A 72,089-nucleotide genomic window follows, 5' to 3' on the forward strand; every position below is an offset into this window, starting at 1 on the left:
CCTTGGAAGGCCGGGTCGTCCCTGAGGGTGGGGTGGCCGTACCTCCCATGCAGCTGGGTACACTAGCCAATCACCTGCTACTACCCTGAAGCGTGGCAAGCCCCTTGGTACAAAGGATTCACAACCCCAGAAAAGGAAAATGGCATAAACTAGTGACCTTAGTCTGAATCCGACCATTGGTTACTCATTTGTTCCAATGCATGAGGTTATTCTAGATTACGGTGATGTCTTAGATGAGACATACCGGCCTTCCGAGAATAGTGAGATTTTGGTCCATTACGCAGTATTGGATGAGGTTTGGAATTGGAATGAGATGATTGTCGATGATGCTGATGTGATATTTTTTTAACACACAAATTAAAACCCTCTTTTTGATAGTTGTAGTATGTGAAAGTTGGGATCGTTCTAGGCCGAGGATTAGGAGGGATGCTAATCTACATAAATTAAATTCTAAATCACTAAACTAGACTCAAAAACAGAAAACTAAACTGAAACTGACTCAAAAGAAACTAAATTGACTCAAATAACTCAAAACAAGCACTAAGGGATGATTTGGACGAAAATCTAACTAAATTGACTCAAAACATGAATGGGGGGTTTGTTTGGACGAAAATTAACTTAAAACTAATAAGTTGCAGAAACAACTAAAGGTTGCACGAAATTAAGGTGACTAAAGGGGTAGCTAGAGGGTCCTTCTCCACACATGACACATATGCATACAAATCAATTTCCAGTTATTATTCCAATAAAGCATGAATGACAAAACCCCAAATTAATTGTGAACATCACTAATTAACTCTCAGATTTTCCTAATTTCATTGAATTGGACTCAGCGACGCAATCAAAGTATTCTTATCAAGTTCCATATATGAACTGCATGATAGAGATACATATCAAAGATCATTAAGTTCTGTGAAAATCATAAGCATTGACAAGTCATTCGTAACTATAAACTGCATGATACTTCTGCCAGGAATTTACTTAACATAGTCATGACTAGTGACCTTTATTACTTGTAAATATAAGTTCATAACGATTAGGTGAAATTCCCTTATATTCTAGCATCAGATTCATGCATGCAAACTAAGTAGGCCTCCTTAATCAACATACAAGAATAAGTTATCAATCAAACAGATAAGTAAATCGCATTCATGTTTTACGAAACAATAACTGGATGTAATTAATTCATATAAAACATATGTCCATGGCTTCGAATTCACCTCTAGCTAAAAAGAAATTAGTTCCACATGTCCATCATAATTGAAAACCAAATTAAAACAAACATCGGACTAAAACTAAGAATATAATACACCTAGAAATGCTACAGCACCCCAATGGTCTTGGATGGCAGGCACAGCACAAGCTCTTCTTCTCCTTCCTTCCTTGCAAAGCTGCGGCACAAAGTGTGTTTTTCTGATTTTCTCTCTAAAGCTTCCCCCCAAACTTGTGGCAAGGATTGAATATATATAGGCAGGGCACGACATTGTTTGTGGAGGAAAAGGATTAGTTGTTTGCATAGTTTTAGGACTCCTTAAATCAAATAAGAGGTGATTTAATATGATAAGGAATCCCCCTTGCAGCTAGAGATAAGGTAAGGTAGGATTAGGATAGGATAAGGTAAGATAAGGTAAGGTTGAGATAAAACAGGACTGGATAAGATAAGGTAAGTTTGGATAAGGTTCATTCTTTTCATCTGATTCCTTGTCTTCCAAGCTTCCAAATTTGATTCCTCCAGATTTTAGCACATATTTAGCACATGTAAAACACCAAAAACGTCCATCCATTATGCTCCACACACATGCTAACTAATCCAAGCCCAAAACTACTCTAAAATACTCCAAATTGCCTTTTCTTGCCAACTTTTCCATTTGGACTTGCAAACACACGAAAATGGCTTAAAACACTCTAATAAATAGAAACTAACCGAGTAGATGCAAGGAAATAGGCTAACAAAGTCATAGAAATATGCTTCTATCAATGCATTTGCGCATACCGTTGATTTCGACATTCGACATCATGCTTAGCGATGACATTGAACCACGTTCCATTAATGAATGTTGACGTTGAACGGACTGGTCAAACTAGAAATAAGCAATCCAGGTCGAACTCGATTCACTTATGAAACGTAAGGTTTTTGGGCCTGTAGCGCAATGAGAAGCCTATAGGCTACAAGTGGGTTTTCATAAGGAAGCGTAATGAGAAGAATGAAATAGTATGATACAAAGCACGCCTCGTAGTGCAAGGCTTCTCTCAGTGCCCTAGGATTGATTACGAGGAGATGTATTCCCCCATAATGGACATCATAATGTTCCGTTACCTTATCAGTTTGGTAGTTTCCGAAAAACTGAATATGCAGCTTATGGACGTGGTAACCGTGTATCTCTATGGGGATCTATATATGGAAATTTACATGAAAGTTCCAGAAGGACTTCCATTGATTGGTTCAAATAGTTCTAGACCACGGAACACTCTCTCGATTAGGTTAAGGAGATCACTCTATGGATTGAAACAATCCGGGCGGATGTGGTATATCCATTTAAGTGAATATTTGACAAGTCAAGGTTATGTGAACAATGAATTATGCCCATGCGTGTTCATAAAGAAGTCACACTTCAGATTTGCAATCGTTGCAGTTTATGTCGACGACATGAACCTCATCGGAACTCCCACAAAGCTTGAGGAAATTGTCGTTCACTTAAAATCAAAATTTGAGATGAAAGATCTTGGAAAAACTCGATATTGTCTCGATCTGGAGATCGAACATTGTTCGGATGGAATCCTAGTACATCAATCGAACAACACCTAAAAGGTGCTATGATGTTTTAATGAGGATAAAGTAAAGCCTTCGAGTACTCCTATGGTCTTTCGGACTCTAGATGCTAAATAAGATCCCTTCTCGTGCATTTACGTTATGTTTCTCTCGTTATTTTAGTCCTTTATGCTTCTTTTGTGTGTTTTCAGGTTCTAAGGGCCTAGGGAGCAAGAAAGTGCATTTTGAGGCCATTTGGAGCATTTTTGGGCATGGATTGGATAGCTTATCCATGAAGCCAAGAGGATGGACGAATTTGAAGGCCTTGTATGCACTTGAAGACACAAAACAATGGCCCTAACCCAATCACATTCACCTTGCCTTGGGCTTAACACAAACACCATTCCTTGCCATGCAAGGGGGAGCAATTTGGGTCCATTTCATGTACTTAAACTCTAGCCCAATCCACATTCACTTCAAAGCCATGCAAAACCTTTCAAAACCCTTTAATCATTCCCTTTTAAATTATGATTTTATTTCCTAACCCTACATGCATTATTTATTAGCATCTTCACATGCATTCACACACCATCTTCCCTTTTACAAAACACATTGCCGTGCCTTCCCTTCACAATTTCAGCTTTCCTCCTTTTAATTCCACATGCATTCACTTCATCATTACACCACCACTCATTCTTTAAATCCACATGCACATTCAATCATTCATTCAAGCCCCCTTGTGCCATGTTTCCCCCTTTGTTCCCACCTATCACATGCATCATCATCAAACAAACTCTAATTGCCGTGGGTTCCCTTTGCTCCCCTTGTGCAATTCCAGTTTTCACATGTGTCCTAGCTGTTTTTCCATCATTCCTCCACACAAATGCTTAAACAAACAGCCATATGTTCCCTCCACTACCCCTATAAATACCCTAGCATTCATTCATTCACTCCCCATTCAATTCACATCTCATTCACAACACAACACCCCTCAAACACTTCCATTCTTCCCTTAGCCGTGAGTCCCCCTTCTCTTATAATCCAAACACCAATCCTCTTCCACTTCCATCACTCCTCACTTCATTCCACACTTCACATAATCCCCAAAGCTCACCTTAGACCTTGTGCCACAACAACGAGGAAGAGAAGAGTGCCTAAACGTTCATACAATTCAAGTGTGAGTTGTTGGAATGTTTAGGTGTTTCTTTGATTTCAATGTTTGAATTAAATTTTCTTTGTTTTGTAATGGAAGAGAAGAGTGCCTAAACGTTCATACAATTCAAGTGTGAGTTGTTGGAATGTTTAGTTGTTTCTTTGATTTCAAGGTTATGAGGAACTAAACCCCCTTTAGCTAGGGGGTGATTCGAAACTATGTTTATATTTGCAATATGAATTGATTACTTTTGGTTGGAATTTCATAAGTTGTGGATTCAATTCGTTTAACTGTTTGATTGAAAACTTATTTATGTATGTTCATTGAGATTGCAAGCTTAATTTTCATGCATGAATATGACGCTAGAATATAAGTGAGTTTCACCTAATCGTTATGAACTTATATTCACAAGTAGTGGAGGTTGCTTATAAACAATCGCGTTAAACGAATTCTTGGCATAAGTTTCATGCGTATTCCATAGTAACGAATGCCTCGTCAACACTTATAATTTTCATTGAACTTAATGATCTTTGTTGAATGTCTCTATCATGCGTATTCCATAGTTAGGGACTTTGATTAAGAATAATTTGGTTGTAATGCGTATTCCATTCAATCCAACGAATTTAGGGAAATCTGAAAGTTAATCTAAGCGGACCTAATTAACTTGGAGCATTGAGTTTCACAACTTATCGAAAGACCAACTGAGAATCAATATTGTATGCAAGTGTAACATGTGTGGAGAAGAACCCCTTAGCCATTCTATCATCCATTCATTCCATTCCATCAAATTCGTTTTACAATCTGTTTCGTTTATTAACTTGTTTTGTTATTTCAATTTTCGTATAAATCTAAATCCCCCTTTACTTTAATGTCCAATTTAGTTAGAAATCAATTTAGTTTGTGCTTTTAAGTGTTTTGATTCATTTTATTTCCCAATTTCGTCCAAATTCACCAAAGTGCTCAAAACTGCCCAGAAAGTGATTTTAAGGCAGTTTTGAGTGTTTTGGGTGATGTTTGAGTCTTTTGGTTTGTTTTAATGTTCTAAGTGTTTAGTTTTACATTCTTTGAGTTAGTTTAGTGTTTTATATTGTGTTTTTACGTTCTTGAGTCAAGTTATTACTTAATTTCGTCCAAATTTGTGTTTGTGCTCAAATCTGCCCAGAAAGTGGTTTTTAGGCAGATTTGAGTATGTTTGTGTTGTTTTGAGTCTTTTGGTTTGTCTTAGTGTTTTAAAGTTTAGTTTTGCATTCTTTGAGTCTAGTATAGTGTTTCATATTGTTATTTTACGTTTTTGAGTCAAATCCAAGTGGTTAACAATCCCTCCTAATCCCCGGTCTAGAACGATCCCTACTTATACATATACTACAATTTGACGAAAAGAGGGTTTAATTTGTGTGCGTATAAATCCCGCATCAAATTTTGGCGCCGTTGCCGGGGATTTAGCAACTTTGCTAATCCCTTGTCTTTATTTTTATAATTTTTTTGTTTTTCGTGCATTCTTATTTCAGATTCTTAGTTTGTTTGTTTCCTTGTTTTTTTTTAGGTACTGTGTATGACTCGTAGCTCTCGGCCTATTATAGAGAACATCTCCGACTTTAACGGTGATTTTGAACGCACTTTGAGGAGAACGAGGAGTCAACAAGAACCACCACAACCTGGGCTTGAAGAAGACGAAGTAGGTGTAGAAGAAAAGCCCACGGATCAGATTTTTGAAGAAGAACAAGCCATGGCAGCAGATAATAGAACCATCAAGGAGCTTTCGGCCTCGGGTTTGGATAATGCATTGCCTCTTTGTATCCAATACCCCACGGCTGCAGAGGGGAAGACTGAGGAATTTGAACTCAAATCCAGTTTGTTACACCATATTCCGAAGTTCCATGGCTTGTCTATGGAAGACCCCAACAAACACTTGAAGGAGTTCGAGGTGGTTTGTTCGAGCATGACCCCCGTCAATGTGGATGGGAGTATATTGAAGATGAAGGCCTTTCCATTTTCACTTATGGACAAGGCCAAAGATTGGCTCTACGAACTAGCCCCGGGAACTGTGACTTCGTGGGAGAGTATGAAGCGTGCTTTCTTGGAGAAATTCTTCCCTACTTCGAGAGTGATTCTCCTACGGAAGAAAATTAGTGGTATTCAACAGAATCATGGTGAGACATTCCCGGCTTATTATGAGCGCTTCAAGGGCCTTGTAGCTTCATGTCCTCAACATCAAATGAAGGAGGAACTTCTCCTTCAATATTTCTATGAGGGCCTCCTTCCTATCGAACGTCAAATGCTTGATGCATCAGCGGGAGGAGCATTGGTGGACAAAACACCAAGGGATGCCAAGATTCTCATAGCCAACCGAGCGCTCAACGCTCAACAATATGAAGGAGTGGGTCAAAGGGAAGCCCCACGACAACAAAGTGTAAATGAGGTGAGTGCTATTTCTGAAATTCAATCACAACTTGCTAATCTTACTTCTCTTGTTTCTCAGGTTGTGATTGGTCCAAAAGCACAAGAACACCAAGTTTGTGGCGTGTGCTCAATTCAAGGGCATCCATCCGACAAGTGCCCTCAACTAATCGAGAATGGTGGGTGGGAATCTGCCAATGCAATTGGTTTCCAAGGACAAAATCAAAACAACCCATACTCGAACACTTACAATGCCGGATGGAGGGACCATCCAAACTTCAAATGGAGGGAGCCACAACAAGCTGCCCAACAAGGAGGATTTAGGCCAAACCCCCCTGGTTTTTATTCCAAGCCGTATGCACCCCAACAACCCCAACAACCTTCGGCATCATCTTATTCAGGTACGTCCTTGGAAAGTGATCAAGCTATGCAATTACTAACCTCTATTTCGCAGGGTTGCAAAATCCAAACAACAGGATAGCAAATAACGAGAAGGAGATGACGGATATGAAGAAACAAATAGGGCAGATTTCTGAGTTCCTTGGACAGATTAGAGAGTAAGGAAAGCTTCCTAGCTCAACCACAGTCAATCCAAAGGGAGGATTCGAATCCGCCAAGGCCATCACCCTAAGGGGTGGAAAAGAAGTTGGGACCGAGCCAAACAATCCCAAATCTGCCCATAAAGTAGATGAAGAGACGACACAACCTGAGGCAGATCACCCTAACTCGGCCAAATCAGGTAATTTAAGTTCAAATTCATGTACTTCACGTCCTAATCTGCCCAATGTACCTTTTCCTCGCAGGTTCATGCAAGAAAAAAAGGAAGAAAGCGAGAAGGACATTCTTGAAACGTTCCGGAAGGTGCAAGTGAACATACCGCTTCTCGATGCAATCAAACAGGTTCCAAAGTATGCTAAATTCCTCAAGAACCTATGCAATACAAAGAGAAGAAGGGCAAACAAAGAGGTAGTGAAGGTAAGCGAGAATGTGTCCGCTGTTTTGCAACGTAAACTGCCTACCAAGTGCAAAGACCCCGGTAGTTTCACGATTCCTTGTGTGATTGGACATAATCGTTTTGAACATGCCATGCTTGATTTAGGTGCATCCATAAATGTCATGCCTTATTCTATTTATGCATCTATGAATTTGGGTGAATTAAAACAAGATGGTGTAATTATACAATTGGCTGATCGTTCTAACGCGTATCCAAAAGGAGTTTTGGAGGATGTGCTTGTGCAGGTGAACCATTTAATTTTTCCGGCTGATTTCTACGTCCTAGACATGGAGGATTCAGCCCATTCTACATCTTTGCCGATTCTCCTTGGTAGGCCATTCATGAAGACGGCCCGAACGAAGATTGATGTATACAAAGGCACCTTGACAATGGAATTCGATGGGGAAGTGATTGATTTTAATATTTCTGAAACTATGAGATATCCCGTTGATGACCATTCTTGTTTTTCCATTGATGTTATCGATTCTTTGGCGCAGGTATACCTTGAAGAATTGAACGAGGATGCCCTGGAAACAACCATCACTAAGGCCATAGAGCGCAAAAATGAAGGATTTGGGCCAATGCAAGGCCACGGCAAGGAGGAGGAATTCTTTGCAATGGGTTCTAGTGAAGAAATAATTGAGGTTGTGGCAGCCCTTGAGTCATTGCCACAACAATATGGTAAGGTTCCACTCTCACTTTCAAATTCAGTTTCCACTAAGATGCTACCTTCTGTTGTTCAGGCACCATCGCTTGAACTTAAGCCGTTGCCGGACCATTTGAAGTATGTGTTTTTGGAAAAGGCGAAACATTGCCCGTCATCATTTCATCAAGTCTCACGGCAATGGAGGAGGAGAAGCTTGTGAGGGTGCTGCGAGAGCACAAAACGGCCATAGGGTGGACTTTGGCCGACATTAAAGGAATAAGCCCTACCACATGCATGCACCGTATACTTCTTGAGGAGGGGGCTAAACCAACTCGAGAGGCTCAACGCCGTCTCAACCCTCCGATGATGGAAGTGGTGAAGAAGGAAATAATCAAGCTTTTGGATTGCGGAGTGATCTACCCTATCTCCGATAGCCATTGGGTCTCTCCAGTTCAAGTCGTTCCCAAGAAGTCCGGAGTAACTGTTATCAAGAATGATGAGAATGAGCTCGTGCCTACACGCATTCAGACTGGATGGCGAGTATGTATCGATTACCGGAAGCTAAATGCCATGACTAGGAAAGATCACTTTCCTTTGCCATTCATCGACCAGATGCTCGAAAGGTTAGCCGGTCATGCTTTTTACTGTTTTCTTGATGGATACTCTGGATATAACCAAATTGTGATAGCCCCGGATGATCAAGAGAAGACCACATTCACATGTCCCTTTGGAACATTTGCTTATCGTCGCATGCCATTTGGCTTATGCAACGCACCGGCCACTTTCCAAAGGTGTATGGTAAGTATATTTTCCGATTTTGTTGAAAAGATCATTGAGGTTTTCATGGATGATTTCAGTGTATTTGGGAGTTCATTTGATAATTGCTTGGATAATCTGACCTTAATTTTGAAACGATGTGTTGAAACTAACCTTGTCTTGAATTGGGAGAAATGTCACTTTATGGTGAAACAAGGTATAGTTTTAGGACATATTGTTTCAGAAAAAGGAATTGAAGTAGATAAATCGAAAATAGACCTTGTACGTCACTTACCCTCTCCTACTTCGGTTAGAGAGGTACGTTCGTTTCTTGGCCATGCAGGGTTCTATAGGCGTTTTATCAAGGACTTCTCCAAGATGTCCAACCCTCTTTGCCGATTGCTTCAAAAAGATGTGCCATTCAAGTTTGATGAAGAGTGTAATTCGGCATTTAACCAACTCAAGGAGAAGCTAGTCTCGGCCCCCATTATTGTACCTCCAGATTGGAGCCTTCCGTTCGAGCTCATGTGCGATGCATCCGACTATGCATTAGGAGCTGTTCTAGGACAAAGAAGAGACAAGCGGCCGCATGTCATATACTATGCCTCTCGGACTCTCAATGATGCCCAATTGAACTACTCCACGACGGAAAAAGAACTTCTAGCTGTGGTTTTTGCTGTAGATAAATTCCGTTCATATTTAATTGGTACTAAAGTAATCGTTTATTCTGATCATGCAGCTTTAAGGTACTTGATCACGAAAAAGGAAGCAAAGCCGAGGCTTATCCGTTGGATTCTTCTTCTTCAAGAATTTGATATTGAAATCCGGGATAAGAAAGGAAGCGAGAATGTAGTGGCTGACCATTTAAGCCGAATGATCCACGAGGAGCATGAACATGCCGTACCTATCCCTGAAACTTTTCCCGATGAGCAGCTGCTTTCCATTGAGGTAAGTGAACCATGGTATGCAGATTTAGTGAATTACTTGGTGGCTAAACAATTTCCAAATGAACTAAACAAGCACCAACGTGATAAGCTTAAAAATGATGCACGTTTCTATGTTTGGGATGACCCTTATTTGTGGAAGTATTGCTCAGATCAAATTGTACGTAGATGTGTGCATGATTCTGAATTTCACTCAATTCTAAGCTTTTGTCACACATATGCATGTGGTGGTCATTTTGGCACACAACGCACTGCCCTCAAGGTTCTAGAGTGTGGTTTTTATTGGCCGACTATATTTAGGGATGCTAGAACCTTTTGTATGTCTTGTGATCGTTGCCAACGAATGGGTAACATAGGTACCAAGGACCAAATGCCGCAAACCCCTGTCTTTAATGTTGAAATTTTTGATGTTTGGGGCATTGATTTCATGGGCCCTTTCCCTCCATCTTATGGTTTCACTTATATCTTGCTAGCCGTTGATTATGTTTCTAAATGGGTGGAAGCAAAAGCCACCCGTACTAACGATTCTAAGGTGGTTGCAAATTTCGTGAAAACTAACATTTTTGCTAGGTTTGGAATGCCGAGAGTAATCATAAGTGATGGAGGGTCTCACTTTTGCAATCGGACCATTGAGGCGTTGCTAAGAAAGTACCATGTCAACCATAAGGTCTCCACACCTTACCATCCTCAAACAAATGGCCAAGCCGAGGTGTCTAACCGAGAAATCAAACAAGTTTTGGAGAAGACCGTTGGACCAACAAGGAGGGATTGGAGCTTACGTTTAGATGATGCACTGTGGGCATATCGTACGGCATACAAAACACCCATTGGAATGTCACCTTTTCGGCTCGTCTATGGTAAGCCATGTCATTTGCCCGTAGAGTTAGAGCACAAGGCACATTGGGCCGTGAAGACTTTCAACATGGACATAGATGCAGCGGGAGTTCATAGGAAGCTCCAATTGAATGAACTTGAGGAGATTCGGAATGAAGCCTATGAGAATGCCCGGATGTACAAAGCCAAGACCAAAGCATTCCATGATAAAATGATTCGAACCAAGACCTTCACAGTTGGGCAGAAAGTGTTACTTTTCAACTCTCGCCTACGTTTGTTTCCTGGTAAGTTGCGTTCTAAATGGCTTGGCCCGTTTGTTGTTACTAATGTTTTCCCTCAAGGTGCAGTGCAAATCAAAAGTTCAAGGACGCAGCAAGAATTCAAAGTGAATGGGCATCGATTGAAGCCCTATTACGAGATGTTTGAGGAAGCATGTCGTGGAGGAGGTACCCCTCCATGCCGTGGAACCTAGTCAAGCTTAAACGGAGGTACCGTCCGGCTGCAAGACGTAAAAGCAAGCGCTACTTGGGAGGCAACCCATGCATTCAACAAAGGAAGACTTAGAAAGCACTCCAAATCCAGATTCCTAAAAAACTCTTCTCTTTGTTGCTATTTCGTTTCTGCCTTGTTAGGTTGTTTAGTTGTTATTGTTTGTTTGTTTATTAATTGTGTGAGTCTATGATTGTAACATTGAGAAAATGTTTGATTTATTGATAGGCACTGCTAAACAAAGAAAGATGGTGCTTCACAAAGGTTGTTTGCTTGAGGCCCCACTACGTGGCTTTACTCTTGAAGCGGAAGGCGTAGGAACAGAAGGCATCGGAGCGGAAGGCGTAGGAGCAGAAGGCATCGGAGCGGGAGGCATCGAAGATAGAGCATTCCAGGCCTCAATACTTGGCCAAGCGCTGGATGAGCCAGGAAAAAGGTGCCTCTGGAGGAAAGACGAAAACCTTTGACGGTCACTGTGAATCCGACCTTCAGACTCTTGCAGCTCATCAAGCTTCCTCTTCATGCCCGTCGAATAGTTGTTTGCAAGCACGTGCAAACTTCTATTCTCATACTTCAGCTGCTGGATCTCCTGCTTGAGACTTTCCACCTCTGCCATCAATGATTCCACCTGACGGGAGCGGGCAAGCAGGCGTTGGCCCATGTTGGACACAGAACTCGCACACTGAACACTAAGTGCGAGGGACTCTTGAACGGCCAGCTCATCGGACCGTCCTGACAGCAGCCTACTATCTTTCGGAGTGAGGAGGTTCCTAGCTACTATTGTAGCTGTTGTGGCGTCCTGCATCACGGAGTCTTCACATGTGAGAGGACCGTTAGAAGAAAAGAAAGAAGGGCGCCATACGTTACCTTGACGCGGCGCGCCCGTATCACTGCTAAGGCTCAATTCCAAGCTAAGGTTCGATGAGTTTGCCATTTTTCAAAAGTGTTCAAAGAGAAGGGTTGGAGTTAAATTTCAAAGGGCCGGAGTCGATTTTCAAGAATGGGAAATCTTCAGAGTGTGTTTGTTGTGGTGATCGATAGCTCAATAAAAAAGCCAAGGCGACGCGTCCACCAATTCAAAAAGCCGGAATTTCCGGCGTAATTTAGGCGACGCTTTCTCGGCTTTTCAGAAGGCGCGCTCAACTTTGTCAAAAGATTTCTTCTTTTCTGACAACACGTGGAGGCCATCATCACAACTACACATCTTTAGCCGACAAGCGCAAAGTTCGGCGACGCTTTCTCTGCTTTTCAGAAGACGCGTGCAGCTTTGTCAAAAGGAGCCGCATCTGCACTACCACGTGTCGCTCAGAAATCGAAGGGACGCCTGCTCAGAAATCGAAGAGGCGTATTCAGAAATCGAAGAGGCGCCACTATTTCAAAAAGCCAGAGTTGCGGGATCAAAACGTTTGTCGACAAAGGTAAAAAGTACCACCACTTGCTATTATCTCTATATATGTCGACCTTCGTCTTTTATGGCAGGGCAAACCTGAAGAAAATGCCCAACTCTCCCTCACCTCTGAGGGTGCACTCCCAGCAAAGCCTTTTGAAACACTAAATTCTTTCTTCTTCCCCAAAGATGATACCAGATGTCTGGAGTACAGATGACCCAGGAGGAAACAGCACAACAAATACATGTGCTGATTCATTCACCGCTTCTTCAAAAGCAAAGGTATCTCATATCATCAAGGTCAAAAGCAAAAGTATCTCATATCATGCTCTTTCCCTGTCTTTTTCTTTGTCCTTGTTCTTACTCGCATGGCAAAGTAAAACAAGCAATCAGCCGGCACTTGGAGTCAGTCTTCCGTTATGGAGCCAACTGCCTGGAATCTATTCCTGATTGCTTACCTAGCGTTGCTCTCGAGTAGTCATCTTCAACGGTTGATACACTTCCGGAGAAGGGACCACTTCTGCAAAGGGGAGCGAGTAAGGCAAGTGAAAATGATACATTGAAGCATGTGGAGACAAACATAGGCTGAGTTATCCTCCAACCCTTTTCAATACGAATTGGAAAGATTGAACAAAGAAACAGATAAAAGGGATAAGCTCAGACCTTCGGGGGAGACCAAAAGAACCATCCTGCTGCCCAGTTCAAGAAGTAGCACAAAGGAAAATCAACGATGGGCAGAAACCAGTTCAAGAGTAAGCCTGTGGAATCACAAAGATCAAAAGCCTCAATGCAATTACCAAGGAGAAGATGGAATTTACACTCTATAACCAGATTTGCGTCTCTAAACTCTTCTCTTTGTTAATTACATTCTGCCATGTTTAGTATGTTTAAGTGCTTTTTGTGTATTTACTTATGCTTTGTGTGAATCTATGCTTAAAACATTGAGGACAATGTTTGATTTAAGTGTGGGGGGGGGTAACTAAGTATGTTGATGCAAATTCGTTGAATTTTATCACCCATAACTTCAAGTGTTGTTCCTTGCTGTTTTAAATGTTTTTAAGGTGTTTTTAAACTGTTTTAGCGTGTTTTGTTTTATAACTCCGAAAATCACATAAAAATTTGAAAAACATTTTTTTGAAAAGCCTAAAAAGAGTGTTTTGAGTTGTTTTTGTGTCTTAGGGAACCTTCCAACGTTATGATGAGGATTTGGTTTGTAATTGCATGACGGTTAGAAAGAGTTATAAACATAGAGAACAGTTTGATTTACTCTTGGTATATGCTTGGTTATGGTTATAATGTATGACTTCACATGCAATCATTAAAGAAACAAAATTCGTTTTTGTAACATGCTTGAAGGAAGGAACTCAAACAAACGCTACAACCCTGAGAGACTTGAGCCTATAACGTTCTTTGGAGAGTATAATCTGTGATTTCTTGTTTTCTAAAGTCGTTGCATGATCTCATTATTCTTTGCTTGGTTACTACTTAGAAGGCGTTTCATCATATAGTTCCAAATGCTAGAACTCATGCCCATTTCATTCAAAGCATGTTATTGATTTGCATAACACATATTCAAGATGAAGTTGTGTAGTTGCCACCATAGCCAAATAGCCTCACTTCCCATATTTCGTATATGTTGTAAGTTGTACCCCGGTTGAGCCGTGTTAGCCCATGTTCTTTGTTAACCCACTTTTTCCTCACCTAGCCTAGTTTAGGACAATCCCCACCCTTGTTCTTAAAAGATAGTGAGCATGACTTAATTGAATTCCTTTTGAGTTACATTATGAAAGAAAATAAGTGTGGGGGAGAGAATGTTTAAGTGTTTATGTTTTGAGATTCAAGAAGAAAAAAAAAAAAAAAAAAAAAAGAGAAAAGAATAAGTGATTGAAGAAAGGTTCCAAAACACCAATTCTGGGCGTAAATTGTCTAAATTCTCCCTTTTTGTTCAAAAGTTGAGTTTTCATTCAAAAGTGAATTCTAAGTTGATTCAAATGCTTTGCTCACTAATTTTTTTAAGAACCTTTGTTTTCCATATCCCTTCTTTGTTATCCACATACCCCAAGCCCCGTTACAACCCTTGACTTCTATCTTGAGTGTTGTGTATTTCAATTTGTGGAGTTTGAACTTGGTATGAGCTTATGGTGTCACTGGTTCTCGCATCTAAGTAGTAGCATTCCATTCATGAGATCATATCTAAACATGCTTATTAACTCCAGAAATTGTGTTCTTTGTGATACTTATATGTGAGTGTTCGTTTTCATGTTACATCAATCTTCTCACATATGACTAGATTAGGGTGTGTAGTTAGAAATTCTGAGTGAAAATCGAGTGCATATCTTGTAAGGAATTGAGCAAATTCTCTAAGGCATGTTACTACATTCAAAACATGGTTTTAAATGCTTAATTGTGAACTAGTATATGGTGACTATGATTAAGAATGTACTTAAGTGTGAAGATGACTAAAATCTGTGAGAATGATGATTTTTAACATGTCATGTGCATTGGAAATCCCTAAGACGGTTGTTGGAAGGTTTAGGTTGTGTTTTACGTGTTTAGTGTCGTTTTGTTTATTTGTTTTTATTCTGTTTTGCTCGAGGACTAGCAAAAGCTAAGTGTGGGGGTATTTGATAGGAGCATATTCATGCGACTTAAATGGCTCGTTCTCGTGCATTTACGTTATGTTTCTCTCGTTATTTTAGTCCTTTATGCTTCTTTTGTGTGTTTTCAGGTTCTAAGGGCCTAGGGAGCAAGAAAGTGCATTTTGAGGCCATTTGGAGCATTTTTGGGCATGGATTGGATAGCTTATCCATGAAGCCAAGAGGATGGACGAATTTGAAGGCCTTGTATGCACTTGAAGACACAAAACAATGGCCCTAACCCAATCACATTCACCTTGCCTTGGGCTTAACACAAACACCATTCCTTGCCATGCAAGGGGGAGCAATTTGGGTCCATTTCATGTACTTAAACTCTAGCCCAATCCACATTCACTTCAAAGCCATGCAAAACCTTTCAAAACCCTTTAATCATTCCCTTTTAAATTATGATTTTATTTCCTAACCCTACATGCATTATTTATTAGCATCTTCACATGCATTCACACACCATCTTCCCTTTTACAAAACACATTGCCGTGCCTTCCCTTCACAATTTCAGCTTTCCTCCTTTTAATTCCACATGCATTCACTTCATCATTACACCACCACTCATTCTTTAAATCCACATGCACATTCAATCATTCATTCAAGCCCCCTTGTGCCATGTTTCCCCCTTTGTTCCCACCTATCACATGCATCATCATCAAACAAACTCTAATTGCCGTGGGTTCCCTTTGCTCCCCTTGTGCAATTCCAGTTTTCACATGTGTCCTAGCTGTTTTTCCATCATTCCTCCACATAAATGCTTAAACAAACAGCCATATGTTCCCTCCACTACCCCTATAAATACCCTAGCATTCATTCATTCACTCCCCATTCAATTCACATCTCATTCACAACACAACACCCCTCAAACACTTCCATTCTTCCCTTAGCCGTGAGTCCCCCTTCTCTTATAATCCAAACACCAATCCTCTTCCACTTCCATCACTCCTCACTTCATTCCACACTTCACATAATCCCCAAAGCTCACCTTAGACCTTGTGCCACAACAACGAGGAAGAGAAGAGTGCCTAAACGTTCATACAATTCAAGTGTGAGTTGTTGGAATGTTTAGGTGTTTCTTTGATTTCAATGTTTGAATTAAATTTTCTTTGTTTTGTAATGGAAGAGAAGAGTGCCTAAACGTTCATACAATTCAAGTGTGAGTTGTTGGAATGTTTAGTTGTTTCTTTGATTTCAAGGTTATGAGGAACTAAACCCCCTTTAGCTAGGGGGTGATTCGAAACTATGTTTATATTTGCAATATGAATTGATTACTTTTGGTTGGAATTTCATAAGTTGTGGATTCAATTCGTTTAACTGTTTGATTGAAAACTTATTTATGTATGTTCATTGAGATTGCAAGCTTAATTTTCATGCATGAATATGACGCTAGAATATAAGTGAGTTTCACCTAATCGTTATGAACTTATATTCACAAGTAGTGGAGGTTGCTTATAAACAATCGCGTTAAACGAATTCTTGGCATAAGTTTCATGCGTATTCCATAGTAACGAATGCCTCGTCAACACTTATAATTTTCATTGAACTTAATGATCTTTGTTGAATGTCTCTATCATGAGTATTCCATAGTTAGGGACTTTGATTAAGAATAATTTGGTTGTAATGCGTATTCCATTCAATCCAACGAATTTAGGGAAATCTGAAAGTTAATCTAAGCGGACCTAATTAACTTGGAGCATTGAGTTTCACAACTTATCGAAAGACCAACTGAGAATCAATATTGTATGCAAGTGTAACATGTGTGGAGAAGAACCCCTTAGCCATTCTATCATCCATTCATTCCATTCCATCAAATTCGTTTTACAATCTGTTTCGTTTATTAACTTGTTTTGTTATTTCAATTTTCGTATAAATCTAAATCCCCCTTTACTTTAATGTCCAATTTAGTTAGAAATCAATTTAGTTTGTGCTTTTAAGTGTTTTGATTCATTTTATTTCCCAATTTCGTCCAAATTCACCAAAGTGCTCAAAACTGCCCAGAAAGTGATTTTAAGGCAGTTTTGAGTGTTTTGGGTGATGTTTGAGTCTTTTGGTTTGTTTTAATGTTCTAAGTGTTTAGTTTTACATTCTTTGAGTTAGTTTAGTGTTTTATATTGTGTTTTTACGTTCTTGAGTCAAGTTATTACTTAATTTCGTCCAAATTTGTGTTTGTGCTCAAATCTGCCCAGAAAGTGGTTTTTAGGCAGATTTGAGTATGTTTGTGTTGTTTTGAGTCTTTTGGTTTGTCTTAGTGTTTTAAAGTTTAGTTTTGCATTCTTTGAGTCTAGTATAGTGTTTCATATTGTTATTTTACGTTTTTGAGTCAAATCCAAGTGGTTAACAATCCCTCCTAATCCCCGGTCTAGAACGATCCCTACTTATACATATACTACAATTTGACGAAAAGAGGGTTTAATTTGTGTGCGTATAAATCCCGCATCAGTGAATATTTGACAAGTCAAGGTTATGTGAACAATGAATTATGCCCATGCGTGTTCATAAAGAAGTCACACTTCAGATTTGCAATCGTTGCAGTTTATGTCGACGACATGAACCTCATCGGAACTCCCACAAAGCTTGAGGAAATTGTCGTTCACTTAAAATCAAAATTTGAGATGAAAGATCTTGGAAAAACTCGATATTGTCTCGATCTGGAGATCGAACATTGTTCGGATGGAATCCTAGTACATCAATCGAACAACACCTAAAAGGTGCTATGATGTTTTAATGAGGATAAAGTGAAGCCTTCGAGTACTCCTATGGTCTTTCGGACTCTAGATGCTAAATAAGATCCCTTCCGTCCAAATGAGGATGAGGAAGAGATTTTGGAGCCTGAAGTTCCGTACCTAAGTGCAATTGGTGCTTTATTGTACTTGGCTTAACGCACTAGACCCGACATCTCATTCACTGTTAATCTTTTGGCTAGATACAACAATGCACTTACATGCAGATACTAGAATGGTGTTAAAGACATTTTCCACTACCTTAAAGGCATGACATATTTGGGCTTGTTCTACACCCATGAATCATCGAGAAAAGCCGCCGCCCCCCTCGATCCTCTAGTTGATTCTCGCCTCGTTGGTTAAGCAGATGTTGGTTATCTGTCTAACCCACATAAGACAAGTTCTCAAACAGGCTATATCTTTACCGTTGAAGACACCGCTATATCTTGGAGGTCTACTAAGCAAATGCTAGTTGCAACTTCTTCAAAACATGCTGAGATTCTTGCTCTCTATGAAGCATCGCGTGAGTGCTTTTGGTTGAGAGCTGTCATGGAACATGTTCGAAGTACTAGTGGTCTTACATCCATTGTTGACCTTCCTAAAACAATCTTTGAAGACAATGCAGCATGTATCGAGCAGTTAAAGAAGGGATACATCAAGGGAGACAACACCAAGCACGTAGCGCCGAAGTTCTTTTATTCTCACCAACAACAACAACATCAAAACATTGAAGTCAAACAAATCCATTCCCAAGACAACTTGGCCGATCTCTTCACCAAGTCATTGCCCAAGTCTACTTTCCAGAAGCTCGTCGAAGGAATTGGTATTCGTAAATTGTTTGAGTTGAATTGCTTGAAGTTATCTTATTTGGAAGTTATGTCTAACTCAGGGGGAGCATCCTGAAGCATACTCACTTGATCTTAATGTACTATTTTTCCTACGATTAGGAGCATTTTTTTCACTGGGTTTTTGCTATCTAACGGGGTTTTGATGAGGCACCCATCTTGGGATGATCATACTTGATTGAGTTCACTATTTTTGTCTTGTTTGACGTTTGTTTTAGACATTATGCATACTTCTCACTTTTCTCCTTAGTCTATGGGTTTTTCCCCATGCCTTGGGTTTTACCATAGCGAGGTTTTGTGAGTTTTACTACCAATGCATACTTTCTTTAAATTTGAGACTCGCGTTCACCCGTTGTGTCGATGGTTTCATCAACTATTCTACCTTATCTGCTGAAGATCTGATGCGATGGTTTGTTGAGTATTTACACTCTCAAGGGGGAGTGTTGCAGTCATATTTAGAATAGGAATGTGATTGTGTAAATCCTAGTAGATATAGGGATATATCTTATATTCTTATTAGGAGTTGATTACCTATTAAGAGTTGTAATCCTAAATGGATAAGGTTTTTACTTATCCCACTACTGTAAATAAAGGCACAAGGGGGGTGATACAACACACACCTCACAATTAAATCTCTCTCTTCCCTCTTGCTACCGCCGGCCCTCTCTCTCTCTAATCCCTTAGATTAATTCAATTAAATAGGCCTACAACAATATATATATTTGAATGTTGATTTCTATGATGGCGGAGAAAGAGGAGCCAACTACAAAGACAATGTAATGGTTGGTATAATTCCGAGGCAATGCCGGCCAAGAAACGCTAGTGTCACTCGCTCTTGTTTCCATTTCGCATTTTCTGAAAAATTTGTACCAATTACCAACCATCTTCATTAATTGGGAATCACTGGATTTACCATGCTGTCATTGCTCACCAACACCACCATTGCTGCCACCGCCTAGGTGATATCGTCCACTCCAAAGTCGGTCAGAGACTTAATGGGTTGTGTTCAGACGAAAACTAACTCCCCAAGTCATGACCTTCAAGTCCTTGACAAGTTGAAACGCGACAATGGCTATGCCAAGGGGAGCACTGGAGGAAGACCCGTTACCCAAAAACACTCGAGGAAGGAGATTAAGCCGGTGTTCAATGGGGAGGATAAGATTGCTGATGGTGGTAGAACTGGTGGAGCAGGAGGAGGAGGAGGAGGAGAAGGTTTAGTTGTTCGAGAGAAAGAGAGAGGTAAGAACGGTGGGAATGTTTCGGGAAGGATGACGTTGGAGAAGATTGGAGGAGATGATGATGATATTGTGGATGGCTGGCCAAAGTGGCTGGTTGAGAATGTGCCTCAAGATGTCTTGGCTGGTTTCGTTCCAAAGACTGCTGACTCCTATGATAAACTTGCTAAGGTAATATCACTCCTCTAGACAGACTCCACTTACTAATTTGTTTGAATAAGGATGTTGGGATTTCTTGGTGGACAAGCAACCTGAATTTGGGTTTTGATATTTTTTTTGTTTTGTTGTAGGTAGGGCAGGGAACCTACAGCAATGTGTACAAAGCTCGTGACAGGGACACCAAAAAGATTGTTGCTTTGAAAAAAGTCCGGTTTGACACATCAGAGCCAGAGAGTGTCAAGTTTATGGCGAGGGAGATAACGATGCTACAGAAGCTAGATCATCCCAATATCATCAAGCTTGAAGGGGTAGCTACATCAAGAATGCAGTATAGTCTATATCTCGTCTTTGATTTGATGCAGTCCGACTTGACTAGAGTAATCTCACGTCCTGGAAAGAGGCTCACTGAACCCCAGGTTGGCATTTTATCTCGTCATCTATCCCTACGCCTAAAAATTTGTTTTATCTATATATGTTACGTAGCTTTTGGGCTTATACGTGCGCATAAGTACAGATGAACTAAGAGTGTAACGGAAATGGTGTGGAATTCATAGTAATAAATGATCAGACGGACAGATTTAGGTAGTTTTTTTTATTCCTTTTTCTCTTTCATACAGGTCAAGTGCTATATGCAGCAGCTTCTTGCTGGTCTCCAGCACTGCCATGAAAACGGGATTTTACACCGAGACATTAAAGCTTCCAACTTGCTAATAGACAGAAATGGGATGTTGAAAATTGCAGATTTTGGGCTTGCAAATTTTTTCCCTCCGAAGAAACGTCCTCTTACAAGCCGAGTTGTGACACTCTGGTACAGAGCGCCAGAGCTCTTGTTAGGTTCTACAGATTATGGAGTTGGTATTGATCTTTGGAGTGCAGGATGCCTGTTGGCAGAGATGTTTGTTGGGAGGCCAGTTATGCCTGGGAGGAACGAGGTAAAATGATTTTATCCTAAACTTCGTTTTCAAAACCAGAAACCTCAATTATATTCACACAAGGAATCATCGATGATCCCACCATCATTTTTGAGAACTTACATAGGCAGAGACATTAATTTGTGTATTCAGGTTGAGCAACTTCATAAGATCTTCAAGCTTTGTGGTTTACCCGGAGAGGATTACTGGAAGAAAATGAAGTTACCAACAAGCTTCCGACCACCACAACATTACAAACCTAGTTATGAAGAGTTCTTCAGGGACTTCTCAAGTTCATCATTTGATCTCTTAACAACACTTCTTGCTCTGGACCCGGCATCTCGTGGCAGTGCTGCTTCTGCTCTCCGAAGTCAAGTGAGTACAATCCGAAGCTCTTTCTTCGTGTAATCAATGTTTTCCGTTACTTCTTTTTGGTCCCTAGCTTCCCTTTCATTTGGCTCACCAACTGCAATCTGCATCTGAAATTTGGTCCCTAGCTTCCCTTTTAGTATCCGCTCAACATGTATTTACAAATTGTAAATTCTTTCTGGTTTCAGTTTTTTAGTTCGAGTCCGTTGGCATGTGACCTTTCAGCTCTACCAGTAATGTATAAAGAGAAGGACGAACGCACTCACACCAAGGATCGGAAGAAGTATGCTATTTCAAATTTCAATTATACATTGCAATTTACTTTCGTTCACTATTTTGATTAATTTAGGCATAACAATAGACTGAAAGAAGGAAAGATGACCCAAATTATAATTTATAATTTGTTTTTATGAAGTTTTTAACATTTGACCAAATCTTACTTTCCATAACGCAAATTGGGATGATGTACCCCTTCAAGCTAATGATATCGGGATGATCAAATTTTGCTTTACATAATATTAACATTTGATCAATACATCCTTCTCGTGTACAATTTTACAAATTCATTAGCGTATCAATTGCATTTTTCCATCTTTCATTACATGCTAGATTTGCTGTTTCTGTTTTTTGGGTGGTTAAGAAGGCATATTCCGATGTTCGATTGATATTAGACATGGTGCATTTTGTTCATAGCAAAATGGTTTTCTGTAATGAAGAGTTGCAGAAACGGAACCCTCACAACGACTGTCATGAATCTTGTAAAAATCTTCAAGAAATTTTGAAATCTAGCGAGGGCTTTTATTTAAATGCTACCAAAACACAATTGCTAATTAGTGTGCTTTTCCATCTTAATTATGTACAAGGAGGACTTCCAAACCAAAGCAACCGTCTCAAACGAATCGCGGACTGGTTCAGAGAAAGGTTCAAGAGGTCAGAGGAGGATTTGAATCTTCTAATGAAGTAAATTCTGCACCTTCATAAATCTCTGATCTTAAATCATGATTTTCATTTGAATTATCCATTAAATTAATCCTTTTCTTAGTTCCACTTAATTGGGTAATTCAGTTAAGCTGTTATGTGTTTCACAAGTTTCTTGGCGGTGTCTCCCTAATTTAGTAGTTTTTAGAAGGGAAATGAAATGTGTACATTACTTTGATCGATCCAAATGTTAGAATTAAACATGGTGTGCGTACGGAAAAAAAGGGTATGTGAATACCATCGCCTTACATAATAAATGAAACTACCATTATCCTTACGAAATTCTTTGCAGAAACCTGTAAAAGTAGAGAATTTTCCGATCTGTATTCTTCTCCTGACTAGCTAGTGTAAGTATTGAATTACTATCGCCTCTTATTTATAAATGGAGTTGTAATATTGTACTGCATATGCATGCGATTGATATACATATACGCATAGCTCATGACGATCGATGTACATATATGGTTTTTGTACTTGTTTAGTTTTCGCAGCTGGAAAAGAAGGCGGAACCAAACATGTACCGGCAAGTAATGGGAAGTTTGCACAGCCAGGATATGGGAAGCATCCATAGCGAAACGGGAAGCATGCATAGCCAAGACCAAGACCAAGAGACAGGCAACAGTGCAAGCAGCAGCACTTCCTCCTATACTTTCAACACAAGCAGAAGAAGAAACAGCATATATGACAACTTGCATGCATCTCTTTCTCCAATAATTCGGTCGCACCAAAAACGGTTCCCAACCACCGAGGGTCATCCTAATGCTTTGAAGAACATCAATCCCGATATTCTTAAGAACATCAACAACTTCGCGCTCTTGCAGGCCTCGATAAAAGATATCATCAACCATACTGAAGGCAGTGCGCTGTCTCAGTTCCGCAGATCTCATTCAACATTGGACTTCCGAAACATTGATCTGGACAAGATGTGATAACTAGTACAGTGTGGATCAGACTGGACTAAGATTGAATAGACAAACGGAACATATATTTATCAGGCCATTGGGCTGGTTTGATATTGCTGTGCTTTGAAAAAAAACTGCTTCTGCTGTGCTGTGAGAATAAGCGGCTGTGAAATAAAGCAGTAGAGTGTTTGGTAAACTTTTTTGTAAAAGTGCTTTTGAAAAAAAAAAACAGTATTATAGTGTTTGGTAAACTTTTATGTAAAACAGATGTGAAAAAAAGCCGATTTTTCAAAGCTGGGTTTTGCAGCTTCTTGTTTTTGGCTTTTTTTCACCCAAAATTGTGAAAAAAAGCTGAAGCTGAATGTTTACCAAACACAAAAACAGCTCCCAGCTTTTTTTGATACCAGCGTTTTTCAGAATCACTTCAGTGCCAAACCAGGTCTTAAGCTGTTATATTCTTCCATGCGCGCTATTTACAAGCTTATAATTCCTTTTCCTCCATTTTTCGGTTTCTATTCAGGGAACTGAGTTTGTGCTATAAATAAATCTTTGTATGGACCCTTTCTTTACTCGATTATTTATGCTAAATTCTCTTGGGAATAAATAATTTACAATGACAGAAAAGTAGTAATTTTTATGATTCTCTTCAATTTAATATTTACTTGTTTGACAAGTAATTGTTTTACGGAAGCTCCAACAAATAGTTTTCCAAAAGGTGGTTTTCCTATTGTTTTTCTTGAAACTTCCCTGGTTTTTATGTTTTTAACAATCTGTTACTAGGTTTGTTGCAACTAAAGCACTTGCCTTTGAATTCACTATTTTTCTTTGAATTCCCTTGGCTTTATGCTTCTTCTTTTTTTCTTGTTTCTTGACCTATGGAGTTTCCACTAGTTTTTTTTTTTCTTCAGAATCACAGTTGTCTTCCTTGATTCTTAGCCTGACAATCAAATCCTCAAGTCTCATCTCTTTGCACTTGTGCTTGAGATAAGTCTTGAAATCTTTCCAAGAATGTGGTAATTTTTCAATTGTAGGAACCACTTGGGATGATTCACTCAACTACATCTTTTTTGAATGAATTTCATGCAAAATAAGTTGGAGTTCTTGGACTTAACTGATGACCGTTTTGAAGTCCACCATAATGTAGTCAAGAAAACGACCGGTAATAAATTTCTTCATTCGAGCATCTTCAATGTGATATTTATTGTCTAATGACTCCCATAGAGCCCTAGCAGTCTTAAATGAGCTATACACATTGTATAATGCATCACTTTAGCCATTGCGAATATAATTCCTACACAAGAAATCTAATTGGTGCCAAGTCTTAACAGCAACCACAAATTTAGTTGTCCTGTCAGGGGCTAGATGTTTTGGTTTTAGAATATGGGCCAAATTGAGAGTGGTCAAATTAAATAACATATTTTGTTACCACCTCTTGAAATCAGTTATATTAAACTTTTCAGATCTTTCTCGAAGCAAGGATCACCATAGGTAGAGCATGAGCCACACATTTTCTCTTATCGTTACTAATGCCATCATGTCACATCCAGGTCCGGGCCCCCACCACATCCCGAGCTCGACTCCACCGTAACATGATATTGTCCGCTTTGGGCCCCGACCACGCTCTCACGGTTTTGTTTCTAGGAATTCACGCGAGAACTTCCCAGTGAGTCACCTATCATGGGATTGCTCTCGCGAGAACTCACTTAATTTCGGAGTTCCGATGAACTCTGAAGCCAGTGAGCTCCCAAAAAACCTCGTGCTAGGTAGAGATGGGAATATACATATAAGGCTTACAGGATCCACTCCCCTGGGTGATGTGGGATGTCACAATATACCCCCCTTAGGGGCCCGATGTCCTTGTCGGCACACTTTTGACTAGGGATAGGCTCTGATACCAAATTGTCACATCCTAACCTGGGCCCCCACCACATCCTGGGCTCAACTCCACAGTAGCACGATATTGTCCGCTTTGGGCTCCGACCACGCCCTCACGGTTTTGTTTTTGGGAACTTACGCAAGAACTTCCCAATGAGTCACCCATCATGGGATTGCTCTTGCACGAACTAGCTTAACTTCGAAGTTCCGATGAACTCCGAAGCCAGTGAGCTCCCAAAAGACCTCGTGCTAGGTAGAGATGAGAATATACATATAAGGCTTATAGGATCTACTCCCCTGGACGATGTGGGATGTCACACATCATCTTTAGTAATACCACTCATTTTCCTTCACATATATGAAAATTCCAAAATTTAATAAAAAGTAAATAACAACTTTTTAAGAAATCTAACTAATAAATACAACGATTATCACTAAGTAAAAACAATATTGATTTCGTCTTAAGATTGTTAGTAATCATGTAGTGATAATTGCTATATTTATAAAACTTTGAAAACAAAATACAATATAAATTTGAAATTGTATAAAGAAAATGACAACATAAAAGTAAGATAAACTTTACGGATGATCAAGTTTAGAACGGGGTTCTATCTCCTTAAGACAAAACAGCCTCTTCACATGTGCTCAAGGATTTGCTTGACAAACATCTCCCAGGATATAACGATCAACTTCTTGTGAAAGTAGCACTTCAATATCCGAAAAAAATGAACTCAAAATTGTGTTTGAACTCTTCCTTGAAAAATACTAAAACTATTGTATGAATGCTATATAGAACTAGAAATCTGGATGAATTGAATGAATGAATGCTATATAGAACTAGAAATCTGGATTCTTTATTTATAGGCATTAATACCTCTAATCAGAAACGGCACACCCGATATGGGAAAGGAATCCTCTCCGGATCCCTTTCTTCTAATCTATCAAGTTCGAAGATCCGGACCATTAAAATTTGATTCAACAGCTCACTTTAAAAGTTATAATTTAAAAGTTATAATAATTTTAGCAGTTTAATCAAATTTCAATAATTCGAATTCTCGAATTTGGTGGATTAGAAGAAAGGGATCCGGAGAGGATCCCTTTTCCCCCGATAAGGTTGTCTTTTCAAAACCAATCATTGCTTCTTTTCACTTTAGACAGTTTCAACCTTTCACGTTGAGCAGATACCATACTTTTTACATGTGTGTCCAATGCATCTTTTCAAATATAATATATTCAAATGATTTTTTCTGGCAGCGAAGATGCTTACCAATTTGGTTTTGGTACTGCAAACTGCAAAGGTTGCATTTTTGAAAGTATAATATTTGGGTACTTACTTATGAGTATTGATTATACTCATTGTGTATGCGGTCCAATAATGTAATAACATATCATTATATAACAATCTCATAATTAGGGATGGGCAACAGTTATGGTGGACGGGTAACCACGGTTATTTACTCATAACCGTTTAAGCTCTTACCCCATAACCGTTTAAGCTCTTACCCATAACCGTTCAAGCTCTTACCCCATAACCGTTTAGCCATTGAGTATTTGCATAAACAGGTATACTCATACTTATAACCGTTTACAAATGCTAAAACATACTTGTAACCGTATACCCATTTAATCATAACCACGTACCCGTTTATCCGTTTTTAACCCGTTTACTCTTTTTTTTACCCGTCTACCTTTTATTTTTAAAAACTTGAAAATTACAAAAGAAATTTGTCATAATTTTCTTTTTTCAACAATTAAACACCGTTATAAGGGCATTTAACATGCATTTTCATATTAATGGTAATATTATTTATGAATGAGTAATGCTATTTTTACCATGTAATTGTACAATATCATCTTAAGTGTCATCTAATGTAGACATCCAAATCATTTAAATTAATCAGTTTATTCAATTAAAATCAATTCAAAAAACTAACAATTAAATGACTAATTTAAAAAACAATCAAAGAGAAGGAGAAGGCAGTCGTGAAAGAGAAGTGGAAGGAAGGAGCAGACTCCTCGGAGCTCCAACCGATGGGCTATCTGGGTTGTGCTCCTCCTCTTTGACCCTCTCGTCCTCCCCATTTCAATTTGTGATCCGCCTGAGAACCCCTTAGAAACTCCATCAGTACCTCTCTGTCTCTCTCTCTCTCTCATATTTTTTGTTCATTTAATTGCTTAGTGTTGTTTAGCTAGAAAGAATTAAGCTATTTCGATTTAATTTCTACGTCCTCGATTGCATTGTGCGAGAATTTTGTTATTTGCACTGCATCTACTGAAATTGTTTTGTGCAAAAAAATCATAAATCTTTCACTTTAAAGACTATAACTTTACTTTAATTAGCTTCTGTAATCACTACCCAAGTTCTAAAATCTGAGTACCCATGCTTACATTCGGTCAAATTTTTCCCGAGATTCAAAGAAACAATTGGGTCTGTTGTAATATAAAATTTGAAACAAAGTGGAATTTTGTTATGTTAGAGATTGTAGTAAGTTACAACTTTTGGATCAATTCCGAAAGTTTTGCTGTTGAATTACAGAGGTGCAAGCAGCTGAAAAAATTACACATGAAATTTTCCATCATTTAAAAAACCAAGTTGATTTAGATTGTGGTGGTGAAGAATTGAAAGCAGACTCCTCGTAATACCCATAGGGATCGTGGAACTAAACTCCTCGTAAACTCAAGTCATAATTTAAGCAGTTCTTTTATTTATTTTATTTTTTTAATTATTGGTTTTTTAAACTGATTTTAATTGAATAAAAGTTCTGATTAATTGAAATGACGGGGACAGCAACATCAAATGCCACCTAAGAATAGCATTATTGTTCATTCATTCAATTCATTCAGATTTCTAGTTATATATAGCATTCATACAATAGTTTTAGGATTTTTCAAGATATAGCATTCATACAATAGTTTTAGGATTTTTCAAGAAAGAGTTCAAACATAATTTTGAGTTCGGTTTTTTTGGAGATTGAAGTGTTACTTCCACAAGAAGTCAATCGTTATATCTTGGGTGATATTTGTCAAGCAAATCCTTGAGCACCTGTGAAGAGGCAGTTTTGTCTTAATGAGATAGAACCCTGTTCTAAACTTGATCATTCGTAAAGTTTATCTTACTTTTATGTTGTCATTTTCTTTATACAATTTCGAATCTATTTTGTATTTTGTTTTCAAAGTTTTATAAATATAGCAATTATCACTACATGTTTACTAACAATCTTAAGACGAAATCAATATTGTTTTTGCTTAGTGACAATTGTTGTATTTATTAGTTGGATTTCTTAAAAAGTTGTTATTTGCTTTTTATTAAATTGTGGAATTTTCATATATGTGAAGGAAAATGAGTGGTATTACTAAAGATGATGACATTAACGATAAGGGAAAATGTGTGGCTCATGCTTTACCTATGGTGATCCCTGCTTCGAGAGAAATCCGAAAAGTTTAATAGAACTAATTTCAAAAGGTGGCAACAAAAGATGCTATTTTATTTGACTACTCTCAATTTGACCCATATTTTGAAACCAGAACATCTAGCTCCTGACAGAACAACCGAATTTGTGGCTACTGTTGAGACTTGGCACCAATTAGATTTCTTGTGTAGGAATTATATTCTCAATGGCTTAAGTGATGCATTATACAATGTGTATAGCTTATTTAAGACTGCTAGTGTGGAGACTAAAATAATCCTACAAATTCTAGAGGCGACACGTGGACTTTTATTCAAGAATGGCAAGATTCCCTTAATAAATGGGCAGACTTCTCAGATGCACCCACGCGCAGCTCACATTCCTGAAAGATTCAGCAGCTAAACAAAACTGCCCACAACTCACCTGCCATTGACGAGGAATTAAAGATAAGGATTAATTATCCAAATCCTATATTTAATACATTCCTAATTGAAGATTGACTCCAATCAAGTAAATAATCCTAATTTAATTCAATTAAGGATTATTACCCTATTATCTCAAGATATTATCTCCTATTAAATATCTTGGAATATTTAGAGAATATTTCTCCAGTAAACCTTGTATGGCCGACCCTAGCCTTATAAATACCCCATATTTTACCAAATTGAAAAGGCTTTTGCAACCCTAAAAAGCCTTAAACACTTTACTCTCTAAGAGAAACTAACTTAGGCATCGGAGATTCGTTGACCTAACCCCCCCCCCCCACCTCGTGGGCGTGTGAGGCTTAGGTCTTTGATCAAATGTGTTGATTGTTTTGTAGGTGCATTTTCTTTAAGACTGAAGATGGCGGAAATTTGCATCCACAAATTGGTGCTTTCATTGAGAGCTGATTCAAAATACTCGAAGAAGCCTTTCGCATTAGTTTCTTGAATTTTCTATTACGTTGAATTTCTCACACGTCATATCAATTAATTTTTCCTAGAAAAATTTCTTGATCAATCCCTGGAGAAATGAAACAATGGTAAGAAATTCAAAAACTACAACGAACAGAACCCTATACGTGGAAGGATTTGGACCGAAGAGTGGAGACGAGGACATAGCCCCACGACGAAGATCCTCAAGGCTCAAAACGACGGCAGGAGGAGCCTCACCACCACGGAACACCATCTTTGCCGTGACCCAATAGCCGCGGCAAGGCCACCAGGCCACGACACCACTCCCACCAAACCCAAGGCAGGAGGCCTAGGTCCACTTCCAAACCGCTGGGCAGGAGGCCCCAAACTTAGTAGCTGCCACAACAAGCCCTGGGTAGGAGGCCCAGCCCAATGCAGCAACAGGCCTTGTTGCACAGCAGGCCCGAATTCGAGCCCAGAATTCTACAGCCACTGCTAGCCAAGCAGCTCAGCGAGTCCAAGCCCAAGCCACTTAACCAACAAGCCAAGATGTGGCAGCCCAACGACCAGGAGGGCCCACGGTCATGCAGATCCAAGGCGAGCAAATGCCGGTCCAACACACCCTGCAGCCCAACCCATTCCGAGCCCACCTTCAACGGTCTAGATTCCGACCATAGGTCCTACGATTGACTCAGGGTTACTTACACCCCACTTTTCTGTAAGACTGCCCGCTCTAGGCTAAAGCTTTGTACCTGCAGTTCACTATACTTCCACCACGCATAGAGACACCCATTATCCGGACTCTTCCAACCCAAATGGCGAGCACCACCTGCCTCAGCAAGTCGCCAATTTGACGAACGCTCTCGCGCAGCAGGCCACTTTGGTGAGCCAACTCCTTGAGCGCATCGAGATGCAAGTGCCCCAAATGAGGTGCCCTGAAGCAGAACAAGGGTGGAAGAACGTGACTCATTCCAATGACGTCCCGACAAAGAGCCCATCAGCCCGCCACGAACCTAGCATTCGGGTAGTGCACACTCTAGTTTGGGCTCTCGAGGAAACGTTTTCTCCCGCCTAGACAGAGAAGCGTTCATTCCTGACTTGGCTCACGAGTCAGTGTGTATTCGAGGTTGGGTCCACACTTCGATAAGCACACAAGACCTTCCGGGAGAAGCGTCCACACGAGGCTAGGCCCATAAGGATATTCTTCTACGAGGCAACGGAGTAGGCAACCGCATGACGCACAGAGAAGAGTACGTTAGCAGTCCAGCTCAAGTTCCATTGGCAGCCCTCGCTAGGCGCGACGGTAAGCAGTATAGCTAGAACCACGTGCACCGCGACCACGGTATAGACGAACAAGATATGCCAAAAAGCAACATGGACTAGTAGGTCAGCACCAGGGATAGCTGGAGGCTCTGCTACCCTACCAGGCAAGAATCCAGGAGAAAGTACAAAGGCTCATAGCAGAGCAGCTGCACGGATTCTAACGTATTGACACTACCGACGATGCCCTCCATATAGACGTGGCCAACTTGAGCAGGTCACCTTTTATAGATGAGATCGAGCGATGAAGATCCGGACAGACACTTGATGCACTACTGAAGTGCCATGACCCTCAACGCCAACAATGACGTTCTCATGTGCAAGATCTTTGCCATGCCGCTACAAGGCGAGGTGCAAGATTGGTTCCACACCTTGCCGCCACGTTCAATCCAGAACTTCGATGAACTTTCCTTGGTTTTCACTAAGGAATATTCGTATTATCGATCGATCAAGAAGAGGTCTGGCCACCTTTTTAGCATGAAAAAGGATCCGAATGAGTCACACTACACCTATGTCAAGAGATTCAAGGCGGAAAGGCAAACATCGTCGGATTCGATAATAACATCGCATGTTCAGCTTTCCGAAAATGACTCCCAGCAGATCACCCACTTTTCAGAGAATTGATTATAGGCGAGAACTTGTCCTTGGCAAACTCTTATGCTTTAGCAGAAAAGCACTCCCAATGGGATGAAGAAAAGCGCTCCCAAAAGCCGCTTGAGCAACCGCGCAAAGACGCAGAATCGACTTAAAAGAAGCTTAGCAACAAACTACTCGATAACAAAAGCAAGCTAGGTGACAAACGTAGGGACTGGACCCCAACTAAGGGGGGCGCAATACCCAAGACGTACACCAGGTTCTCAGTCCCAGTCAGCCAAATCCTTCGCAACCTCAAGGATAAGCCATGGTTTAAGCTACCGCCACCTTTAAAAGGCGACACCTCTAAGATGAACCAGACCAAATATTGTGCATTCTATAGAGGTCCTGGGCACACAACCAATGATTGCACCACATGGAGGAAGTTCCTTGAGCAAATCATGAAGGAAGGCAAGTGCGGCCATTATGTCGACAGACCAGCTGCCCGGCCAAGGCAAGAAGCAGATGCCGATGCCAAACCCTCAACCAAGACAATCCGAATCAACAGCCGAATTCGAGCATCTGGGGGCCACCAATAAGTCAAAGAATAAGAAGATCCAGCAAGCGAGATCGGTCAATCAGGTTCAAGCCATAGATGTTGTACTTAGACTAATCGTCGGCTTTACCGAGCAAGACGCTAAGGGAGTAGACTTTCCCCACGACAACGCCCTGGTGATTTCTGTACAACTGGCTTATGCCATCGTTGACAAAGTCATGGTAGACAACAACAGCTCAGTCAACCTCTTACAACTTGTCAGTCATCCAGAAGATGAGCCTAGAAAGCATGATCCAACGCAAAATAGAGGTCTTGACCGGATTCAACAGACTCACCTCAACTGCCATTGGCACCATCACACTCGATGTAACCAGCCCACCGATTGTTTCATCGCAGATGATAGGAGCATATTCATGCGACTTAAATGGCTTGTTCTCGTGCATTTACGTTATGTTTCTTTAGTTATTTTAGTACTTTAAGCTATTTTCGTGTGTTTATAGGTCCAAATGGCTAAAGGAGCAAAAAGATGCATTTTGGAGACTTTTGGAGCACTTTTGGGCTAAGGATGGATAGCTTATGCTTGGCGCCAAAGTGTTGGACGAAATTGAAGACCTAATTGAAGACCAAAGTGTTGGAACCTTGTTCTCTTTAGTTTTAGGACATTTAAAACCTTTCCTAATCCCAATCATGCCATGCATAACACACATCCATTCTAACACATTGTCATTGCACATGCATTTCCTTCATTAGTTAATTCACATGCTCCATACTTATCATCACCACTCATTACTTATCACATATCATCACCACTTATCACTTATCATAACCACATATCATTCACCATTTATCATATCATACATTCATTTATCACTTATCATAATCATTCACTTATCACTTAACATATCATACACTTATCACTTATCACTCATAATCATCTACACATTTCAACCATTTAAACACATGTACTTCACCTACAACATCCACCTACTTCACCTACAACCTCCACTTACTTCACCAACCTCACACACTTACTTCACCTACAAATGACATAGCCATATGTTCCCTCCACTACTCCTATAAATACCCTTGCATTCATTCATTCAAGAAACATCTCATTTTCATACACAACACACCACAAACACTTCCATCTTCTCCCTAGCCGTGAGTCTCTCCATTTTCTGCACCATTCCCTTCCCTTTCTCCTCCATTTCTTCCATTTCCATAATCTCCCAATCCATTCAACACACCAACAACATCCCTTAGTCCTTGTGCTACAACGAAGACGAAGAGAAGAGGGCCTAAACGTTCATACAATTCACGTTTGAGTTGTTGGAATGTTTACGCGTTTCTTTGATTTCAATGTTTAAATTCAATTCTCTTTGTTTTGTAATATGAGGAATGGAAGAGAAGAGTGCCTAAACGTTCATACAATTCAAGTTTGAGTTGTTGGAATGTTTAGGTGTTTCTTTGATTTCAAAGTTATGAGGAACTAAACCCTTTTTGGCTAGGGGTGATTTCAATACCATGTTTATTTATGTGATATGAATTGATGAATTCCGGTTATAAACTCTTGATTCGTGAATGCAATTGGCTTAACTATTTGATGATTAACTTATTTGTGTTTGTTGATTGAGGGTCGACACTTAATTAGCATGCATGAATATGTGGCTAAAGTTTAAGAAGGTTTCACATAATCGTTACTAACTTATACTTGAAAGTAGTGAAGGTTGCTTGTCACGATCGCGTTAAGTTTAATTCTTAGCATGAGTAACATGATGTCATAGTTGCAAATGCTTTGTCAATGCTTATGGTTTTCATTATTCTTAATGATCTTCGATTGTATCTCTATTATGATGACATGTAGGGAACTTTTGAGAATGTTTTGGGTTGTCGAATGATGCCATCCAATCCAATAATATAAGGAAAATCTGAGGGTTAACTAGTGATGTCACGGTTAATTTGGGGCATTGTCGTTCATAATTCAATGAAGGAATAACTGGAAATTGATTCATATGCATAAATATCATGTGTAGAGAAAGAACCCTTAGCCAGCTTCCCATCCATTCATTTCCGTCAAATCCATATTTACAATTTGTTTTGTTTCCAAGTATTCATTTTAGTTTAATTTCGTCCAAATCCAATTCCCCCCTATTTCGTTGAAGTCTTAGTCTTAATCTTTCTTATTTTTAGTTTTGCTTTCTTCGAGCATTAAATAGTGTTTTATATTGTGTTTTTATGTTTTTAAGTCAATTTAGAAGGTTTTAGCAAGCCCTCCTAATCCCCGGTCTAGAACGATCCCTCACTTATCCATTCTACTACAACTGTCAAACGAGGGTTTAATTTGAGTGTCAAGTAATTCTCGCATCAAATTTTGGCGCCGTTGCCGGGGATTAGCAACTTTGCTAATCCCTTGTCTTTATTTTTATATTTTTTTGTTTTTCGTGCATTCTTATTTCAGATTCTTAGTTTGTTTGTTTCCTTGTTTTTTAGGTACTGTGTATGACTCGTAGCTCACGGCCTATTATAGAGAACATCTCCGACTTTGACGGTGATTTTGAACGCACTTTGAGGAGAACGAGGAGTCAACAAGAGCCACCACAACCTGGGCTTGAAGAAGACGAAGTAGGTGTAGAAGAAAAGCCCACGGATCAGATTTTTGAAGAAGAACAAGCCATGGCAGCAGATAATAGAACCATCAAGGAGCTTTCGGCCTCGGGTTTGGATAATGCATTGCCTCTTTGTATCCAATACCCCACGGCTGCAGAGGGGAAGACTGAGGAATTTGAACTCAAATCCAGTTTGTTACACCATATTCCGAAGTTCCATGGCTTGTCTATGGAAGACCCCAACAAACACTTGAAGGAGTTCGAGGTGGTTTGTTCGAGCATGACCCCCGTCAATGTGGATGGGAGTATATTGAAGATGAAGGCCTTTCCATTTTCACTTATGGACAAGGCCAAAGATTGGCTCTACGAACTAGCCCCGGGAACTGTGACTTCGTGGGAGAGTATGAAGCGTGCTTTCTTGGAGAAATTCTTCCCTACTTCGAGAGTGATTCTCCTACGGAAGAAAATTAGTGGTATTCAACAAAATCATGGTGAGACATTCCCGGCTTATTATGAGCGCTTCAAGGGCCTTGTAGCTTCATGTCCCCAACATCAAATGAAGGAGGAACTTCTCCTTCAATATTTCTATGAGGGCCTCCTTCCTATCGAACGTCAAATGCTTGATGCATCAGCGGGAGGAGCATTGGTGGACAAAACACCAAGGGATGCCAAGGTTCTCATAGCCAACCGAGCGCTCAACGCTCAACAATATGAAGGAGTGGGCCAAAGGGAAGCCCCACGGCAACAAAGTGTAAATGAGGTGAGTGCTATTTCTGAAATTCAATCACAACTTACTAATCTTACTTCTCTTGTTTCTCAGGTTGTGATTGGTCCAAAAGCACAAGAACACCAAGTCTGTGGCGTGTGCTCAATTCAAGGGCATCCATCCGACAAGTGCCCTCAACTAATCGAGAATGGTGGGTGGGAATTTGCCAATGCAATTGGTTTCCAAGGACAAAATCAAAACAACCCATACTCGAACACTTACAATGCCGGATGGAGGGACCATCCAAACTTCAAATGGAGGGAGCCACAACAAGCTGCCCAACAAGGAGGATTTAGGCCAAACCCCTCTGGTTTTTATTCCAAGCCGTATGCACCCCAACAATCCCAACAACCTTCGGCATCATCTCATTCAGGTACGTCTTTGGAAAGTAATCAAGCTATGCAATTACTAACCTCTATTTCGCAGGGGTTGCAAAATCAAAACAACCGGATAGAAAATAACGAGAAGGAGATGATGGATATGAAGAAACAAATAGGGCAGATTTCTGAGTTCCTTGGACAGATTAGAGAGCAAGGAAAACTTCCTAGCTCAACCACAGTCAATCCAAAGGGAGGATTCGAATCCGCCAAGGCCATCACCCTAAGGGGTGGAAAAGAAGTTGGGACCGAGCCAAACAATCCCAAATCTGCCCAGAAAGTAGATGAAGAGACGACACAACCTGAGGAAGTGTCTAGCTCACCCACGGTGAGGGTGAAAAACCCAATGCCGCAAGCCCCCAATCACCCTAACTCGGCCAAATCAGGTAATTTAAGTTCAAATTCATGTACTTCACATCCTAATCTGCCCAATGTACCTTTTCCTCGCAGGTTCATGCAAGAAAAAAAGGAAGAAAGCGAGAAGGACATTCTTGAAACGTTCCGGAAGGTGCAAGTGAACATACCGCTTCTCGATGCAATCAAACAGGTTCCAAAGTATGCTAAATTCCTCAAGGACCTATGCAATACAAAGAGAAGAAGGGCAAACAAAGAGGTAGTGAAGGTAAGCGAGAATGTGTCCGCTGTTTTGCAACGTAAACTGCCTACCAAGTGCAAAGACCCCGGTAGTTTCACGATTCCTTGTGTGATTGGACATAATCGTTTTGAACATGCCATGCTTGATTTAGGTGCATCCATAAATGTCATGCCTTATTCTATTTATGCATCTATGAATTTGGGTGAATTAAAACAAGATGGTGTAATTATACAATTGGCCGATCGTTCTAACGCGTATCCAAAAGGAGTTTTGGAAGATGTGCTTGTGCAGGTGAACCATTTAATTTTTCCGGCTGATTTCTACGTCCTAGACATGGAGGATTCAGCCCATTCTACATCTTTGCCGATTCTCCTTGGTAGGCCATTCATGAAGACGGCCCGAACGAAGATTGATGTATACAAAGGCACCTTGACAATGGAATTCGATGGGGAAGTGATTGATTTTAATATTTCTGAAACTATGAGATATCCCGTTGATGACCATTCTTGTTTTTCCATTGATGTTATCGATTCTTTGGCGCAGGTATACCTTGAAGAATTGAACGAGGACGCCCTGGAAACAACCATCACTAAGGCCATAGAGCGCAAAAATGAAGGATTTGGGCCAATGCAAGGCCACGGCAAGGAGGAGGAATTCTTTGCAATGGGTTCTAGTGAAGAAATAATTGAGGTTGTGGCAGCCCTTGAGTCATTGCCACACTATGGTAAGGTTCCACTCTCACTTTCAAATTCAGTTTCCACTAAGATGCTACCTTCTGTTGTTCAGGCACCATCGCTTGAACTTAAGCCATTGCCGGACCATTTGAAGTATGTGTTTTTGGGAAAAGGCGAAACATTGCCCGTCATCATTTCATCAAGTCTCACGGCAATGGAGGAGGAGAAGCTTGTGAGGGTGCTGCGAGAGCACAAAACGGCCATAGGGTGGACTTTGGCCGACATTAAAGGAATAAGCCCTACCACATGCATGCACCGTATACTTCTTGAGGAGGGGGCTAAACCAACTCGAGAGGCTCAACGCCGTCTCAACCCTCCGATGATGGAAGTGGTGAAGAAGGAAATAATCAAGCTTTTGGATTGCGGAGTGATCTACCCTATCTCCGATAGCCGTTGGGTCTCTCCAGTTCAAGTCGTTCCCAAGAAGTCCGGAGTAACTGTTATCAAGAATGATGAGAATGAGCTCGTGCCTACACGCATTCAGACTGGATGGCGAGTATGTATCGATTACCGGAAGCTAAATGCCATGACTAGGAAAGATCACTTTCCTTTGCCATTCATCGACCAGATGCTCGAAAGGTTAGCCGGTCATGCTTTTTACTGTTTTCTTGATGGATACTCTGGATATAACCAAATTGTGATAGCCCCTGATGATCAAGAGAAGACCACATTCACATGTCCCTTTGGAACATTTGCTTATCGTCGCATGCCATTTGGCTTATGCAACGCACCGGCCACTTTCCAAAGGTGTATGGTAAGTATATTTTCCGATTTTGTTGAAAAGATCATTGAGGTTTTCATGGATGATTTCAGTGTATTTGGGAGTTCATTTGATAATTGCTTGGATAATCTGACCTTAATTTTGAAACGATGTGTTGAAACTAACCTTGTCTTGAATTGGGAGAAATGTCACTTTATGGTGAAACAAGGTATAGTTTTAGGACATATTGTTTCAGAAAAAGGAATTGAAGTAGATAAATCGAAAATAGACCTTGTACGTCACTTACCCTCTCCTACTTCGGTTAGAGAGGTACGTTCGTTTCTTGGCCATGCAGGGTTCTATAGGCGTTTTATCAAGGACTTCTCCAAGATGTCCAACCCTCTTTGCCGATTGCTTCAAAAAGATGTGCCATTCAAGTTTGATGAAGAGTGTAATTCGGCATTTAACCAACTCAAGGAGAAGCTAGTCTCGGCCTCCATTATTGTACCTCCAGATTGGAGCCTTCCGTTCGAGCTCATGTGCGATGCATCCGACTATGCATTAGGAGCTGTTCTAGGACAAAGAAGAGACAAGCGGCCGCATGTCATATACTATGCCTCTCGGACTCTCAATGATGCCCAATTGAACTACTCCACGACGGAAAAAGAACTTCTAGCTGTGGTTTTTGCTTTAGATAAATTCCGTTCATATTTAATTGGTACTAAAGTAATCGTTTATTCTGATCATGCAGCTTTGAGGTACTTGCTCACGAAAAAGGAAGCAAAGCCGAGGCTTATCCGTTGGATTCTTCTTCTTCAAGAATTTGATATTGAAATCCGGGATAAGAAAGGAAGCGAGAATGTAGTGGCTGACCATTTAAGCCGAATGATCCACGAGGAGCATGAACATGCCGTACCTATCCCTGAAACTTTTCCCGATGAGCAGCTGCTATCCATTGAGGTAAGTGAACCATGGTATGCAGATTTAGTGAATTACTTGGTGGCTAAACAAATTCCAAATGAACTAAACAAGCACCAACGTGATAAGCTTAAAAATGATGCACGTTTCTATGTTTGGGATGACCCTTATTTGTGGAAGTATTGCTCAGATCAAATTGTACGTAGATGTGTGCATGATTCTGAATTTCACTCAATTCTAAGCTTTTGTCACACATATGCATGTGGTGGTCATTTTGGCACACAACGCACTGCCCTCAAGGTTCTAGAGTGTGGTTTTTATTGGCCGACTATATTTAGGGATGCTAGAACCTTTTGTATGTCTTGTGATCGTTGCCAACGAATGGGTAACATAGGTACCAAGGACCAAATGCCGCAAACCCCTGTCTTTAATGTTGAAATTTTTGATGTTTGGGGCATTGATTTCATGGGCCCTTTCCCTCCATCTTATGGTTTCACTTATATCTTGCTAGCCGTTGATTATGTTTCTAAATGGGTGGAAGCAAAAGCCACCCGTACTAACGATTCTAAGGTGGTTGCAGATTTCGTGAAAACTAACATTTTTGCTAGGTTTGGAATGCCGAGAGTAATCATAAGTGATGGAGGGTCTCACTTTTGCAATCGGACCATTGAGGCGTTGCTAAGAAAGTACCATGTCAACCATAAGGTCTCCACACCTTACCATCCTCAAACAAATGGCCAAGCCGAGGTGTCTAACCGAGAAATCAAACAAATTTTGGAGAAGACCGTTGGACCAACAAGGAGGGATTGGAGCTTACGTTTAGATGATGCACTGTGGGCATATCGTACGGCGTACAAAACACCCATTGGGATGTCACCTTTTCGGCTCGTCTATGGTAAGCCATGTCATTTGCCCGTAGAGTTAGAGCACAAGGCACATTGGGCCGTGAAGACTTTCAACATGGACATAGATGCAGCGGGAGTTCATAGGAAGCTCCAATTGAATGAACTTGAGGAGATTCGGAATGAAGCCTATGAGAATGCCCGGATGTACAAAGCCAAGACCAAAGCATTCCATGATAAAATGATTCGAACCAAGACCTTCACAGTTGGGCAGAAAGTGTTACTTTTCAACTCTCGCCTACGTTTGTTTCCTGGTAAGTTGCGTTCTAAATGGATTGGCCCGTTTGTTGTTACTAACGTTTTACCTTATGGTGCAGTCCACATAAAAAGCTTAAGGAATGGCGTAGAATTCAAGGTGAACGGGCATCGGTTGAAGCCATATTACGAGCATGGTGTGGGGCAAGTGGTGGAAGACATTCCTTTCCATTCCGTGGGCTCAAATGAAGATTAAAAGAGGGTACTCGTCCGGCTGAAAGACGTAAAAGAAAGCGCTTCGTGGGAGGCAACCCATGCATCCGAATAGAGAAGAACTTGGAAACCCCTTTAAGAGACTTATTTTTATTCCTTTCTTTTTCTTTACTGCCTTTACTTTGCTTTCTTTCTCGTATTTGTTTATTTGCTTGCTCTGTTGTGACTTTCTGCTTAAAACATTGAGGACAAAGTTTGATTTAAGTGTGGGGGGGTAAACAATTTGTATTTGCATGAATTTCGTGGGATTTATTCACCTTTCACTTAGAATGTTGTTTCTTGCTGTTTTAAGCGTTTTTAGAGTGTTTTAGTGTGTTTTATAGTGTCTTGGTATAAAACTCCGAAAATTTGATAAAAATTTAAAAAAAAAAAAAAAAAAAAAAAAATTCTTTTGAAAAACCCAAAAATATGTGTTTTTAGAGTCATTTGAGTCATTTTGGTGTTTGTTTGTGTCTTAGCGCTACTTGGGAGGCAACCCATGCATTCAACAAAGGAAGACTTAGAAAGCACTCCAAATCCAGATTCCTAAAAAACTCTTCTCTTTGTTGCTATTTCGTTTCTGCCTTGTTAGGTTGTTTAGTTGTTATTGTTTGTTTGTTTATTAATTGTGTGAGTCTATGATTGTAACATTGAGAAAATGTTTGATTTATTGATAGGCACTGCTAAACAAAGAAAGATGGTGCTTCACAAAGGGTGTTTGCTTGAGGCCCCACTACGTGGCTTTACTCTTGAAGCGGAAGGCGTAGGAACAGAAGGCATCGGAGCGGAAGGCGTAGGAACAGAAGGCATAGGAGCAGAAGGCATCGGAGCGGGAGGCATCGAAGATAGAGCATTCCAGGCCTCAATACTTGGCCAAGCGCTGGATGAGCCAGGAAAAAGGTGCCTCTGGAGGAAAGACGAGAACCTTTGACGGTCACTGTGAATCCGACCTTCAGACTCTTGCAGCTCATCAAGCTTCCTCTTCATGCCCGTCGAATAGTTGTTTGCAAGCACGTGCAAACTTCTATTCTCATACTTCAGCTGCTGGATCTCCTGCTTGAGACTTTCCACCTCTGCCATCAATGATTCCACCTGACGGGAGCGGGCAAGCAGGCGTTGGCCCATGTTGGACACAGAACTCGCACACTGAACACTAAGTGCGAGGGACTCTTGAACGGCCAACTCATCGGACCGTCCTGACAGCAGCCTACTATCTTTTGGAGTGAGGAGGTTCCTAGCTACTATTGTAGCTGTTGTGGCGTCCTGCATCACAGAGTCTTCACCTGTGAGAGGACCGTTAGAAGAAAAGAAAGAAGGGCGCCATACGTTACCTTGACGCGGCGCGCCCGTATCACTGCTAAGGCTCAATTCCAAGCTAAGGTTCGATGAGTTTGCCATTTTCAAAAGTGTTCAAAAAGAAGGGGAGGATGAAGTTAAATTTCAAAGGGCCGGAGTCGGTTTTCAAGAATGGGAAATCTTCAGAGTGTGTTTGTTGTGGTGATCGATAGCTCAATAAAAAAAGCCAAGGCGACGCGTCCACCAATTCAAAAAGCCGGAATTTCCGGCGTAATTTAGGCGACGCTTTCTCGGCTTTTCAGAAGGCGCGTTCAACTTTGTCAAAAGATTTCTTCTTTTCAGACAACACGTGGAGGCCATCATCACAACTACACATCTTTAGCCGACAAGCGCAAAGTTCGGCGACGCTTTCTCTGCTTTTCAGAAAACGCGTGCAGCTTTGTCAAAAGGAGCCGCATCCGCACTACCACGTGTCGTTCAGAAAGCGGAGGGGCGTCGTTCAGAAATCGAAGGGGCGCCTGCTCAGAAATCGAAGAGGCGTCGTTCTGATATCGAAGAGACATTTGTCGACAAGGGTAAAAGAACAGTACCACCACTTGATATTATCTCTATATATGTCGACCTTCGTCTTTTATGGCAAGGCAAACCTGAAGAAAATGCCCAACTCTTCCTTACCTCTGAGGGCGCACTCCCAGCAAAGCCTCTTGAAATACTCAATTTTTTCTCCCCCAAAGAAGATACCAGAAACCTTGAGTACAAATGAGGCAGAAGGAAACGGTCGATCGAAGCATGTGGAGACAACCACAACAAATACATGTGCTGCTTCATTCGCCGTTTCTTCAAAAGCAAAGGTATCTCATATCATCAAGGTCTAAAGCAAAAGTATCTCATATCATGCTCTTTCCCTGTCTTTTTCTTTGTCCTTGTTCTTACTCGCATGGCAAAGTAAAAGAAGCAATCAGCCGGCACTTGGAGTCAGTCTTCCGATCTGGAGCCAACTGCCTGGAATCTATTCCTGATTGCTTACCTAGCGTTGCTCTCGAGTAGTCATCTTCAACGGTTGATACATTTCCAGAGAAGGGACCACTTCTGCAAGGGGGAGCAAGTAAGGCAAGGGGAAAATGATACATTGAAGCATGTGGAGACAAACTTAGGCTGAGTTATCCTCCAACCCTTTTCAATACGAATTGGAAAGATTGAACAAAGAAACAGACCAAAGGAGTAAGCTCAGACCTTCGGGGGAGACCAAAAGAACCATCCTGCTGCCCAGTTCAAGAAGTAGCACAAAGGAAAATCAACGGTGGGCAGAAACCAGTTCAAGGGTATGCCTGTGGAATCACAAAGATCAAAGCCTCAATGCAATTACCAAGGAGAAGATGGAATTTACACTCTATAACCAGATTTGCATCTCTAAACTCTTCTCTTTGTTAATTACATTATGCCATGTTTAGTATGTTTAGTTGCTTTTTGTGTGTTTACTTATGTTTTGTGTGAACCATATGCTTAAAACATTGAGGACAATGTTTGATTTAAGTGTGGGGGGGTAACTAAGTATATTTAATGCAAATTCGTGGGATTTTATCACCCATGACTTCAAATGTTGTTCCTTGCTGTTTTAAGGTGTTTTTAAGTTGTTTTAGAGTGTTTTAGTATGTTTTGTTTTTATAACTCCGAAAATCACATAAAAATTTGCATTAACATGTTTTAAAAAAAAAGCCTAAAAAGAGTGTTTTGAGTTGTTTTTGTGTGTTTGTGTCTTAGGGTACCTTCCAACACAATGATAAGGATTTGGTTTATAATTGCATGACGGTTAGAAAGAGTTATAAACATAGAGAAAAGTTTGATTTACTCTTGGTATATGCTTGGTTATGGTTATAATGTATGACTTCACATGCAATCATAAAAGAAAAAAATTCATTTTTGTAACATGCTTGAAGGAAGGAACTCAAACAAACGCTACAACCCTGAGAGACTTGAGCCTATAACGTTCTTTGGAGAGTATAATCTGTGATTTCTTGTTTTCTAAAGTCGTTGCATGATCTCATTATTCTTTGCTTGGTTACTACTTAGAAGGCGTTTCATCATATAGTTCCAAATGCTAGAACTCATGCCCATTTCATTCAAAGCATGTTATTGATTTGCATAACACATATTCAAGAAGAAGTTGTGTAGTGACCACCACCATAGCCAAATAGCCTTACTTCACATACTTCGTATATGTTGTAAGTTTTAACCCCGTTGAGCCTTGTTTAGCCTTTATTCTTTGTTTACCCACATTTTCCTCACCTAGCCTAGTTTAGGACAATCCCCACCCTTGTTCTTAAAAGATAGTGAGCATGACTTAATTGAATTCCTTTTGAGTTACATTATGAAAGAAAATAAGTGTGGGGGAGAGAATGTTTAAGTGTTGATGTTTTGAGATTCAAAAGAAAAGAAAAAGAAAAAAAAAAAAAAAAAAAAAAAAAGAGAGAAAAGAAAGAGAGAAAGAAAAAAGAGCTTGAAAAAAAAAAATGAAAGAATAAGTGATTGAAGAAAGGTTCCAAAACACCAATTCTGGGCGTAAATTGTCTAAATTCTCCCTTTTTGTTCAAAAGTTGAGTTTTCATTCAAAAGTGAATTCTAAGTTGATTCAAATGCTTTGCTCACTATTTCTTTAAGAACCTTTGTTTTCCATATCCCTTCTTTGTTATCCACATACCCCAAGCCCCGTTACAACCCTTGACTTCTATCTTGAGTGTTGTGTATTTCAATTTGTGGAGTTTGAACTTGGTATGAGCATATGGTGTCACTGGTTCTCGCGTCTAAGTAGTAGCATTCCATTCATGAGATCATATCTAAACATGCTTATTAACTCCAGAAATTGCGTTCTTTGTGATACATATATGTGAGTGTTCGTTTTCATGTTACATCAATCTTCTCACATATGACTAGATTAGGGTGTGTAGTTAGAAATTCTGAGTGAAAATCGAGTGCATATCTTGTAAGGAATTGAGCAAATTCTCTAAGGCATGTTACTACATTCAAAACATGGTTTTAAATGCTTAATTGTGAAATAGTATGTGGTGACTATGATTAAGAATGTACTCAAGTGTGAAGATGACTAAAATCTATGGGACTAATGATTTTTAACTTGTCATGTGCATTGGAAATCCGTGAGACGATTGTTGGAAGGTGTAGGTTGTGTTTTGTTCGTTTTGTCTAGTTTCGTGTTCTCTTGTTGTTTTGTTTTGCTCGAGGACTAGCAAAAGCTAAGTGTGGGGGTATTTGATAGGAGCATATTCATGCGACTTCAATGGCTTGTTCTCGTGCATTTACGTTATGTTTCTTTAGTTATTTTAGTACTTTAAGCTATTTTCGTGTGTTTATAGGTCCAAATGGCTAAAGGAGCAAAAAGATGCATTTTGGAGACTTTTGGAGCACTTTTGGGCTAAGGATGGATAGCTTATGCTTGGCGCCAAAGTGTTGGACGAAATTGAAGACCTAATTGAAGACCAAAGTGTTGGAACCTTGTTCTCTTTAGTTTTAGGACATTTAAAACCTTTCCTAATCCCAATCATGCCATGCATAACACACATCCATTCTAACACATTGTCATTGCACATGCATTTCCTTCATTAGTTAATTCACATGCTCCATACTTATCATCACCACTCATTACTTATCACATATCATCACCACTTATCACTTATCATAACCACATATCATTCACCACTTATCATATCATACATTCATTTATCACTTATCATAATCATTCACTTATCACTTAACATATCATACACTTATCACTTATCACTCATAATCATCTACACATTTCAACCATTTAAACACATGTACTTCACCTACAACATCCACCTACTTCACCTACAACCTCCACTTACTTCACCAACCTCACACACTTACTTCACCTACAAATGACATAGCCATATGTTCCCTCCACTACTCCTATAAATACCCTTGCATTCATTCATTCAAGAAACATCTCATTTTCATACACAACACACCACAAACACTTCCATCTTCTCCCTAGCCGTGAGTCTCTCCATTTTCTGCACCATTCCCTTCCCTTTCTCCTCCATTTCTTCCATTTCCATAATCTCCCAATCCATTCAACACACCAACAACATCCCTTAGTCCTTGTGCTACAACGAAGACGAAGAGAAGAGGGCCTAAACGTTCATACAATTCACGTTTGAGTTGTTGGAATGTTTACGCGTTTCTTTGATTTCAATGTTTAAATTCAATTCTCTTTGTTTTGTAATATGAGGAATGGAAGAGAAGAGTGCCTAAACGTTCATACAATTCAAGTTTGAGTTGTTGGAATGTTTAGGTGTTTCTTTGATTTCAAAGTTATGAGGAACTAAACCCTTTTTGGCTAGGGGTGATTTCAATACCATGTTTATTTATGTGATATGAATTGATGAATTCCGGTTATAAACTCTTGATTCGTGAATGCAATTGGCTTAACTATTTGATGATTAACTTATTTGTGTTTGTTGATTGAGGGTCGACACTTAATTAGCATGCATGAATATGTGGCTAAAGTTTAAGAAGGTTTCACATAATCGTTACTAACTTATACTTGAAAGTAGTGAAGGTTGCTTGTCACGATCGCGTTAAGTTTAATTCTTAGCATGAGTAACATGATGTCATAGTTGCAAATGCTTTGTCAATGCTTATGGTTTTCATTATTCTTAATGATCTTCGATTGTATCTCTATTATGATGACATGTAGGGAACTTTTGAGAATGTTTTGGGTTGTCGAATGATGCCATCCAATCCAATAATATAAGGAAAATCTGAGGGTTAACTAGTGATGTCACGGTTAATTTGGGGCATTGTCGTTCATAATTCAATGAAGGAATAACTGGAAATTGATTCATATGCATAAATATCATGTGTAGAGAAAGAACCCTTAGCCAGCTTCCCATCCATTCATTTCCGTCAAATCCATATTTACAATTTGTTTTGTTTCCAAGTATTCATTTTAGTTTAATTTCGTCCAAATCCAATTCCCCCCTATTTCGTTGAAGTCTTAGTCTTAATCTTTCTTATTTTTAGTTTTGCTTTCTTCGAGCATTAAATAGTGTTTTATATTGTGTTTTTATGTTTTTAAGTCAATTTAGAAGGTTTTAGCAAGCCCTCCTAATCCCCGGTCTAGAATGATCCCTCACTTATCCATTCTACTACAACTGTCAAACGAGGGTTTAATTTGAGTGTCAAGTAATTCTCGCATCAGCAGACCTTCAAGATCGTCAGCGACCCATCTCCCCATAATGGGATATTGGGCTGACCATGGCTAGTGAAGATTAAAGCTGTAACCTCGATTGAGTACCAGAAAATCCAATTTCGCATCCCAGGAGAAACAGTCGAATAAATCAAAGGCGACCAGGCCATGTCCAGGCGATGCCACTGTACAAGTTCTCAAGCAGTCGCAAAAGAAGTCTTTCCCCCTAGTAATAGCAGTTAAAGTGCAGAAAGACGACTTCACCCCCGCCAAATAGCAATAACAGCAGGCAAGTCAAGAAGATGGTGTCAAGGTTGACAATGCCCTAGAAGATGAATCAGGATGGAAACCCGAAGAAGACATCGAGGATATCATTCTTGACCCCGACCAGCCTAAAAAGACGGCTAGAATCGGCTCACGTCTGAGCTCAGCAGATAAGGAAGAGCTCACAACTTTCCTTAGGGAAAATTACGATGTATTCACATGGTTACCCTCTAACATGCCCGGCATTAATCCAGCGATAGCTTGTCATAAGTTGCACGTCGATCTTGCTGCCAAACCTCTGATCCAAAAAAGGTGACATTTCACATCCAAGCGAGTAGCGATCATTGAAGCGGAGATCAACAAGTTACTAGAGGCTGGATTTATTAAAGAAGTGGCACACTCAGCATGGCTGGCTAACGTCGTGCTAGTAAAGAAAAAAGAAAAGGGCAAATAGAGAGTGTGCGTGGATTACACCAACCTGAACAAGACATGCCCTAAAGACAACTATCTAGTTCCCCAAATCGACCTGCTCGTTGACTTAACATCTGGGAACCAGCTGCTCAGCTTCTTGGATGCATACTCAGGCTACAACCAAATTGCTATGCACAAGCCTGATAAAGAAAATACCGCATTTGTGATCGAGCGAGGCACATACTGCTATAAGGTCATGCCTTTTGGCCTTAAGAACGCAGAAGCAACCTACCAGCGACTCGTAAACACAATGTTCAAGAAGCAAATCAAAGTCACCATGGAAGTCTATGTCAACAACATCATGCTAAAGAGCAAGCAATGGTCAAACCACATTCGCAACTTGGCATAAACTTATGATATTCTCCAAGAATACAACATGAAGTGCAACCCAGCCAAGTGCACATTTGGCATCTCCTCAAACCGATTCTTAGGGTACCTTGTAACCCAACGAGGAATTGAGGCTCATCGAAGGCAGATCAAAGAAATTTTGGGCATGAAATCACCCACAACTCTGAAGGAAATCCAAGGTTTGACCGGACGAGCAGCCACACTCAATCGTTTCTTTTCGTGATCTACTGACCGATGCAAGCCTTTCTTCAAGGCAATAAAAAAGACGCAGAATGACAAGTGGGACGATGAGTGCGAGAAAGCATTTCAGGACCTAAAGCAATACCTGACATCACCTCCACTACTATCTAAACCGGAAGCAGCGAAGAACCTATACATCTATCTGGTTGTATTAGAAGTAACAATGAGCTCTGCTCTCATACGAGAAGAGCTGGGGGCCCAATTGCCTGTATTCTACACATTTAAAGCTCTCTTCGATGCAGAAACTAGATACCCGAAGATTGAAAAACTAATTTTGGCGCTAGTTGTTGCAGCTCGGAAGCTCAGACCTTACTTTCAAAGGCATTCGATCATCGTCATGACCCAGTACCCACTGCGATCAGTCTTGCACAGCCCAGATGCTTCTCAACGAGTTATGAAGTGGGCGTTGGAACTTGGTCAATATGGCTTAGCATACCAACCCCGCACAGCGATAAAAGCCCAAACATTGGTAGACTTCATAGCAGAATTCACCCCAAGCTTGAAAGATGCAGCAACACAGCCCGAAAACACCCCAGAGGTAGCCAAGCACCCCATAGTTGTACTTGCCCCACCAGATAGAGATTTTTGACGTTTGCAAGTCGATGGATCATCCGACCATCAAGGATCGGGAGCAAGTCTAGTTCTCACTACCCAAACTACTTGATGTTGGAGCAGGCAATCACTCTGAGCTTCAAAGCATCAAACAATGAGACGGAGTATGAAGCCTTACTAGCAGGTCTCCGATTGGTAAAAGACCTAGTGGTGAAGAAGCATGCGATATATTCCGATTCCCAGCAAATCACCAACCAAACCTCAAGGGGGTACGCAGCAAAGCATCAAAGGATGGCCCAATACCTCGAAAAGGTATAAGAGTAGCTAGCGACGTTCCAGACATACACACTTACTCAGGTTCCACGAGCAGAAAATGCCCACGCCGACACACTGGCAAGTCTAGGCTCTGCGCTAGACCATCAGCTCAAGCGCTCCATCCCAGTCGAGTACTTGGAAAAGCCAAGCATAAATGAGGAACTAGTGGTCGAGGTGGCACAGATTAGCACAGCCCCGAGTTGGCAAGATCTTATCATCGACTACATAGTCAGTGGAACACTCCCCGCATATAGATGGGACTCTAGGAAGCTCGAAATGAAAGCAGCACGCTACTATATGTGGAATGGCAGGCTCGTTCGAAGATCCTTTTCAGGACCACATCTTCACTGCTTATCATCTCCCGACGACCTGAAGATTCTTAGCTCAATCCACGAAGGCGTCTGTGGAAACCACTCTAGAGGTCGTTCCTTGGCGTAAAAAGGTCTCAATGTTGGCTATTATTGGCCAACTATGCATCAAGACGCCAAGGAGTATGCACAAATGTGCAACAGCTGCCAGCGTTTCAAGCCCATGCCCGCACTACCTGCCAACGAACTCCACTCACAGACGAACTCATGGCCATTCATGCAGTGGGCGATCGCCTTGGTAGGACCAATGCCACCTGCTACTGGGGGCAGAGGTATGATGATCGTAGCAACCGACTACTTCACAAAATGGGTCGAAGCCGAACCCATGACCACAACTACCCAGACAGACAGAGAGCGCTTTATATGAACGAACATCATCTGTCGCTTCGGCTTCCTACACTTCATCGTCACCGATAATGGTCCATATTTTGTGGGCAAAAACTTGGTGAAGTTCTTCGAAAAGTATGGCATCAAGCAGCACATGTCCACTCCCCGATATCCATATAGCAATGGGCAAGCTGAGGCATCTAACAAGATCATCCTCGACTGCCTCAAGAAGACCCTCTTAGACAAAAAGGGCAAATGGCCAGACGAGCTTCCCGGTGCTCTATGGGCATATCGCACAACCAAAAGGAGAGCAATCGGCGAAACTTCATTCTCCCTGGCATATGGTTCTGAGGCAATCATTCCTCCCAACGTCGTAGTGCCAAGCATCAGCACTGTACTGCCGAACTTCGAGCAAAACAAAAAGGAGACGACCACCAATTTAAACCTGGCAGAGGAGGAGCGTGAAAAGGTTATCACCCGCATATCTCCAACTACAACAAAATGGCAAAAATCCAGCAGTTCTAACCATGAGACTTAGTCCTAAAAAAAACCTTCATCACCGCCCAACGGGAAGGCTCCAAAAAGATGGAGCCCATCTGGGAAGGTCCGTACAAAATCAACTGAGTAAGCAGAAAGGGCAGTTACACCCTCACCACTATAAACGACAAAGAAATCGACAAGCAATGGAATGCTTACAACCTGAAAAGGTACTACATGTGACCTTCCGCCATTCCTTGGAACCTGTTTAAGATGAAAAAGTTCAAAGAATTAAGCAGTTCGACGGACAAAGACCTCGCATGCCGAGGATTATCAGTTGTTATGGCATTATTGCCTATGAGTAAAATCAATAAGAGACTCTATTTTTCAATGAATATCGAATGAACTATTCACAAGCTTTGGCCAAATGCATAAACAAACTGACCATCTCCTGCGATAAGCAGAAAACACCCATTGCCCTGCAGACATGGTGTAGGACACCCTCTGCTCGGCGAACATGGTGCAAGATATCCGCTGCCCAACAAACATGGTGTAAAATGCCTGCTGGCCGATAAATATGGCGTGATAACGCCCGCTGCCCAACAGACATGGCGTACGATGCCCTCTGCCCTATAGACATGGCATGACCACCCTTGTGACAAGCAGAAGACGCCCTCTACACATTCAGACATGGCATATTCGGAATATCCAGACGAGGATGGGTAGTATGACTGCTCAATTTCCCTTTATGTTAATGACTACCTGAGCCAGACGATTCCCAGAATTGGCCAAAATAGTCTTTCCACGAGAATAGAATTAGCCAACTGAAGGATTCAATTCCGTGGGACCAGGGTCTCTAACATGAAGAGACAATTAAGTGCAGTACCCCTACCGATGAAAGATGTCACATGAATAAGATTTTCCATCCTCGACATGCAAATCTTCATGAAGTGGCTTGATTTTAAAGTGTTACAATACTAATTAAGCGACCTGCGGAATCAAAGCTGCGACTCAGAAGGATATGTTCTCTGAGGAGCGACTTCGCCTACACCTCACGCCAAAAAATGCCTCCGAGAGCCAGGAATGACGCCTGAAGTGGTCATACGGGACATCTACTTCTGTAAGTAAGACGCCTAGCCGACGATCTTACAGCTACAAGCTTAAGGTACCCCGTAAGCCGAGACCTACACCTGCTATGACTACGCGGACTTGCTTGCTTAGTTGCAAGTAGCACTTCCGGCCGACAGTCTATGGTTTAAGTTTTGCTGGGACAAAGTCGAATGTCACGACTATAGTAGCTACTCGGACCTCATTTGCTTCCAAAAAGAAGCACGAGTCTGGCCGACAGCTTTATAAGTCAAAAATCTTGCAACATGCCCCAGGAGAGCCAAGGCTCAAGAAGCCACAAAGTCGAGTGTCACGATTATAGTAGCTACGCGGACCTTCTCTACTTCCAAAGAGAAGCACGAGTCCGGCTGACGACTCTATAAGTCAAAAATCTTGCAACGTGCCCCGGCAGGGCCAAGGCTTAAGAAGCCACATTGTCGAGTGTCACGACTATAACAGCTACGCGGACCTCCTCTGCTCCTAAAGAGAAGCACGAGTCCTGCCGATGGTTTTATAAGTTAAAAATCTTGCATCATGCCCCGAGAGGGCCAAGGCTCAAGAAGCCACCAAGTCTAGTGTCACGACTATAGTAGCTACGCGGACCTCATCTGCTTCCAAAGAGAAGCACGAGTCCGACCGACGGCTCTATAAGTCAAAAATCTCACAACATGCCCCGGGAAGGCTAAGGCTCAAGAAGCCACAAAGTCGAATGTCACGACTATAGCAGCTACGCGGACCTCATCTGCTTCCAACGAGAGGCATGAGTCAGGCCGACGGCTTTATGAGTAAAAAATCTCACAACATGCCCCGGGAGGGCTAGAAGCCCAAGAAGCCACTGAGGTCAAGAGTCACGACTATAACAGCTACGCGATCCTCCTCTGCTTCCTAAGAGAAGCACAAGTCCGACCGATGGCTCTATAACTCAAAAATCTCGCAACATACCCCGGGATGGCTAAAGCTCACAAAGCTACCTAAAGCCGAGATTCATAGGTATAGTAGTTACGTGAACTCACCTACCTCTTATGGAGACAACGCATTCGGCCGCTAGCTCTATAAGTTGGAAATCTTGCATTTCTTCATTTTGCAGGTAAAGCTCTAGAATCCCTAAAGCGAAAACTGAAGCCTAAAGTGACCGCGCAAGTCAACTGCTCCATCGGAGTAGCCCACTCGGATGCCCGTCCTACGGCAAAGTTTTGCAAAATGCCTCAAGCAGGCAAGGCGCCCAAAGCCCCGAAGTCGAAACTAAAACCTAAGTGATGACGTGGGATAAACTGCTTCATTGAAGTAAGTTCGCCCAGCTGCACGTCCTATGGTAAAGTTTTGCAAAAGACATGGTGAAATAGGAGGATAAAGCAAAAACAAGGAAAGTTATTTATTAAATTTCTAACAAATTGATAAACCAGCTTGAAGGCCAACAAAGTCCAAGCAAAACAGAACAAAAAGGGAAATAAGAAAACTCCTAAGTCTAAGTAAAAAGACTATTTCTTAGCAGCCTATACAACCACTAGTTCCTTGACTGCCACGCATTCGGCAGCCATACCATTCCTAGCAGCTAAAGCTTCCATCAGCTCATCCTCAGCCGCCCTTACCTAGATTGCCTGACCTTCAGCTGCTCCACCAAAGGCAGCCTCAAACGAGAAATCAAGCAGATCAACTGGAGAAATAGAGAAAGTCTTGAAGTCCTTCTCAGAAAACTCATAATCCGACGGCCTGCCCTGAAGATGGTCTACATAGCCAAGCTTGTAAAAATCGGCCTGACAAGAAGCAAACGCCATTTTGTTACCAACTTTCTCATTATTTAGTTGCGCATTCTCCTCAACAAGCCCAGTATGAGCACCCTGCAACTCATCTAGCTTTTTTTTCAGGTTCACGCTAACAAACAGCGCACCTTGTAGATCCACATCTTTGGACTCAAGCTTATTAGCAATCTCCTTAAGACGAAACACTTCAGCATGAATGAAGATAAACTCCTCGTCCTTGGCAAAACAAGCAGATCATAGCTCCGAATTGACATGCTCAAAGTCCTCGACCACCGGAGAAACACAACTGATTTCCTTCTCTACAACTTCCAACATTGCCTGAGTTGCACTAAGCCTAGCATTCAAATAAGCGGCATCCTCACGAGCAATCTCCAACTGCAAAGAAGTATGGGCAAAGACATCAGACCCCTTCAAAACGGCGAGTTCAGATTTGAACTTCTCGATCTTTTCAGCAACCGAGTAAAGCCGAGCCACAAACGCCACTTTGGCCTTCTTAGCACACTTGACAGCATCCTGATCAACGCGCATAAACTCAACTACCAGGATCAAAGTCTTATGCATTGTAGCAATTAGAGAGGACCTCCTCGAGTAGGCAAGACGCTTCACAAAAAAGTCTGAACGAACGACAACTTTCCCAACGCTATCAACAAACTTAGCACATGCATCAACATCCTCAAGCAGGTCAGCTTTCAGCAGGGCACAAACTTCGGGAAACTCTTCAACCTCAAACATTGGCAGCAAGCTTTACAACAGCGATCAGGCGAGCCAACGCCTCATCCTTTATCCGTTTTATCTCTTCCCTTGGGGGCAGGCCACCTTTCTCACGGCGAAGAGGGCTGAGCAGCCAGCGCCACTCACGGTACTCAAGTGGAATGCCCAAGGTAACGTGCACTTTCTTCATATCCGCCGAAGTCCTTGGAGTTGAGCCAAACTTTGAATCTACACAAAGTAAGAAATACGATCAATAAATTGAAGTGATGAAGCATCTCAACGAAAATTCAAGCAGGACAGGAATGAAGCAGTTCACTTACCATTGATAAAGGTAGTCGGGATACGCAGCTCAGGAAAAGAGTCAGACTCCCACTCTCCACTCACCTCTAAGGTATCTCTCGCTTACTCATGGTCACATTTGCTAGACGCATCGAACAGCCTATGGCGAGATCACAACTGCCCCACACCCTCCTTATGGCCGATCTCAAAGAAGTACCAAAACTCATTTATGGTCAAGCCAAGCTCAAAGAACCTGCTCAAGTTTGACAATGCCACCATCGCACGAACTACATTTGGGGACCACTGAGCAGGCGCGCATTTCATGGAGCAAATCACCTCCTGGAAAAGATGCAGCTTTGGAAAAGTAAATCCCAACACAAAGTAATATGGATGGAATTTGATAGCTCTTTTCCTGGCAGAGGCACCCTCTCCACATGGTTCATGGACACTATCATCCTTCACCCGTTCGACGCGAACCCCAGACAGAATCGCATGCTTGTATGCCTCAAGAAAATCCCGAAACAGCTCGTCGAAATTAATCTTGACATGCGCAGCCTTGAAGTAACCCACCTTGCCGGAAGAACCACCTTGACAATACAAAGGTGGAGGAAAAATATTTATATAGAAGGCAGTTCGAAAAAAAAAAAAAAATGAATGCATATATATATATATATATATATATATATGGGTAAATGACAAAAAACTACCTCAACTATTGGTCTGACAACACTTTCATACCTTATCTTTTAAAAGTGACAATGTCATACCTCATCTTACGAATATGTGACAATGTCAGACCTCCGTCAGTTTTTCTGTTAATTTTTCTGTTAAATGCTGACGTGGCTTGAGACGGGACCCACTTCCTAGCCAAGTGGATAAAAATATTAATATTTTAATTAAGTATCAAATAAATTATTTTAATATTTTTATTTTAAAACATGTGGGACCCACCCCCCACCCCCCAAATGCTCTCCATTTCTCTCCTTTTCTTCCTGATCCATACCCATCTCTCCCTTTCTTCCCATTCTCCCATGTCTTCCATCTCTCTCTCTCTCCTATCTTTCTCACATCCAATCTCTCTCTTATCTCTCTCACCTTCACCTTCATCCATTCTTCACCTTCTTCCTTCGTCCATTCTTCACCTTTTTATTTAAAAAAAAATTTGGACCAAAAAAATCCAAATTTTGTTTTTTTTTTTTTTTTGCAGTGGGTTCGTCGAGCCTGAGACAAGATCTGCAAAGCGACGAGGATGCAGGGCCTGATTCGGTGCGGCCCGGCACGGAGGATTGACGGGTGGGGAGACGAGGTGTGTCCGATTTAGGAGTGGGCTCGGGTAGGGAGAAGGAGGTGGGGAAAACGAACTTGGTTTTTTTTTTTTTTTTGTACACTTTTCTGCTCAGGTCAAGGGCCGATTTCGGCTCCAGTATCATCCTCGGCGCCTGAGAAAAGAAAGAGGTGAGAGAGAGAGAGAGGAGAGAGAGGGTGGTGGGGGAAGGTTGAGGGGAGGGACGGGTGGGAAGGTTTCTGGGTTTTGGGGATATAGGTGTGTAGAGAGGGATGAGAGAGAGAGGCAAGAGAGGTCCCACAATTTTATATAAAAAAATATTTTAATTTTTAATATTTAATTATTAAAAATATATTTAATTATTTTTTAATCCAATTGAATTTGTGAGTGGACCCCGTCTCTAGCCACGTCAGCACTTAACAAAAAAATTAACAGAAAAACTAACGGAGGTCTGACATTGGCACAAATTGGTAAGATGAGGTATGACATTGTCATTTTTAAAAGATGAGGTATGAAAGTGTCGTTCGACCCATAGTTGAGATAGTTTTTTGTAATTTATCCTATATACGCCCAACAGGAAAGGAGGCCCGCGCCTCCTTCCTTTCCTCTCCTTCTCTTCCCACTGCCCAAGCACCAGCACAGCAGACATGGAGACCCAGCCCAAGCCGGTCTCCCCACGCCAGCCAACACCCTTGCCGCACCACCTGCAACCCGTGGCCTCTCTGCCACGCCATTCATGCATCCTTGGCACCCACCAAGCCAATTTTTCAAGCCCCAAGGCTCCCAAAAATTCAAGAAGAAAAAATTCAAATTTTTGTTACCTTGGTGTGGCATGGAAAAGAAGAAGAAGAACAACGAGAAAATATCATCTAGCCTTTCTTTCTTGTTGGAATAATAATTATTCTCCAAATTTATTTAATCCCCTGCTTAAGGTAGAATTAAATAGGTATTGGAGGCAATTATTTTCCTTTTCCCAGAAGAAATCTATCTCCAAATCAAGGAAGAATATCAAGTTCAAATTGGGTAACAACTCTACAAACCCAAGCAGCTTGGGATTTCTACACCTATTACCCTTTCCATGCGAGCAGCACAGTAGGTGTGGGGGCATTTGTGGAGCCTAAAATAATCCCAAAAATTCTAGAGGCGGCACGTGGACTTTTATTCAAGAAGGACAAGAATTCCTCAATAAATGGGCAGGCTTCTCAGATACACCCACGCACAGCACACATCCCTAAAAGATTCAGTAGCTGAACACAACTGCCCACAGCTTACCTGCCCTTGGCAAGGAATTAAAGATAAGGATTAATTATCCAAATTCTATCTTTAATACATTCCTAATTGAAGATTGACTCCAATCAAGTAAGTAATCCTAATTTAATTCAATTAAGGATTATTACCCTATTATCTCAAGATATTATCTCATATTAAATATCTTGGGAATATTTAGAGAATAGTTCTCCATTAAACCCTATATGGCCAGCCCTAGCCCTATAAATACCCCACATTCTACCAAATTGAAAAGGCTTTTGCAACCCTAAAAAGCCTTAAACACTTTACTCTCTCAGAGAAACTAACTTAGGCATCCGAGATCCGTTGACCTAACCCCCCCCCAACCTTGTGGGCACGTGAGGCTTAGGTCTTTGATCAAAGGTGTTAATTGCTTTGTAGGTGCATTTTCATCAAGACTAAAGACGGTGGAAATTTGCATCCATAGCTAGTGCTTTGTGGGAGTCATTAGACAAGAAATATCGCACTGAAGATGCTGGAATGAAGAAATTCATTACCGGTCTTTTTCTTGACTACATTTTGGTGGACTCCAAAACATTCATCAGTCAAGTCCAAGAACTCCAACTTATTTTGCATGAAATTCATGCAGAAAAGATGTAGTTGAGTGAATCATCCCAAGTGGCTGCTATAATTAAAAAATGATCACCTTCTTGGAAAGATTTCAAGACTTATCTCAAGCACAAGCGTAAAGAGATGAGACTTGAGGATTTGATTGTCAGGCTAAGAATCGAGGATGACAACCATGATTCTGAAGGAAAAAAAAAAACAAACTGGTGGAAACTCCATGGGTCAAGAAACAAGAAAAAAAGGAAGCATAAAGCCAAGGGAATTCAAAGAAAAATAGTGAATTCAAAGGCAAGTACTTTAGTTGCAACAAACCTAGTAACAGAGCAACAGATCGTTAAAAACATAAAAACCAAGGAAGTTTCAAGAAAAACAATAGGAAAACCACACTTTGGGAAACTATTGGTTGGAGCTTCCGCAAAACAATTGCTTGTCATACAAGTAAATATTAAATCAAAAAGAATCATAAAAATTACTACTCTTTTGTCTATGTATATTATTTATTCCCAAGAGAGTTTAGCATAAATAATCGAGTAAAGAAAGGGTCCATACAAAGATTTATTTATAACACAAACTCAGTTCCCTAAACAGAAATCGAAAAATGGAGGAAAATGAATTATAAGCTTGTAAATAACGAGCATGGAAGAATATAACAGCTTAATTGGCATGATAAATATGTTTTCCGTTTGTCTATTCAATCTTAGTCCAGTCCAATCCATATTGTACTAGTTATCACATCTTGTCCAGATAAATATCTGAATGAGATATGCGGAACTGAGACAGTGCACTGCCTTCAGTATGGTTGATGATATCTTTTATTGAGGCCTGCAAGAGCGCGAAATTGTTGATATTCTTAAGAATATCAGGATTGATGTTCTTCAAAGCATTAAGATGACCTTCGGTGGTTGGGAATCATTATTGGAGAAAGAGATGCATGCAAGTTGTCGTATATGTTGTTGCTTCTTTTGCTTGTGTTGAAAGTATAGGAGGAAGTGTTGCTGCTTGCACTGTTGCCTGTCTCTTGGTCTTGATTTTAATTGAATAAAAGTTCTAATTAATTGAAATGACGTGGACAGCTAAATCAGATGTCACCTAAGGTGGTATATAATTGTGGTACAATTACATGATAAGAGTAGCATTATGGTTTATGAATATATGTGATGTCTCCCAATTATTTGATGGTCAATCTATTACAAGAATCATGCATGGTTCTAGGTTAATTAATATTCTTCTATATATAGAACTATGCGTCAGTCTGCTAATAAGCTAACTTGATAAATATTTGGATTTCTATTTAGAAAGATATGTTCATCGATCCAGGCCATTTAATCGATTTCTAATTTTTGGGTTAAATATTTATTGAAAACTCAAGATCAATTAAATTAATATATATATATATATATATATATATTTAGGTACGCATTAGCCGGCAATAACATGCTTTTAAAGGCTCAAGGTAATCATTATCTTGAATACTAGATGATTCGAAGCTCCAAAACAAAACTTCTGAACACTCTAATGCTTTAGTACGTTCAATCACATTTATTAATCATAGGCCTATTTATATCAACTATATTTTTCTCTCAAGTGAGGCATATATAGATAGATAAAGAGAGAGAGAGAGAGAGAGAGAGAGAGAGAGAGAGAGAGAGAGAGAGAGAGAGAGAAAGATATATATATATATATATATATATATATATATATATATATATATATATATACAAGCTCCTTAAGGGAAGGGATCCCCATTTTTCAAAAAAAGTGGGAACACCCTCTTGACCATTAGATTTGACTTTAATCAAAATTCTGTGGCTGAAATTAAATCACAGGCCACAGAATCTCAACCACAGGATTTCATTAAAGCCAAATCTAACGGTTAAGATGATGTCCCCATTTTTTTTTTAAATAGGGATCCCTTCCCTTAAAGGCTTCCTATATATATATATATATATATATATATATATATATATCAAATAGGGCGGAAACTAGTGGAAATAATAATGATGAGGACAATTATACTAAGGGCAATGATGATCAGGATTGAATGAACTGCTAAATGAATTATTCATGGAATTATATGAAATTTGATAAGGAGGATACCCTAGATTAAAGATGTCATGGAACCAACTGTTATAAACAAATAGAAAGAATTGGACAAATGATTGGTCGGTGTTTACCTTAAACTTGAGATACTTAATGAATTGACCGTGAGTAAGAATTTTATGCCAATTAAAATCAGTTGTTATGAAAATATTCTTCATAATGAAAATAATGAATTCAAAGTAATGATGCGGATACATTTGAAAGTAAGTTTTATTGAAAACTTACTTAGAAACTTACAATTGATTTACTGACGATTGGGTCAATAAATGAGAGAATAACTGATGAAAAGGATATTGGTGCACGCAGGCATCCTTAACATTTGAAAATTAAAAAGTGTTTACAAATTTCGTGCTGAGAATTTGATAGCTGAATATTGTTTTTGTTCTGATATGAGAATGTGCAGAAGTTTCAGCTTTCTCTTCCTGAGACCCGAGCTTTGTTTTGTAGACTTGGAGAATTATTGAATGAGATGATTGAGGCCGGGAATCCTGCTTTCTTGTGAGCTGGAGGATAATGATGAAAGCTGATGACTGTTCAATCATGCAGCTCATGTTGGGAAACAGAATGATGATTTGCTTTTACTGCTGATGAATAGTGAAAAATGTGATTTTACCATTCATGAATAGTGTTTTGTCTGTAATGATTGCTAATAATTGCTACTGCTTTTGGTGCTGAGATTGACATATTTCCTATTGGAATCATATGCTGAGTAACTGTTTAATCACATAGGTTGATTACAATTCAAATGGGTCTTGGGAATCCTGATAATCTGCCCACTTGGTAGGTTGCTGCGATGATGCATCTAAAGATTCCGAGTCTGAGTCTTCTATGTGGAGCATCACTGCTTCTACAAGTAATTATTGGGCTAGGTCTTTGAGCTGGGTGGATTTTTCTTTCTTTTTCAAACTTGCTGATTTGGATGACTTGGTTGTTCCTTTGAGGGATGAGGACAAACTAATGTCTGATAAAGATTGTTCTGGAATGATTGGCAGTGCCATTTTTTATTGAACCGGAATAGCTGGAACTGGGGTTGCTGGGATAGCTGGAGATGGAGTGATAGGAAACTTCGAGAGGACCAAATTGATGATTTTTTTATGGTTGAACTTATCCCACCATTTGACGGATCTTGAACGGTAGACTTCACATGTTTCAACTTCATAATTCCACTTCAAAATCCACGGAACTTTGTACTTGGCCATGAATCATGTAGTTGAATCGGCTTCTGTCAAATTTTTTTTTGGAAACCAGCTGAGAGGACTTGCATAAGTTCTTCTAGTAGGAGACTGGTTGTTGGGCCGTGAACTGACCACCATTTTGGGAACCATGCAGGAAAATTGAGTCTGAAACTTTTGTCAAAATTAATAAACCATGAATGACTAAAGTCTTCTATTTGATGGAGGAAAATGTTAGTCCAAGCTTGAATATAATCAAAATAATTCTAATGGTTATTGGGAATGAGAACATGATGGGTATGAAGGGGTTTAGTCTGATAAAGGGGGAGTCCCCAATCTGATTAAGTTAAAAACTTTCCAATGTACAAAGAATGATAAAGAATTTTGTTTTCATGGGTTTTGTTGTAAAGTGGTTTAATTGAAATAGATTCAGTCTCACTGAGAATGGTTTGTTAGTATTTGAGATTTTATATGATTCAGTAGGCTAATAATGAAAATTAGGAGGGAAAACTGTTTTGGCTATTTTCTCTAGTGCTTGTTCTTGATGAATGTTGAAAGAGATGCTGATATACACTGGGGTTTTTCTTGACATATGGTGATGTTTTAGTGTAACTAGCTGATTAGGATGATGAAGATGGGTGAGTTGAAATTGAATATGGATCATATTAACTGACTAATGTCGTTTGGTAGTTTGGACGGGGTGTTTGGTAATTTGGTCTGAGGTTTCCTATTGTGGAACCTAAGGGAGTGAATATGTTGGTACTGGCTAAGGCCGATGAAGAATCTGGGCTTGATTCCTATTTGACTGGTAGTGGTAGAGTGGCTGGAAGCCTTCTCTATTCAGTTCTTTTGTCTGTCATTCTTCCCATGCAAAAATTCGCTGGTTAGAAAATTAGGGATGCAATTTTGGCTGTCTTTAATGTATTCAATTTCAAAATCAAAAATACTTAATATGGCTTGCCATCGTGCAAAAATCTGTTTTGATGCAATGTTTTGAACATCTTTTTGTAAAGCATATTTTGCAGATTTACAATCGACTCTGACTAAAAACTTCTGGTTTAATAAATCATCTTGAAATTTGCTAATGCATAATACAATAGATAATATTTCTTTTTTAATAGTACTATAATTACTTTGTGCTGAATTCCATATTCCTGAATGGAAACGAACAACTTGTTCAGGAGATCCGGAAGAAATAGACTGTTTGAGAATACCTCTGTAACCTATTTCAGAGACATCAGTTTCAACAATTTTGAATGAATTGGGGGTTGGAATGCCAAGACAAGGTAAAGTCTTAACATGTGATTTGATTTGCTTGACTATGGACGTATGAGTGTTGGACATGGTGAGGGATTTTCTTTGAGACGATCAAACAAAGGTTTGCATTGCTGTCTAAGATGGGGATAGAATTCGGCAACATAGTTTAATGACCCTAGAAATCTCTGTAATTGGGTTTTGTCAGTGATTTCATCTGGAAACTTATAAGCAAATTGAATTATTTTATCGATTGGTTGAATGGTTGACTGGTGGATATTGTATCCTAAAAACCTAATCTTGGTTTGGAACAACTTGATTTTGGTTGTTGAGACAACTAATCCATTTGACTTAATTATCCTAACAAACATGTTTAAGTGTTTCCAATGCTTATCTATCGATTTGGAATAAATGAGAACATCATCAATATAAACAATTGAGAAATGACTGTATTGATTAAATATTTCATTCATGATATTTTGAAATTCACTACAAAAAGGCATTACATTCCATTCATAATGATCAAAAGGAGTGACAAATGCTGTTTTGTATTTATCATCCTCATGAATTTGAATTTTCCAAAATCCAGACTTCATATCAAATTTTGAGAAAATTACAGCTTGACTGAGTCTCTTAATTAAATCTCTTTTGTTAGGAATTGGATATCGTATCCATTTCAGGACTTCATTAAGAGGTTTGCAATTGATAACTAACCTAGGGGTTCCTCGTTCTAATTTTGCATTCTTTTGAACATGGAAAGCAGGACATGACCATGGTGATTTACTTTTTCTAATTATTCCTTTATTAAGATGCTCTTGAATTTCTATTTTGCAGAATTCCATAACTTCTTGACTCATTTGGATCGGTCTGGCTTTAGTGGGTATTTTCTTTTCATCAAAATCTTTATTGTAAGGAAGTTTGACAATGTGTTGTTTTCTGTGCCAAAAGGCGTTGGGAATATCCGAACAAATTTCATTAACAAGTTTCTTTTGAAAGTTGTCAATGCTTTGTAACAAAGATTTGTTTGTTAATTGTTCTTCAATTCTTTTGTAATTAATTTCTTCCTTTAAGAAATTAATTTGTTGTGATTTTTTGGTAACTAGATTGATGGTTTTTGAGATGTTATCTTTTTGTAATTGTCTTAATTTTTTGAGGTATGTTTCCGTGCGGAACTCAAATGTGATTTTTTGTCCTAACATTCTGGTAGTTATCCTATTATGGTGTACCTTAAAGGGATATAGGAGAGCTATGAAAGGGAGACCTAGAATGATTGGATCTAAAATGTTTTTTTATTAAAACGAATGGGGTTTTAAAACAGACATCGTTTTGACAGACATGGGCTTTTGGAATTTCATATTTTAATTGCATTGGTGATTGGTTTGTAGCACTAAGTATCTCTGTTGATTTATGAAAATACTTAGTAGGAATTAATCATTCTTGAATACAATTCAAGTCTTCTCCTAAATCAATCAAAGCAATTGTTTCTAAGTGAAAATCTTCAATTATTACTTTGATTTTAGAATACCATTTCTGAATTCTTATCTTGTCTAATAATCCTAATATTAAACCTTTTGATGATTTTTCTTCAGACTGAGAATCTGAATTGTGACTTGAGGAAGAACTAGTGTGTTCTTCATCATTATTGTTGACAAGTGTTTGTGTATGGACTCTACTAAGATATGTACGAATTTTTAGGTTTTCTGATTTTAGAAACCTAATTTCATCTTTGATTTTATTGACTTCTCTTTGTAAGTCCTTAACTGTAATCTCTTTCTTAGACTTATTGAAACTCTCTAGGGTTGTGCTAAGGCTAATTTTTTGGGATACTTGCGATTGACTAGTACTGGTCTCTTCCTAGGAGACTAGTTTCTGAAGTTTCTTTAAATAAAATGACTTTAATTCAGGGTCTTCTACTTCGCTAATTAATTTGATAAGAAGATCTTCTTGTTCTTCTTATTTATTGAGTACTGAAATCTTTTTATAACAAGTATTAGTGCATCCTATTTTGATGTCGGGGGATGAAAGACTACTTGATGAATTGTTGGAAGCAGATGAATTAGAACTTAAATCATCTTCGGATTGACTATGGTCTGTGTCTCTTAATTCTAGGACTTGAATTAACTGGGCTTTCTCTTCCTCAGAGATTTTCAATTGGTTGATTGTTCTCTTGACTCGACATTTATTTGCATAATGACCAAATTTGCCACATTTGTAACAATTAACTTTTTGTTCTTGTTTTTTGGAGTGGAATTTTCCTGAGGGTTTCCTCTTCCACTTGCTGGACTTGGGTTTTTCATAAAATTTATTTGTTTCAAAAGTTTTATTTTTGAATTTGTTATGTTTGGGATATCTCCTATTAGGATACCTATTTGAATACCTATTGTAGGCTTCTGATTTTTTCTTTTTGTTGGAAGGAGCAATATGAGGTAATCCATATAGTCTAAGCATGACTCTATCTATACACATTTTCGTATTTGGCTATAGACTAGTCTTTATTAACTTGTTTTGAGATTTTCATATCTATACACATTTTCAATCCTTCCTTATAGATAATATTAATTATATTTCCATAAGTAAGGGTATGATATGGTATGATACCTTCTTCATTAACTAAAACATTTCTAATTTTATGGGCAAAAAGGTTTGGTAATCCATTGATGAATTTTTGTTTCCAAAATGGTTGATTACTATCTTCTCTAAGCATGACTCTAGACATAAAAACATCTTTGTACCATCTAAATCACTTAGGGTTGGACATCTTAAGTACTAAGTTGGTCATGAATTCTGGAGGTAACATTACTGGGAGTACCTATGAAATGTTCTATGATGGTAAAAAGTAGGGTATTGACTGCATCTGGGACTCCTTGTCCAATGTGTTCATCAAATATGGGTGTTCCATCTTCATCTTTTTTTACTGCATGCTTAATTTCATTTCTAGACTATCCAGTGAGATATTTTTCCCACCAGGAATGAAGCATTCATGTGAATGCAATGACCAAAAGGTCGACAACTTGTGTTTGACTAAGGTTATGATTGGTAATATAACTATTAGCAACCATAGAGATGTGTTGTAGTTTGTTCAAGAGTTCTTGTTCTGATAAACCATCTGTATTCCATTCATAAAGCTTATCAGCTAAGACAAAGAATTGATTTTGGATGTTTCTTTCCTCAAACTGAATATCCGGAGGTGTTGACCTTGGATACCAATTTTTGGTAAGAGTTGTTGGATTGACTCTTTTGTTTGTGATTTGTTTTAGTTCAAAATTTTGAAAAGCTTGTTCTACTTTCCTAATGGAATCGGTTTCAGTTTCATTTTCTGAATCCCATACTATAGAAATTGTTTCTACATGAGACTCATCTAGATGTTGTTGTAAAACATTGACTGTTTTTTCTTGTTTTAATTCATGTAACATTTGATCTATTTTTTGGCTTGTGGACATTGGTTTCAAGGCAATGGTGCTGGATGAAGATTCTGGGAAGTTCACCAATGGCTTTTCTCTTCATGTGGGTTTTGGTTGGGAAAGCTTATCTATTTTGTTTTCAATTTTGTCTAATTGTTTTCCTATGGTATGTAGGCTTTGGTTTGTAAAATTGTTTTGTTCAATGATTGGCTTGACTTCTGCATCCTCTTTTGGAAGTTTGAAAGGAGTAGCTGGTACTTATGTATTAGCGGTTGAGATTAAAATGGTTTCTTGTGGAGGGTGGTTAGAAGAAATTAAGGTTTTGTCTTCTTTAATCCAGTTTTCTTTGGTAATGACTTCTAATTTCTTTTTAGACTCATAATATTTTTCAACAAAATCGAAGAAAAATACTTCAAATCTATGTGTTTGCATGAAATGGGTCCATTTATCGTAAATGTCTAATTTTTGTTCTTTAGTATAGTTATTTCGGAAAATGTCTGATTCAATGTTAGTATTGAGTTTCTTCCATCGAATTTTGAATGGTTTATTTAGGATGAGTAATTGGTGGTTGACTTGACTTGCGTCAAAGTCCGAAGCTGTTGGAGAAGTTTGTTCTCCTTGGTCTTGAGTGTTAGGTTGGTAAACTGGATGGGTAACTTGAGAAGTTGTTTCTATTGATTTCAATTTGATATTAATCAAGTCATTGATTAATTCTTGTTGAGTGACAGTCGAACTTGTTTCTACTACCTTTAATTTTTTGTTGATTAAAGAATTGATTAAGTCTTGATCTTGACCTGCTACACTAGCAGATGTGGATCCTGAAAAAGAATTCCTACTAGGTGCTAAGGATTTATGCAACTGAGGAAATTCTTGTGAATGAACATTTGATTTTCTGGCTGGACGATCAAAGTTTATTTTACTTGTTTCGTCAAAATACAGTTCTATGTTATCTAGATTGATCAAACTATTTTGAATACTAAATGGTTTGCTTTCTTTAATCAAACATCAATCTGAAGGTAGACTGATATCTGACCACCTAATGGTTCTGGGTATTTTGATGTTGACATTTTCTTGGTTTGTTTGAATGATGAGTGTGTGATCTGTAGGGCTTTTAACTAAGGCTTGGAAATTCATGTTTGTTCTGGTGACTTTGTAATAGAATCTAAAAATTAAAGCTAATGGTTGGACTCCTTCAAGGACTTGGTACCCTGAGGGGTATATATGGAAGATTAAATAGTAGGCTACCAATTAAGTATTAAAAAATAGGGAAAGGTGTGGGAAAAGTAGTTAAGGGTGTGTGAAAATCACAACCCTTTATATTTAATGTGAGTGCTTTCAGCATGTGGTGGTCTGAAAGACTTATTATGAGATCTGGGAAACAATCAAAATGAATTGGTCCATTGTAAAGACTTGACTCAATCATTCCTAAAATGTTATCACTAAAGTCAGTGAATCTTGCATCTCGGAGACATAACAAAATAGAGGTATTAAGGCCTCTTCTTGTTAAGGGCTTAACTGCTATTTGGACTAAGCCTATGTGAATGTAATTATAACCATCTTTTTTATGAGTTCTGATTTGTTCTGGTGTGAATAATTGACAAGTTTCATGTTCTTTGCTAAGAGCATATGCTTTTTCAACTGTTTTGACATGATGTTCGCTTCTAAAAGAGGCTACTGACCATTTCTTTTTATAAATGTTTTTACTAGAAACCTTGGGGATATTCCAATCTCTAAAGTCGACACTATCATCTGTTTGAAATTCTAACTTTTGTTCTTCATTTACTATATCTGGAATTGTTCCTAGGCTGGATCTAGAGTTAGTGTTGGCCATTGAATTGGATCTAAATAATTTACTCATATTATTCAAAACACAGACTTACAAAACAGAAATCCTACTGACTTACCTTCCTCGAGTATTTGCTAAACTCTCTCTCCACTCATGCCAATCCTATGGACTTATTGTTTAGACCACGCCTTACTATTTGGTTTGAGAGTGAAACAAGATAGTTTAGAGGATGAATGAACAGGATATACCGAATGGAAAGTTGCGTAATGAACAATTAAGATGATTAAATAAATAACAACTCAATAACCACTCACTTGGCTCTGATACCAAATGGGGTGGAAACTAGTGGAAATAATAACGATGAGGACAATTATACCAAGGGCAATGATGATCAGGATTGAATGAACTGTTAAATGAATTATTCATGGAATGAACTGTTATATATATATATATATATATATATATATATATATATATATATATATATATATATATATTATATGGCCTGTTTATAACCATTTATGTCTAGAGATACTAACTTAGCTAGATACTAATGTTTTTTTATTAATCTTACATATATTAAAATAAAGAGAGTTTTAATGAAGCACTCCCGGTACTGTTCACTTTAAACGAAAAGGGTATTTTTACTCTAAAGAGTCACTCCTAGTACTATTCACTTACAACACCTTTTTGTCCTTTTGATTAAAACTTAAAGTTTTCAAGCTCTTTTCATTAGTTTTCCTTAAAATAAAAGGTTAAATGGGTACCCGTTTATAAACGTGAGTAATACCCATAACCGTCCATTTAAATTTCACGGGTAAACGGTTATATCCATAACTGTTTATTTATCTAAATGGTTACTCATAACCATAACCATGAGTTTTAAATGGGCGATAACCGCAGTTAGCCATACATGTGGGTATTTTGCCCATCCCTACTCATAACCCTCTAACCAAACACAACAGTTCTACTATTCCACCAACAAAACACCATTCTTCTTCTTCTTCCTCACATTGTCCATCAGCTTTTATTCAAACCAAGAGAAGGAAGCAGACCTTCACTACGAAAACCTGTGAGTCTGGTCTAATCGTGACAGAAAAATCAAATCTCCGCCACCAAAGCCATGGCTCAGTATCTCAAGTCATGGCCTCCGTCTACCGTCAATGACCAAGACAATGACGATCTGGAATTATGATTCGATTTTGCCGCCTCATACGCTTCTTCTTTGTCTGCAATGGTTTACTTGGTCGTCCTCATTAATCCTCATCATCCACCATGAAGGATGACAAGTTGCAATTGTTGTAGAAGAGAAGGAATAGAGGTGTGGGTTGTCGAAGAAGAGGACTGGTGCCTTTGGGGTCGCCAGAGAAAAGAAGCCATGGTTGCCATTGCATGGAAGATGCTCAAATATGTTGGAGAAAAGACGAAAGGGTTTGTTTGGTCACGTGATTAATAAGAGAATAGGGTGTTTGGTTACTTGATTATAAAACTTAATCATAGAAGCATATTTAGGCGACTTACTTAGCTTGTTTTCGTGCATTTATATTGTTAATTCATAGTTGTTTTAGTCGTTTAAGCCATTTTCGTGTGTTTTTAGGTTCATATGGCTAAGGAAGCAAAAAGATGCATTTTGGAGCATTTTGGAGCAAAATTGGACTTGGAATGGATAGCTTATGTTTGGAGCAAAAGGAATGGACGAAATTGAAGGATTCCTAATCCATTGCAGCCACATGCATTCACATGCATAAATCAGCCACATGCATCTCCCATCACCATATCAGATTTCCATCATATTCACATGCATTCCATCCTTTAAAACATTGCACATGCACTCCCATCCATTTCATCATTGCAGCCAACACATGCTTTCACATGCATTTTCAGATTGTCCCCTTGCACATGCAGCCACATATTCATTGCACATGCAATTCCAACCCACATGCATCCTTTAATCATTCAAACATGCAGCCACATTCCCTCCTAGTTGTCATGTTCCCCCCCATTTCACCTATAAATAAGCATTCATTCTCATTCATTCTCATTCACTCTTCCATATTCCAGAAATTCGTCAAAACCTCTCCACACCCTTGCAGCAGCCACCAAAACACTTTTCTCCTCCATTGCAGCCACTCCAACCACTCCCCAAACCATTCACACCATCAAACTATCCTTAGACCTTGTGCTACAACGAAGAGGAAGATAAGAGGGCCTAAACGTTCATACAATTCAAGTTTGAGTTGTTGGAATGTTTAGGTGTTTCTTTGATTTCAATGTTTAATTTCAATACTCTTTGTTTTGTACGAATGAGGAATGGAAGAGAAGAGGGCCTAAACGTTCATACAATTCAAGTTTGAGTTGTTGGAATGTTTAGGTGTTTCTTTGATTCCAATGTTTAAATTCAACTAAACCCCCCTTGGCTAGGGGGGGATTCGAAATATATGTTTATGCTTGCATTTTGATTTGATTACTTCTAATTGCGTTTCATAAGTTATGGATTCAATTTGTTTAACTGTTTGATTGATAACTTATTTATGTATGTTTATTGAGAGTGCACGCTTAATTTTCATGCATGAATATGACGCTAGAATATAAGTGAGTTTCACCTAATAGTTACGAACTTATATTCACAAGTAGTGGAGGTTGCTTATAAACAATCGCGTTAAACAAATTCTTGGCATAAGTTTCATGCAATCATAGTAACGAATGCCTCGTCAACACTTATAATTTTCATAGAGCGTAATGATTCTTGCTTGTACCTCTTCTATGCATTAATGTTGAGGACTTGTGGGGAATGTTTTGAATTGTCGCATGCATCATCCAATTCAATAACGTTAGGAAGATTTGAAGGTTAATTAGTGCATCACGGTTAACTTGGGGTGTTGAGTATCATAGTTTATTGAAATGCAATTGGAAATCATTTTATTATGCAAGTATAACATGTATGGAGATGAACCCCTTAGCTAGGTTCCCATCCATTCAATTCCATCAAATTCATCATTACATTCTGTCTAGTTTATTAACTTGTTTCGTTATTTCAATTCTCGTCAATTTAAAACCCCCCTTTACTTTCTTGTTCTTTAGTGTTTAGACTTTGTTTAGTTTATGTTTTAAAGTGTTTTGATTCAATTTATTTCCCAAAATTCGTCCAAATTCACCAAAGTGCTCAAAACTGCCCAGAAAGTGATTTTAAGGCTGTTTTGAGTGTTTTGGGTGATGTTTGAGTCTTTTGTTTTGTTTTAGTGTTTTAAAGTTTAGTTTTGCATTCTTTGAGTCTAGTATAGTGTTTTATATTGTGTTTTTACGTTTGAATCAAACCATAATCTTAAATTCGTCCAACATTGGGTTTAAGGTCAGAAACTGCCTAGTTAATGTTTTTAGGCAGTTTTGAGTCTTTTGAACTTGTTTTGAGTCCTTTGAGTCTTTGTGAACGTTTTTAACTTTATTTTACGTTTTTGAGTCAGTTTCCAAGTGATTTGCAATCCCTCCTAATCCCCGGTTAAGAACGATCCCTCCTTATACTTATACTACAACTGTCAAAAAGAGGGTTTAATTTGTGTGCGTATAATTCTCGCATCAAATTTTGGCGCCGTTGCCGGGGATTAGCAACTTTGCTAATCCCTTGGTTCTTTTCTTTTTTTTGGTTTAGTTGTTTTCGTTTTAGTTTCTAACTTAGTGTTGTTTTCTTTGTTTGTTGTTACTTTTGATTTTTGATTTAGTTCTCTTTCTTTGATTTTAGGTACTAGAGAAGTAAGATATGGATTTTGCTAGCATTCAAGCTCAATTGGCAAATCTTACTTCTAAATTGTCGCCGTATGCCGAAAGGACCACAATGCAGAGTGTCCCTACATTTGGTGCTTCATATAGGCAAGGATTTCAAGCCAATCAATGTCCACAAAGAGATTGGAGGGATCATTCAAACTCTATATGGTGGGAAGATCAACAAGTTCAACGTGAAGCATATTGGCAACCATATGAGGAGTTCTATTCAAGACCTATGCAGCCACCACAACTTCATATGCAATATGCTCAATTAAATTCAAGTTCGCCAGTAGATTATATTCAAATTCTTAATGAAATAAATTCTTTGGCGCAGGGGTCACAAAATCAAGCCAAGGAGGCTCAACAAGAAGCATATTGGCAACCATATGAGGAGTTCAATACAACACCTATGCAGCCACCACAACCTCCCCCACAACAATTCCAATCAAGTTCAAGTATGTCCATGGATAATGATAAAAATTTTCAATTACTAACCTCTTTGACGCAGGACGAACAAAATCAAGACAAGAAGTTGGGTAAATTGGACGAGCAATTTGGGCAGATTATGGAGTTCATGAAACAAATTCAAGAGCAAAGTGAACTTTCCAACTCAACTATTGAAAACTCGAAGGAAGATTTTGAAATCCATAATGCTATCACTTTGGGAAGTGCTATGGAGGTTGGAGCTGACCTAAAAATGTCCAAACATAGCCTAGAAGTGGATGAAGAGCTGCTAATTGAGGAGGAGGAAGAAGACATGCACACGGCAAGGGTAGAACAACCCTTGCCGCAGCCCCCTAAGCCCTCTAAACCATCCACCACCAGTAAGGACGTCCCAATTTCATGTTATTTTGATGTTATTCCACCCAATGTCCCTTTTCCTAGCAGGTTTTTGATTCCCAACCAAGAAGAGAGTAAAAAGGACATCGTGGAAGCCTTCCCAAAGGTGCAAAATGCTATTCAAATTCTTGGTGCAACACAACAAGTTTTAGATGGTGTTGAATTCTTCAAAGGACTTTGTACACCAAGAAGAATGATTCAAGAGAAGGTAGTGGCTGGAGAAGATGTAGAAGGCATCAAAGACGACATATTTGAAACCACAATTCCCAAGGAAGTTGGATTTTATGACACGGGACAAGTCATAACTTTCGAAGGGGTGTTTATTCTGGAGTTCATTTTGGAGCACACAGGTAAGCCGCCTCCCCGAATTTCAATTTTCTTTTATACTAACATGTGGTTAATGATTCAGGCACCCAATCTGGAATTTAAACTATTACCGGATCATTTCAAGTATCACCGCCCATTCAAAGATAAATTCCATGTCGTTTGATTTTATTTATGTAAAAAAAAAAAAAAAAAAAAAAAAAAAAAAAAAGATACTAAACATGGAGAAAGGTGGAGCTTCACAAAGGTTGTTTACGTGAAGCCCCACTACGAGGCGCAGAAGCGGAAGGCACAGAAGCGGGAGGCATAGAAGCGGGAGGCACCGGAGCGGAAGCCATCGGAGCGGGAGGCATCGGAGCTAGAGCATTCCAGGCCTCAATACTTGGCCAAGCGCTGGATGACCCAGGAAAAAGGTGCCTCTGGAGATAAGACGCAAGCCTTTGACGGTCACTGTGAATTCGACCCTCAGATTCTTGCAGCTCATCAAGCTTCCTCTTCATCCCCGATGAATAGTTATTTGCAAGCACATGCAAACTTCTATTCTCGTACTTAAGCTGCTGGATCTCTTGCTTAAGTCTTTCCACCTCTGCCATCAATGATTCCACCTGACGGGACCGAGCAAGCAGGCGTTGGCCCATGTTGGACACAGAACTCGCACACTGAACACTAAGTGCGAGGGACTCTTGAACGGCCAACTCATCGGACCGTCCTGACAGCAGCCTACTATCTTTTGGAGTGAGGAGGTTCTTAGCTACTATTGTAGCTGTTGTGGCATCCTGCATCACGGAGTCTT

At 39.7% G+C, this 72,089-nt stretch overlaps 2 protein-coding genes across 3 annotated transcripts; both read left to right on the forward strand.

The window, feature by feature from the left end:
- Positions 1 to 19,554: 19,554 nt before the first annotated feature.
- On the forward strand, positions 19,555 to 23,140 carry LOC137725455 (putative serine/threonine-protein kinase At1g54610). 2 transcript variants are annotated; one of them, XM_088686501.1, is made up of 8 exons: positions 19,555 to 19,729; positions 19,760 to 19,965; positions 20,085 to 20,369; positions 20,571 to 20,885; positions 21,018 to 21,239; positions 21,422 to 21,516; positions 22,097 to 22,193; positions 22,694 to 23,140. In XM_088686501.1, exons 1-8 carry the CDS (start codon positions 19,555 to 19,557, stop codon positions 23,138 to 23,140), a joined length of 1,842 nt encoding a protein of 613 aa, XP_088542627.1. The 2 variants fall into 2 exon arrangements, with proteins under 2 accessions (XP_088542627.1, XP_088542626.1); XM_088686500.1 differs by having other exon boundaries at positions 19,555 to 19,965.
- Positions 23,141 to 31,667: 8,527 nt separating this feature from the next.
- Positions 31,668 to 48,930, forward strand: LOC148690565 (uncharacterized). The gene is made up of 5 exons (XM_088684952.1): positions 31,668 to 32,103; positions 47,151 to 47,278; positions 47,639 to 48,163; positions 48,301 to 48,489; positions 48,535 to 48,930. Exons 1-5 carry the CDS (start codon positions 31,668 to 31,670, stop codon positions 48,928 to 48,930), a joined length of 1,674 nt encoding a protein of 557 aa, XP_088541078.1.
- Positions 48,931 to 72,089: the final 23,159 nt, after the last annotated feature.

The sequence above is a fragment of the Pyrus communis genome, chromosome 15 (genome assembly GCF_041283825.1).
Source record: "Pyrus communis isolate YQ-2024b chromosome 15, ASM4128382v1, whole genome shotgun sequence".
Taxonomy (NCBI): domain Eukaryota; kingdom Viridiplantae; phylum Streptophyta; class Magnoliopsida; order Rosales; family Rosaceae; genus Pyrus; species Pyrus communis.

Coding starts and splice junctions, on each gene's coding strand:
- LOC137725455 (XM_088686500.1), top strand. CDS start 19,555: ATGGGTTGTGTTCAGACGAAAACTAACTCCCCAAGTCATGACCTTCAA. Junction 21,517..22,096: donor CACACCAAGGATCGGAAGAA/GTATGCTATTTC, acceptor ATTATGTACAAG/GAGGACTTCCAAACCAAAGC. Junction 22,194..22,693: donor GATTTGAATCTTCTAATGAA/GTAAATTCTGCA, acceptor GTACTTGTTTAG/TTTTCGCAGCTGGAAAAGAA.
- LOC148690565 (XM_088684952.1), top strand. CDS start 31,668: ATGTCGACAGACCAGCTGCCCGGCCAAGGCAAGAAGCAGATGCCGATG. Junction 32,104..47,150: donor TTGGCACCATCACACTCGAT/GTAACCAGCCCA, acceptor ATGCATACTCAG/GCTACAACCAAATTGCTATG. Junction 48,490..48,534: donor TGGCCCAATACCTCGAAAAG/GTATAAGAGTAG, acceptor ACACTTACTCAG/GTTCCACGAGCAGAAAATGC.